Source organism: Dama dama, chromosome 21, assembly GCF_033118175.1.
Source record: "Dama dama isolate Ldn47 chromosome 21, ASM3311817v1, whole genome shotgun sequence".
Lineage (NCBI taxonomy): Eukaryota > Metazoa > Chordata > Mammalia > Artiodactyla > Cervidae > Dama > Dama dama.
Genome location: NC_083701.1, coordinates 61,512,378 through 61,574,411, shown reverse-complemented (window position 1 = coordinate 61,574,411; position 62,034 = coordinate 61,512,378). Strand labels below are relative to the sequence as shown.

Here is a 62,034-nt window from a genome sequence, read left to right as displayed (position 1 = left end):
AAACTTTAGGGCCCAGCATACTCTCTGGGGTGGGTAAGGTGCTCAATTGATATTTGTTGAATAAATGTAAGAATCAGTTAATGAAGGAATGCCACAGAAATGCAATGTTTTTCAGAAGCTCCATTCTTCTCATCTTGTCTGAGACAAGCTTGAGGAATAGGACTTGTTGAAGTCATTTTGGGTCCCCTAACTAGATTAGAGCAGCTCTGGCATTAGAGGGGCTGAGTGGTCCCCTAATAGGGAGCAGGAGCCCCAGTAAAGAGACCAGTGGTGAATGGCTTTTTTGAAACAAATTTTGTCTGCAAGTTTCTAAAATATTCTTTCCTCAGCTCCTGCTGTCTTATTTGGCATTGATTCAGTAGCTTAGCCACCTGAAACTCTGTCATTTAACCAAAACCCCCACCTCAGGAAAATTCTGGAAAAGTGGGAAAGCTTTGAACAAAACAGAAATGGTGGCTTCAGGGCACTTGTTTGTCGAGGGGAATGCAAGAAAACAAACAAAAATTCCCTCAGCATAAAAAAATGTACAATTTCGGACCTTCCTGGTGGCACCGTGGATAAGGATCTGCCTTCCAATGCAGGGGACACAGGTTCAGTCCTTGGTATGGAAGGATTCCACATACCACGGAGCAAGTGAGGCCATGCGCCACAACTACTGAAGCCCGCACGCTCTAGGTCCTGTGCCCTGCAACAAGAGAAGCCACTGCAGTGAGAAGCCCGAGGACCACAATTTGAGGAGCCCCTGCTCTCTGCAACCAAGGAAAGCCTGCGCAGCAATGAAGATCCAGCACGACCAAAATAAATAAATAAAAAGTGCACAATTTTGTTCCTCTTTCTGCCCCTTCATCTCACTGTCCCTTTCCTCGCTCTAATCTGGACCCTTCCCCCACCCAGGGGAAGGAAAAGACGTGCAGGGAAAACAGGAGCAAAGGAAAAGGAATGGACCGAAAAAGGACGTACAAAGTTGCGGAGAGACTTTGGTCCTCACCAGAGAAAGGAGACTGTGTACTACCAGCAGCTCAGCAAGAGAGACTGGAGAACTCTAGCCCCCTCCATCAAACCCCTGCACAGCGTGCCTTTCAGAACCGTCTCCTCTGGCCGGGGCCCCATGACTTGCTGCGTATCTGGAACACCGTCCGGGGAGCTGGACCGAGGGGCTGGGGTGAGGGTGCAGCTGCTTTGGGGCAGGTACTGCAGGCTAAGGGCCAGGTCAGGAAGATCTAAATCACAACCCACTCCAGTATTCTTGCCTGGAAAACTCCATGAACAGAGGAGTCTGGTGACTACAGTCCCTGGAGTCGCAAAGAGTTGGACATGACTGAGCACGCATGCACGCATGGGGGCTGCGTCTTGGAGATGCTCAGATGGGATGGCAAAGGCTACAGCAGAGGACCAGCAGGCACCCCGGGGACCCACAGGAACCAGCTCTTAATTTTACATGGGGGCATCAGGGAGCCTTCGCGGAGGAGCTGAGATCTGGGTACTGAGACAGGTATTGTGTTGTGTTGCTAGTCATTCAGTTGTGTCTGACTCTTTGTGACGCCATGGACTGTAGCCCGCCAAGCTCCTCTCTCCATGGGATTTTCCAGGCAATAATACTGGAGTGGATTGCCATTCCCTTCTCCAGGAGATCTTCCTGACCCAAGGATCAAACCCGTGTCTCCTGCATTGTAGGCAGATTCTTTACCATCTGAGCCACAAGGGAAGCCAAGGAGAAATATGTGTTTGCCAAGGAGAAAAACAAGGAGGGCGTTCCCATCAAAGGACCAGCATGTGTAAAGGCACCAAGCAGTGATGGGAGCTGGAATGTTCTGTCACTAGAAGCAGTTAAGTTGTGCTGGAGGGCACACCTCAAGGTAGGAGGGAGCAGAAGGCAGGGTCAGGCTGAAAGCTGGGAACTGTTGCTTAGGTGCTGAAGGAGGAGACAGGAATGGACCTGTGAGATCCTCGATCTAGCTAGAGCATGACCTGAGGTCAGGTGACCAGGAAGAGGCATTGCTACGGTTTGAATATTTGCGTGTCCCTACACTCATTTGTTGACTCCTAACCCCTAAGGTCAGAGAAGGCAATGGCACCCCTCTCCAGTACCCTTGCCTGGAAAATCCCATGGACGGAGGAGCTTGGTGGGCTGCAGTCCATGGGGTCGCTAAGAGTTGGACATGACTGAGCGACTTCACTTTCACTTTTCACTTTCATGCATTGGAGAAGGAAATGGAAACCTACTCTAGTGTTCTTGCCTAGAGAATCCCAGGGATGGGGGAGCCTGGTGGGCTGCCATCTATGGGGTCACACAGAGTCGGACACGACTGATGTGACTTAGCAGCAGCAGCAGCAGCAGCAACCCCTAAGATGGTGGTAACAGGAGGTGGTGCTTTGAGAGGTGCTTAGGGTATGAGGCAGGAGCCCTCCTGAGTGATACTGACCCAGAAGAGACCCCACCAGCTCTGTGGCCCCTTCTGCCACGTGAGGACACGGGAGCCTGATCCTGGAAGAGGGCCCTCCCCTGCCATGCCTGCACCTGGTCTCAGTCCAGACCCTGATAAATAAGCTCCTGTTGTTTATACGCTACCCAGGCTCTGCTATTTTGTTTCTATAACCTGAATGGACAAAGGAGGGAGCCAAGAAGAGAGTCAGCTTCAGAAGCACCAGAGCAAGGTGGTGGGGCCAGGGGCTTGGCGGTTGGTGCTCCCTGGCCCAACAGTCCCTTAACCTCTCAGGTCTCTTCTGTGAAATGACGGGGGATCTATAATCGAAGGTGTTGTGATTCAATATATGAAGTGTCCAGAATTGGTAAACCCATGGAGACAGAAAGCAGATTGGTGGTTGCCAGGGGCGGAAGGGAGCAGGTGCTCAATGGACATTCTATTTCCTTTTGGAGGGCTGAAAATGGTTTGGAACTAGACAGGGGTGATATTTAGACAGCCTTGTGAATGTGCTAAGTGACACTGAATTGTTCACTTTGAAATGATTAACGTTGTGTAACATGAATTCACATCAATGAAGAAGATAGAGGTGGTTGTCTTTGTGGCGCATAAAGAAGTATTTCTCATAATTTGGGTTTTTTTTTTCCCCTTGTAGAGAGCTTCAAAGAATATTTTGCCTTTGTCAGAAATGACACATACTGGCCTGTCACGGAGGACAGAGTGTAGAATAAGAGAATAAACCGTTTTCTTTGACAAACTTGATAGCGTTTCCAAAATGCTAAAATGGTTTTAATCGCATTAGTTAATAGGGTGTACTCAGACTACTGGTTTAGTGTATATATTCCTAGTATCATAAATGTCCTTTATGCAGGGGAAAATCCACTAATGTAAAGCATCTACATTTGGAGATTCCACTTAAAATGCTGTAGAGAATTGTTCTTTTATCAAGAGCATATTGACTAAAGGGTAACATTTTGAGAACTAGACATCCCACGTGTTACTGCTGGGAGGTGAGGAGGAGTGGCTAATAGAAGCAAGGAAGGATGAAGCTTGCTTCTGGAGCTTGGATGCTTCATTCAGCATTCTCCGTGGTACCAAGACGTGGGAATCGTGGGGACTGCTTTGGTACTGAAATGGATGAGCTGAGGAGGGATTCTGGGGAATGGGGAGAGTGTGGAGCTCAGAGGCCTGATTGCTATGATTTTGTGCAGGGTTATAGCTGGGGAGAGCAACCAGGGAGCCAAGTGCTGCTTTGAGAGGGCAGAGCCGCCCTATTCCTAGAGAGCTGATGTCCTTTAAAGCCTTGCCCTAAATTTGCTAAGCAGTCAGTCCTCAGAGCAAGGTGAGAGCACTCAGAGGTGGGAGTGAAAAAGCCTTCTTCAGGGATCCTCCTAGCATTTCAGGGGCATCATCACAGCCTAAATTTCATTAAGGTGGAGACAAATGAAAGGATTCAGATGACAAGTCCAGGAAATCCCCGATTTGAGGTCAGGAGACCCGGCTTCCAGTCGCAGTCATGTCACCAGCTGTGTGACGCCAGGCAGGTCGCTGAGCTGTTCCATTGCCCACCAGAGGGGCCCTGGAAGCCCTCTCCAGCAGTCAGCTCTAACTAAGTCTGTGTCATTCTAGAAGAATACAAACAGTCAGGTTGACCAGGTCATCTATGAGCTAGAACCTGGGGATGAATGGGTTCTATAAGCTACAAAAGCCATGCAAAGGTAAGAATTTTTTACTGGAGATGGGAAACATTAAGATATGCTAAATACTCTCAGTCATCTATGGGGCAACAGATATTTAGTGAGCTCAGTGCTGGGTGCTGAGAATACAAAGAAACATAGAATAAGCCCCTGATTTGGAGGAGCCTAGGACCTAGAGTGGAAAAAACATTCAAGGACAGTGAGAGTTGGGAAGGGGGTGGTCCTTGCATGAGGTGGCACTCAATATGAGTCTCAAAGAATAATGTTCTATCCAAGGCACATTTGACTTCAAGGAAGAGAAATCTCTTCAAAGGAGGGGTTGAGAGATCTCCTGGAACCCAAGCCAGGAAATGAGTTATGTAGCCCAGAGTCATCGATCTGAAATAGGACACTGGAAAGAACAGAGGAGACACAGATGCTCCTTGTCCCTCCCTTCAAACCCGTGTCTCCTGCATTGGCAGGAACCACCCAGAAACCACCCTCTGAACCACCAGAAAAGCCTGCCTCTTTTTCATTCTCTCCCCTACTCCTACCTTCCCTCCCTTTCTCCATTCCTCACTCTCTCTCATTTCTGATTCCCTCTGCACGTCTCTTCCTTTTTCTCTGTAGATCAGCTTCTCTGTCACCTCATCAGCCTGTAAATGATCCCCAAAACTGCTGCCATAGGCTCCAAGCCCAGAATCCAGATAATCTTCTAGTACCATTTCTGATTGTTTTTATTTGCTTTGCCACTACCTGACCACAAGGTACAAAATTCATTTGAATTCTAGAATGATTGATCCAGCTCAGCTGTCCAATCCAGGACACCCAGCTCACTAGCCAATCACTGGTCAACTGTTTGGGGCTCAGCTGACCACCTCTGGTCCAATCAACAGGGTGCATGGTATTGGGAAGTCTCTCTTCCAAGGGCCAGGCAAGCTACAGGGGAGTAGCTGGCTTGTTTGTTGATGTTGAATCTAAGTGGAGAAGAGAGGAAAAGAGAGATGGAAAGGGCAAGGAAGTAGTATGAGCGAAGGACTGTAAGTTCCTTTTGGCATCATGAAGCATCTTGAGAGGTTCCATAAAGGGCGCCTCCATCCAGAGGTACTATTTGAATAATAGCATCTTAACTGGAAAGGCCTGGCTGCCAGCCTATTAGAACAGGCAGTGGCTGTCAACAGCTGGACTGGTGCTTGAATCTGATGCTTGAATCCAGCATTCAAGGCTGAATATCACGCCTATCTTTAACTATTATGAAAGCTTATCACGCATCTGCATTTTTACTGAAGGTTGTGGCCCTCTCTGATCAGGCTCCCCTGCCCTCACTTCCTCCTTTACCAAGTAAACGGTTCTCAGACTGAGGAATAAGAGCCGGCTCTGCGGGCTGGGTCCGGGCTGGTTTTCACCTCCAGGCCATCTGTGGAGTGCACAGCACACTGTTCCTCCTGGCTGCTTCTTGGGTCTGAGGGGACTTGACTTGCCTGCAAGAGTTTTGAAGCTGCATTTCCCCTTTTCAGCCTTTCGGGGATAAGGAGAAGGAGGAAGCTAACGTGGTTGGATGGCATCACCGACTCAATGGACATGAGTTTGAGCAAACTCCAGGAGTTGGTGATGGACAGGGAGGCCCGGCGTGCGCGGTTCATGGGGTCGCAAAGAGTCGGACACGACTGAGCGACTGAGCTGAACATGTTTGAGCCCCATGGAGGCTGCAGAGAATTCTGGATGCAGCTAAAAATGGGGAAAGTTTCTGAAAAGCGTTTCTCAGCCAGCAGTACTTTAGCCCTGGCTGGGGTGAGTCTCTGCCACGCTTTGTGTACAGGTGACTCGTCTGAATGACTCCTTCCCTTGCCAGAGGGGCCACTGGTTCTTATGGGGCATCTCCTATGTGCTAGGCACTGAGATAAATATGACATGTATCATTGTATTCAATCATCCATAGTCCATGCTCAGATTCACTGCACAAACTTTTCCATCCCAAACATCCTCAGAGCCCACCTATTTCATATGGAGCTCTGGGTACTCTCTGTAAAAACCACCATTTGGATATAAGGCAGAGAAGGTGAAAATGGCATATCCTTTTCATATCACAGCAGATAAAAGAGCACCCAAGAGTGTCTAGAATTGCCCTGCCCAATGCAGTACCCACTAGCCACTCTGCCTGTGAGCTTTTGAATGGTGGCCTCTGGATTGAGATGTGCTGTTAAGTGGAAACTACACTGGATTCATAGACTCAGCATGGAAAAAAATTGTAACATAGCTTATTAAAAATTTTCATGTTGATTCCATGTTGAAATGATACTATTTCAGATATATTGGGTTAAATAAAAAATTTATTACTAAAGTTAATTTCAGCTCCTTTTTAAATATGGCTAATAAAAAATTTTAAATTATGTCTGTGATTTGCATTTTATTTCTATTGGGAGGTCTGGTCCAGTGGAATGTAGTTAGTACATCTCATTGTTTCCTATTGATTAAAAGTTCTAGATGTAATGAAGTTACTTGTTAATTTATAAACTTTTTTTTCCAGTAGAGATGCAGATAATTTCTGTTGAGTGGAACAAATAACCCTTAAGATTTCATTGGTTTTATATCTAACCCAGCAATTGTGTCCTAACATTTCATTATTCAATCACTGTTAATTCCTAACATCTTGGCTTTTCATGTGTTCTTTGTACTGGTCATAACATCGTGTTGGTTCCCTAATTAATTAATGAGTTTTTAAAATTCCTTGACACATGTTCATTTTACATTTAAGAGTTTTTTATTAACTTTTTAAAAGTGTTTTTTTTAAATAAGTGATTTTTACTTTTTAGACTATCACTAATAGCATGTAATTATGCTATTAATGTAATGAGTAATATATGTCATTTAAAATTTTCTTGTAGTCACATTAAAAAGTAAAAATTAATTTAAAAAATATATACCTTTTAATTCTGTATGTGCCAAATATTATCCTTTCTACCTATAATCAACATAAAAACATTATCAAGTTTATTTTACATTTTTTTTTCATACTAACCCTCAGAAATCTGGCCCATCTCAGCCTGGACCACACACATTTCAAGTTCCTAATAGTCACGCGAGTGGATCTTACATTGGACAGTGCAGGTTTTGGCTCTAAACTTAGAAGTAAAGGAATATGACCAACAAATAAAGTCAGCTCAAGACATCCAGGGTCCACATGTGAGCTGGAAGGCGATTGTCTACAAAGACAACCAGAGGCCCCGGGGCAGAGTAGAGCTGTACCTGATGAGAGTGCCCCAGGGCTCAGGAGATGCTCATCCCACCTTTGGGATGAGCATCCTGTCCACCCACCAGCTGGGTCCACCTGAAGAAAATCACCTCTCTTTTGGGTTTCTCTCACTCGTGCGTGCTAAGTCGCCTCAGTTGTGTCTGACTCTTTGCGACCCTATGGACTGTAGCCCGCCAGGTTCCTCTGCCCATGGGGATTCTCCAGGCAAGAACAGTGGAGTGGGTTGCCATTTCCTCCTCCAGGGGATCTTTCTGACTCTGGAATCGAACCTGTGTCTCCTGCATTGGCAGGCGGGTTCTTTACCGCTGGCGCCACCTGGGTTTCCCGGTTTCCTGTCTGTAATGTGGAGGGGATGAAGTTCTCTGCAGTCCCTTTTGTCACGGATGTGCCATCATTCTCTGAACTCCTCCTTGACAGCACCCTCTGGGGAAGTCAGCCGCTCACTCCTGGAAACTTCTGGGTACTTCTGAGTCTTCCTCTTGTTCTTGTCATCTCTTGACAAGAGGCTGGGAGGCTGGGAAATGGATATGGAGCTGCCTGCTCAACCCAGAAGAGGCTGCTCCCTTTGGGCCGGTGGGTAGGATCTCTTGCTTCATGGAGTTCTACAGTCAATCTTCTGCAACAGAAGATGAAGGAAGTTAATTCCCTTCGGAGGATTCCAAGAGACTGTGAAGGAAATTAGGAGCCAGGATGTAACAAAGAAGAAAGAGAAACTCCAGGCTGATGGCTCACTTCAGGAGCTGTTAACTAAGTGTCGATTTCTGTAGGTGAAATTCTCTGGAACCTTAAGATTGACCAGGGATTAGGCTGTAGATGTTCTTACGTAAATCAATGAGGGGAAGCCAAATGGATATACCTTCCCCCAATCCGACAAGATGTGTATCCTGTGAGGATCCAACAACTAAATAACAGGGAGATGCCTCACCTGCTGGTGCCCAGACTGAGGGCCTGTGGGACAGAGGCCCAGGGAGGTCAGTGTCTGTCTGTAGGTATTGTGACTGTCTGAAGATGGGCACTTCCTATGAATCAATGGACAGCCTCTGAAGGCTGGGAGATACAGGCCTTGGAGGTTCCAGGCAAAGTCTACCAGGGGAAATGTTTCACGCAGAGGCTTAGGACCTGTCCTCTGTGCTCCCATTTAAATCACCTTATATTGTTTAATAACAGTTGTGCTTGAATTATTGACCACATGTGGGTCCTATGCCTTTTATTTCAGCTTCTCCAGTGACCGGCACATTATCTTGTCCAGAGCAGCTACTCACTAGATGCTGAATTCATGCATGAATCTATCAAACATTTCACCAGTGGATAAAGCAATGAATAAATAAATATGTGAGTCTTTCATCAGATGGTTGTTGGACTAGGTATTTTTTTCCAGGCTTGAGACTGGAGAGTCTAATGAGCTAGGAAAGGTACATAAAAATTCTTCATATTATTTTTACAACTTTTCTCTAAGTCTAAAATTTTACAAAAGACTATTTCATGTTTGCTCCTCTTGTTAAGAATATGCAATCAAAAAAGATTTTTAACTCTAAATCACCTGAAGTTCCACAACGTTGATCCTATTTCTTTGATTAGAGGACACTCAAATTTTGCTATATGTTTTAAAAGTAAGATACACAGACTATATTAATCAAAGTTTTAAAAGTAAGATACACAGACTATATTAATATGTAACAGTTTTTTCTTAATAAAAGACTTTAATAATAATAAGATTATAAGGCTTTCTTGTCAGGAAAAAGTAGTTGCGGTTTTGTGTCATTAGGCAGAAAAATTTGATTTCCTGGGAAAAGTAAAATTCCTCACTGGTAAGTGTTTTTGCTTATTCCTTGAAAGAAAAAATAATCAAGTAGGAACACGCTTTCTCAGTTTACTGAGCTGAGTTTTTTTAGATTACCTGCCAGATTATTCAATTACCTGTTCAGTTTTTTTCAGTGTCTTCCTTATTTTTTTTCATTTTGGTTTCTATTCTTTTTCACCTTCTTAATCATATCAAAAACCATTTTTTCCCAGTTTCTTTCAGATGGCTCTTTCACTCAAGCTCTTTAGAGTGTAATCCTTCCATTCTTTTGCAGTCTCACCCTTGTCATTTTTCACTGAGCTGAGATTGTTTTAAAAGTGGAGATGAAGATGCAATTGCACATCCGGTTAGTTTCTTTCCTCCGTGGTCCACTGGTGGGAGGGACGTGTGGGTAGCTTCGTTCTCCACGTCCTCACCTGGCCCACTCCTCCTTCGGCGGCCCGCTGCACTGGCTCCACCGGGGAAGTGTGGGCAGCCTTCACAGGACGAGACTGAAGAAAAGCGGCAGCGCTCTCCTCTGACCAGGCCACGTTATAATCAACTTTCCCAGCCATTCATCGATTCTTTGGAGACCAGTCACAGATTAAGTCTTGAGCTCTTTCACCATCGGCTGCTGCTGCTCTGCCCTTCAGGGGATCCCAGTCAGGCAACCCTTTTAAACCAAGTTCCTGGTCTTGATCCTGGCCTCCTGGAAGCATGTCCACATTCTTTGCCTTCAAAATCCTGAGCGTGCAGATCATTTCTAATGCCATTACTTCTCCCCACCTGCTATCAGCATCACCAGCTGGACCCTGTCTCAACTTGAGAATTTCCAGTGAGCCTAGCTTCACAGAACATCACACAGGAGATTCCAGAAGTTTATGAAGTGCTCCCTCCTTTCTTCCACTGAGCAGGCAGGTGGTGGTGAAGGGACATGCCCAGCACTCTAAAGCATTCTCTGAAGAAACTATTTCATTTTCAGTTTTTCTGGCTCTTCAACTTTGTTAAGACCAAGTATGGACTAAAGTCTCCAAAATTGATTATCTGGATATCTCTCTTGCAAATCTTGGGAAAGAAAACAAACGACCAACAGCTGTATTTCTATTTGACCTAAGTACTTCTGTGTACGGATCACAAATAAGTAGGTTTTGTACTTTAAATTCGTCAATAGACTTTCCCTACAGAAACCAATTAAGAACTCCTGAAGAATCCAAGAGATGAGGAAAAAATATTGAAAAATTTAAGACTTGGCTATACATAGGGTGCGAAAGATGCCTCAGTGATTTAGGACTGAATGCAACATGTTTCCTTTAAATGTTAAGGAGTGAGGAACCTTAGGCTGAATTAGCTGAAGTGGTTTGGCTGGTATGACAAAATTCTTCAGACTCCAAATTCTTCAGGATAGACCCAGAATGTGCTATCAAAAGTTCCTGAAGACATTCCTCTTTCATGTTAAGAGACCCTTCATTTCTCACTTGTTTCAGCATTTCCTAACACACCTTACCGGCTCAGACGCCCTTTTGACCAACCTCTGGTTCTTGCTTGCTGCTCCTGCACAATTAAATGGAAAGGATGGTAGGAGAGTTCTAGGGTGTAATGCATGGGGTGGCGATTTTGAAGTATTGACAGCTTCACGAATCTTGCTATTTTCTGTGTTTTTAACTCTGTGCCAATCATTTTACCATTCAAGCAAGATTTTGACTCATTTGTTGGCCCTCTGTACTTTCAGTTTAGTTCTTCTTTGACTTTCAATGCCCATAACTGGATTAATCATAATCCTTGTTTCATCCCTGTTCTTGAACGGATCTCTATTGAGTTATTTGTTAACCCACTGCCCTGCTCCCAAGCAGATAACCATTAACTATTTACCTTGTCTTCCCATCCTAGCCTATCCCTCCCCATAGTTAACCTCTGTTTTACATTTTGTACTTGTCATACGAGTCCTTGATACATAAAGTTTTATCACATATGCCCAGGCAAGGATCTGCTCCTTTTTGAACTTCATATTGTACTGTATTATGTAGTTTACTGAGGCTGTTTTTTGCACTCAATGTTATTAAAATTCAACCATGTTATTGACAGGACTGTAGTTGACTTACTTTCACAAATGAAGACTATCTCATTGGGAAAATATTTATCCATTTCCTTTCAATGAATGTTTGGATCATCTTTTTTTTTTTCCCCCAATTTGAATAGTTTGGCTCTGAATACTCTATTTCAATTTCCTGGGGCACACATGCAAGTATTTTAAGAGATGTGCTTGAGAGAGAATTGCTCAGTCGTAGGGATATTAATGTTCAACTTTATAAGATAATGCCAAATTGTTGTCCAAAGGGATGCAGTGATTTAAATTCCAATCAACATCATATGAGACATTTCCATCCACATCATCTCCAATGTCTGGTATGGCCAGACTTTCAAACTGTTATCAAATGGAGTAAAATGGTAGTAATTTAAATTGTGGTCTTAGTTTGCATTTCTCGGTGTTAAGCCTCTTTTCACGTATTTAATGATCAGATATTTTTTTCTATAAAAATGCCTGTTCTGAATCTTTGTCCATTTTCCCAGTTTTATTATCCTTTACATATTTATACTAGCTTTTTGCCCATTGTCTTTCCTCAGTTGTTTCCTTCCACTTCCAGATATAAAAATCCCTATACAGTTGAATTTATATTAATGTTTATATATTCACCGTGCTTTAATGTATGTTTCGAGTTCTCTGGGTCCACCTTTACTAGAGATTTTTCCTTACAAACTTCAAGGTCAGCAAGTTACTCACTTACATCTTATGACCATTCCAAAATTTGCTTTTTAACCTTTCATTCTTCTGGTTTGAATTTTGCTGCCTGGCTTGCGGGCTCTTAATTCCCCAACAAGCAATTGAACCTGCAGCCTCTGCAGTCAGTGTTAAGTCCTGAACACTGGACCGCTAGGGTACTCCCTGGATTTGATTTTTGTGCATGACAGGACTTAGGAAAACCAGAACTTGCATTAAAAAAAAACACACACAAAATTATGTGTTACCTCTCTCCTCTTGACAGAAGTTTTAAACTACCTGCTCCCAAACTAATTCAGAATCAGTAAGGTGAAAAACCTGTTGTGACAGGTAAAACATCATTAATCTCTGCTTAGGAAACATGATCTGCTTAAGCAGGCCCAGACTTTTGCTTTGCAGACTGAAGCTCATCTCAGGGGAGGTGGTTGCTGAAATGTTTCACACACCCTTGTTTTCTCAAATACCCAAACATTACATATTCCCTCTCCACCTAGACTTCAGCAATGTGGACACCAAGTTATTATAGCTCATGAAGTAAACACATATCCCTGGGTTTTAATTTAAATTAGAATTCCTGAGATTGGGTGCTGGTATAAGCATTTTAGACAAGCTCCCCTGATGTGATCAAAAGCATTACAAGGGAAAAGTCACAGGTGTTAAGAAAGCAGAGCCTATTTCTTTCTACATTCCCACAGAGCTCCTCACACGAGTGCAGGGAAGTCTTTTTAAGTTCTCCTATCTTGATGCCTTTGTACAAACTGTCACCTCCATCATATCCCACCCATTCTCCACGCCTGACTCTGACATAAAATCTCTAAAAAAGTCCACCTTAAACAATCAGAACAGTGGCTGACCCTAACCAATCTCTAATATTAAAAAATTTAAGTATCTACTGAAATGATGTTTGAAATTTCTTTAATTGGAAGTAATTTTACTAATGACTCAATTTTTAGTTAAGTTTGGGTTTTCAGAAATTTTATGGTACTTATGAGTACTTACATGAAATACTCAACTGAATCCCTGGCATCACCTAGGATTGATAATAGCTGTGCCTAAGCATATCCATTTATCTTGGTTTCTGCATCCGAAGGACACACATATTTGCTTGACCAGCACGATGGTTGGATATTCATACTATGGGTACACAGGTCAGAAGCAGATGTCCTTGATACTTGGGGGTTGACAGTCAAACACAGACGTCAAAGGACCAGGTGAGTAGTATAACCAGACTTGGATGTACACAAGCAACTTTTTTAGTTTTCAGACTTTTAAAGCAGACTAAACCACTGTGATGGGTTTTTGAATGCCATTTCTTGATACCAAAAGTATCAGTTTCCTTAGTGGCATGTTGTAGTTTCCCAAACATAAAAAACAAAACAAAAAAAAAAAAAAACAGACCTATGAAGACCCAGTAAGCAGATCCTATGTTTAGGTCTCTTGTATTTTTAAAGGAGCTAGAATTAATCAAGATTGTGATTGCTGTCAGTCACATCAAGATTAACAGAAAAGCACTTTACAGATGCAATTTCACACTCAGGAAAGGATGCAAGTCCAGCCATTTCACAGGTACCTCGTCTAAGCCACCATTTTAAGATTGCATATATTTTGATTCCACCACTATAATTTCCTATATGGTATGTGACAAAGTGGCTTATTTCTTGAACTTTTTTCTACAGGAATGTATCTCTGAGCACATAGGGACATTTAAAGTTCTTGCATATTTCAGGCTCTCCTCTCAGGGAACAGACTACATGTTCCTGCATCCAAATAAAATGCCACCCTCTCCTACTGTCAATATAAACCACTTAAAATGACACCACCACCACTAGAAGTCTCAAATTCTTAAAGCTGCACTCAGTCAATTAAATACTTTTAAACCTCACCATCGATTAATAAAGCCAAGTCACTCAGTCGTGTCCAACTCTCTGAGACCCCATGGACTATAGCCTACCAGTCTCTTCAGTCCATGGAATTCTCCAGGCAAGAATACTGAAGTGGGCTGCCATTTCCTTCTTCAGGGGATCTTCCCAATCCAGGGATTGAACTGGGGTCTCCCGCATTGCAGGCAGACGCTTTACCATTTGAGCCACAAAGGAAGCCCAATAAAGTTAAGACCTGACCACAAGTAAATCTTTGCAGATGACAAACTGGCTTTAACTAGTTTTTAAAATATGCTCTGGGCCATGGCAAGATTGGTGACTCTTTTTAGGGAAGACAAGAAAGAAAAAGAATTTAGCTCCTATAGTTACATTGCTGAGGTCTCCAAATTTCTGGGACTGTTGACAGGAACAGTCATGAAGCCTGAATTGGGGGCAATTTAAGACATGTTATAAAAAACTTATTATTCAGATCTCAAGGCAAAAAAAAAAAAAAAATCTCAGGTTGAAATCTTCCTTTATCTACTGGGCACTACTATGCAGAAACATATTAACAGCTAATATTAATGAAATGTTATCACAATTTCAGAATCAAACTAGCTTAGCAGATGACTGAGGCACGTGAGTAGGCAAATGAGCCAAGCTTTAGATTTTATTTGTAATTTACGTGAATAAGATCCATCTCCTCAGTCTAGCTTCATTCCCTGTAGCTATAAAAAGATTATTTCATGTCCTTGGCCTGGCGGTCAGGAGAAATTAACAGAAAAAGAAAAGAGCTGTGAGTGAAGATGCATTATCATGTTGTCCCAAATGCATAAGAGATCTTTTTCTCCTTGAAAGAAAGACCCCAAGGCCTCCATTGCACTTTTATTTGAATGTAATATTTGGGACAGTTGTCCCAGAGGGCTAATTCCCAATTTAATCTGAGGTCATAATAAAACAAACAACAAAACAGTATTTGGGATTTCAGTTTCTCACCCTTATCATCAAGACTCACTGCCTCCCATCATCAGTATTTATTGAGCATTTACAGTGTACTAGGCACAATAGAACATACAGAAAACATTGTCCCTGCTCTTGAGGAGCTTACATTCTAGAAGAAAAAAAAAATACACCTCTTTTAAAATGGTTATTTTTGTTTGGTGTTTTCTGCAAGGTACTGAGGAAATAGTTGGTAGGGTGAGCTTTGGGTATTACTTAGCCCCATCATTATTTAAAGAGAGGAAGGGGAAGGAATTTAAAGGCAAAGACAATGACAGACCATTCAGGATAGGTAGGGTGTATAGGGAGATAACACAATCTCATCAACTCAGGAGAGATTCGCTGCAGTGAACAGGAAGAGGGAAATAGTCTGTGGGATGCAAGCAAAGGAAGCAGGGTGTCCTTAGACATCGAGTGGAGCCAGAAAGATCATGCGGCCTTTTACCCAAGTACATGGCCACCAAGTAGGAATGGTTGGTGACAAGACAGAGGCTAAAAAAGGTAATCCTGTGCACCTGACAAATAGAAGAAAGGATCAAAATTGAAGGCAGGCTATTAAGAATATCAAGAAATTCTTAAAAACAAAAGTGATTTGGAAGCACGAAACTTACAGTTAATGCTACCCAATGTCATGATGGGCCAAGAACATTGTGGCTTCCTAAGTTAGAAAATGCCATATACCAAAATTTTAAATGGAACATTACTTTTTTCAATCAACTCCCCGTCTCTGAAAAAAATTTTCAGGGGGAGGGGGGAGTACAGGACATGGTTGGGAACAGTAGTAGTTATCTTAGTAGTATTTTACTGTTATGATAAACTTTGTATTCAAACTTGGTAAAAGCCCATTAGCTGCCAAGAGGGAATAAGGAATAAATTTCCAAAAATGTACAATTTTCTTTAGAGAAGTTTCAGAACCAAAAGACTAATTTACATGAAAAGCTGTAGAGAAAGTAGTTGAAAAGTCCATTCATAAAACTTTTATTCCACTTACATGAACTTAATACACGTGTTCTTAACAATTATGCTTGGATTGTTCATGAAAATCTCATAAGACATTAAACAAAGCTAGCCATCATCTCAAGTTATTTCCCTGTTAACTATTTTTTACAGCACATGCATGTTAGGCAAGTATCAAAAAAAAAAAAAAAAAAAATCACAAAAGCAAAAAAAAAAAAACTAAAAAAAGTTAAATACATGGGTTTTTGTTTTACTGCTGTGCTTGATATACATGAAGTGATGAATATCAAGCAATTCATTTTTACTGCATCTTTACTTGTACATTTGTTCTTAGGTTGCCTAAAACATTTAAATACAAATAAAATGAGTGTAGCAAAAATAATGAAAGCAAACAGCAGGTAACTTTACAAATAATGGAATGTGAACCGTTTCTGCCCTTATCCAGAGTAAATTGGGTCACAACTAAAGGAACACTCCTGTAGCTGCAGTCAACAGTGTGCACACTGCGTCTGAGTATTCCACAGATAACACATGGTTTAACATGCGATATCCACGGGATATCCATTTCTGCTACAGCTGTGTAAGTGCTCCAAACCTAAGAAGTACCCACAACACCACCTGTGACTGGAACCAATTATCCCTTTTATTCCCCACCAGGACATACCAATATGCAGGCAGTTTTCTTTGCTTAGACATGGAAGCAGTTTTAACACTGGCCCTTGTGAAGCCACAATGTACCAAAAGTACTATGCCAAACATTTATAACTTGTATAAAAATTCCACATCCCCATATTGGCCACCTCAAGATGAAAACAGATAACTCCCTAAATGTTAACTGGCTCTACTCCCCTAATATTAAACATAAAAACCACATGGGAAATATAGAAATTCAAATAGAAGTAACATAAACCTGTCATAAATCGTAAACAAAAAACTATTTGTGGGACAGCATGGATGACAAATGGTCTACTGTGTAAATTTTAGAATGAGGCAGACAAAAGTTGGAAGGCCGGTTAATTTTCCCCTCCTTCTCCTGCTTCAGCTTCGTCTCCTTGGGTATCCGATGTCCACAACTAGTTAAAAGAGAAACAAAGAATTTTTAGTATATTTCAGCTTGAAAATTTTTTATTATATACACCAAGGTACAAGAATGTAAGCACAATTATTGGAAGGCTTAAAAAATAGCAGCACTGAAAATAGCCTGAAGATATAAAACACCTCCAGGAAACTATCTAATATCCTGTGATTAAACCATAATGGAAAGTAATACGAAAAAGAATGTACATATGTGTAGCTGAATCACTTTGCTGTACAGCAGAAATTAACACAACATCATAAATCAACTATACTTTAATAAATTTAAAAAAACACCTCAATATAACACATTTCCTACCTAATCATTCTGTAAGCACAGTGACTACATACCAGAGTTGTCTTTAAATAACAAAATCAAATTAAGAAAATTCTTGGCTATTCATAGAAAGTAAGGAACAAGTAGATGAAATCATAGAAATGCCAATTCTAAACATCAATAGCTATCAGATATAGACTGTCTTCAAAAGCTGCAGTGTGTAAGTTCAGTGCAACTAAACCAGAACCCTCAACTTGGCCCATGCTCAAGGAGCTCAGGCTGACTACTTCCACCTCGTAGCTTTAGACTCCCATTCTAAAGAGAGTACCACAGTCTATGACATTCAATCAAGAGTCATGAGCAAGTCTGGACTAAAATACAGTTTAACTTTACTAAAATACAGTTTAACTTTACTAACATTTTTAGTTTAGGAAAACATACCTTTTATGAATTTGTCTGATTCAAAATATATAAACACAAAACAGTATAGTCAGAACCAAATCTTACAAGATGTAAAAACTGAACTGTCTCAAAGTGGTAGGACTATAAAGCCTATTGATTTTTAGATTAATGTTACAGCTTTTCATCAGGTTAAAAAGATGATTTTTAAAATTATCTCAGCTGCTTCAAATATTAACAGTTCTCTAAGTCTTACCACCCTACAATGATTTTTAGAGGTAATTATAGAAGGACTATTTCAAGATGACCTTGAAATTCTACATTGCTTCACACTGGAAAATGAAGGAAGGGGAACCTTATTAATGTTTTTCTATCCCCCAAATTACCCATTAGTTTTATTAATCAAGTATATTTCTGGCCTGGAAAGGAGACTCTTTGAACAATCATACAGTTAGCCGAATGATCTCTAAAAGTCTGTATGCTTTTATTAAACTGGGAGTCTTGTAAGACAAGATAAAATTATCCTTCAACATTATCTTTCCACTTTTAACTTTCAAGGATCCTTGCATTTTCCACATAAACATGAAAAACTGGATAAAAGGTGTTTCTCTTCCCAGGGTTATGTGTTTACAGTATTTGTCAACTGGACACAGACTCAAATATTAGTTTCTACAAAAAATTTCTTTGCTTGACATATAAGTGATTGGACGATCAACCCTATAATGATAACAGGCGATACAACTAGGGCTCAGGGAAGGCACATAATAGTGACAAAATCAGAATCTGAACCTTGGGTTTTCTTCTTACTCAGCTGTTGTAGTATGCTCTTCAAGCTATACCGATATAAAAATTCAGCTGCAAGTATATATTTCAGATCAGGCCTTCTCAAAAAATGCGGACAATGCAATTCAGTAGTGATTGGATCTCAAATTCTACCTTTTAGAAGTATCTCATCATTTCAAACCAGAAAAATATGAAAAGTGAGCTAACAAACTGAAGTGCTTCTTTCATTTAAATGTACATAAAATTATTTGCTCTTTATAATGGACTATACCATACCTTCTTGAAAACAATAACATTCCAAGTGTATAGGAAGCCCCCAATTACACTTTCTAAAATAATTTTCAGTGTTTAATAATGAACAAGTATACAATATTGTTCAAAAAACTGCTGAGAACATTCAACACTAGAATATATAATTGGTTCAGAAAATTGGCAATGGACTAGATAAAATAAAGCTGAGAAAAGTGAAATGTATATAAATGATGTACAGTCCCCAAAGGAGAAGGACCTAAAGTTAATTAAAAAAAAAGGTAGCACTAAACTATAATCTTCACTCCTAACTCTTTATCTGGCACGTAACAGATACTTAAACACTTTTCTCACTGAAGCCTCCTAACTTCAAATTTATTATCTATGTGAAGAATGTGAAAACCCATGGGCCCAAAGAGACGTATCAACCAACTGTAATATGTAGACTATTTGGATCTCAATGCAAGTAAAAAAAAAAACTATTAGGGGGGAAAAAAAAAGACAATATACAACACAAAGACAATACAAAAAAACAAGTGATAACTGAATGAAAGAAATTTACTATTAAGGAATTAACTGTGTACTTTCTCAGTGTGATATTGGCATTGCGGTTTTAATGTTTTTCAGTTTAGAGCAGCAGGCCTCAACCTTTTTGGCACCAAGGATAAGTTTAGTGGAAGACAATTTCTCCATGGACCAGGGGCAAGAGATGTTTTGGGGAAGATTTAAGTGTATTACATTTATTGCGCTCCTATGAGAATCTAGACAGCATATTAAAAAGCTGAGACATTACTTTGTCAACAAAAGTTCGTCTAGTCAAGGCTATGGTTTTTCTAGTAGTCATGTATGGATGTGAGAGTTGGACTATAAAGAAAGCTGAGCGCAGAAGAATTGATGCTTTTGAACTGTGGTGTTGGAGAGGACTCTTGAGAGTCCCTTGGACTGCAAGCAGATCCAACCACGCCATCCTAAAGGAAGTCAGTCCTGGGTGTTGATTGGAAGGACTGGTGTTGAAGCTGAAACTCCAATACTTTGGCCACCTGATGAGAAGAGCTGACTCATTTGAAAAGACCCTGATGTTGGGAAAGACTGAAGGCAGGAGAAGGGGACGACAGAGGGTGAGATGGTTAGATGGCATCATTGACTCAATGGACATGAGTTTGGTATTTCCCATGCAAGAATACTGGAGTGGGTTGCCATTTCCTTCTCCAGGGATTGAACCTGTGAGTCTCCTGCACTGGCAGGCAGATTCTTTACCTCTGATCCACACCAGAGAAGCCCTGCATGAATATACAGGCAACTTTATGGTCACCATTTTTAATAGACTTCAAAGATAACTTAAGCATACTTTTGAAACTAAAAGCAAAATCTCCTGTGACTAAAATGGAAGAACAGAATTATTTGCATTGAAATGAAAAATAAAATGGCCTATATAACGGAAGTTCAAAATCATGAATTACAAAATTATTCTAAAAACCTGAATTTTAATAAATATGTAACTAGTAAAAGGGCACATTTTTAGTCCTTGGTCTAATATTTCAGCTTCTGTAAGATGGTGTTCTTCAGTTTTTAAAGCAGATAGGATCTTTTATATTTATACCATACTGCAGTCTATTAAGCATGTATTATGTGTTTAAAAAAAAACAATGTACATGCATTAAAAAATATTGCTAAAAAAAAGTTCATCATCAATTGAGCCTTTAGCCACTGAAATCTTTGTTGGAGGGTTTGAATCACTGAAAATTACCAAAATGTGACAGAGACATGAGATGAGCAAATGCTTTTGAGAGAATCCTGCTCAACAGAGTTTCAACAAGCCTTCAATTTGTAAAAACCGCAATATCTCGAAGTAGAATAAAACAGAAATGCACCTATAATCTCTTCATTATTAATTAACCATTCACAGTGCTGTTAGCTACTTACTGTCAAATTATCTCTCAGTAACTGCATTATTAGCGTGCTGTCTTTGTATGACTCTTCACTTAATGTATCAAGTTCAGCAATGGCTTCATCAAATGCCTATGACCAAAAAAAGTCACATTTCAGTGCTCAAATAATGACGACTATTGAATTTCCACATAACAGGTAAAAAATACATACTGTCTTTGCAAGAGAGCAGGCTTTCTCAGGGGAGTTCAGAATCTCATAATAGAACACAGAGAAGTTAAGGGCCAGACCCAGTCTGATAGGATGTGTTGGTTGCATTTCCTTTTTGCTGATTTCAAAAGCTTCTTGGTATGCTTGCTGTGACTGATCCACAATCCCTGGATAATAAAAGGCACCAAAATGTATCAATGAAAAGTACTTTGCTTTCATCCCTCAAACCAAACCTTTACTCATCCAGTAATAAATTATGAAATACTAAGCTGCAGCAACTTTAACTGGCTCCTAAATTTAAAAAAATTAGCTTCTCCTAGAAACCTACCCTAGTCACTGATCAATGTCAAGACAAAAATAACTCTGTAACCATCTCAGTATAATTTTTAATTAGTCTGTACTGCTCTACAGTTATGCTGTAATTACTATGTCTTAACATTGTGAGGAAGCATTCCTATACATAAAATTGACTTGTGAGCAATCATACATTTTACGAAACCAATTACTAGGCAGTAGGTATACAGCTGACCCTTGAACACCACGGGGCTCAGGGATGGGTGCCAACTGTTCATGCAGCCGATCTGAGTATAATTTTACAGCTGGCCCTTCACGTCCAACCTTGTATAACATAGTACTATAATATTTACAGAAAAAAAAATCTGTGTAAATGGATCTGTGCAGCTGAATCTGTGTTCTTCAAGAGTCAACTGTACAGTCTCAGGAAAAAGGAAAAAAAGAAGGGAGGGAGAGAGACTGGGGGAAGAGAGAGAAACAGAGAGGGAGAGGGAGAAAACAGAGCAAGGAAGAGTGAGCAGAGTCCATTTGCTGCTCTTCATCTGTCCTTCTAGGCAATTAAAAAATCACAGAACCATTGTGTACACTACAGAAGAGACCACCTCCGGCCTCTGTTACTTTGTAACGTCCAGCAAACAGGCTGAGGCAGCATACCTTTCTTGTCATCACCAGCCGCAACCTCAGCCAAGTAGCGGTAGTAGTCTCCTTTCATTTTCAAATAGAAGACTTTGCTCTCTGCTTGTGAAGCATTGGGGATCAAGAACTTTTCCAAAAGAGACTTGGGGAGAAAAGAAACAGTCATAATTAAGACTAAAATACTTACAAAATTGAAAGAATCTGCATTTCCAAAACACACACAACTTAGGTTATAAAATTTTAATACTCAGTCATTGCCAATAATACTACTTTTGAATGTAGTAGGGTCATAAATTTGTCATTTAAAAGCAGGAGCAATTTGGACAGCAATACTTAAAATTTGAAATTAGTGTTCAGCTTACTATTTAAGGCTAATTTGAATATTGGCCTTTCCATCATAGTGCTTATTAATTTACATGCTGATAAAGACTGCATGTTTCAATGAATGTGAAAGCATGAAAGTTGATAAAACTTTGTTATGTATTATGTTTTATTAATATATATTTAACAAACTGGCAAACTTTTCAGTTTCAAGGTAGTTATGACACTAAAATGGCAAGAAGGTAGACATTAACCTTTTGAGACTGTGACAGTATATGACTTAAGCAGAAACCATTACTATAATAGACACTACCACAGTCCATGACAGAGGAAGCAGAACAAAACTTCATCTATAAGACTACAATTAAAGTAATACCTTCTAAGGTAAAAAGCTATTCAAAGTAAAAGTTCTATTTTTCCTATCTAAATTAAAACACTGGTAGGAGTATGAGAATTAAAGATCTGAAGAGTAAACCGTTAGTTAGTTCATTAAAGTGATTCTCAGCTAATAAGATATATGTTTACCAATCACCCGAAACAACAAGTAAAACTTCACCCTACGTAATTCTGTTCAAAACTGTAACAATCTAATTAAATCCAAACATGCTAATAATTAAATTCTACAAATGGTTTCAGAAAAACATGACTTCACTGTATTAGGGGGATTAAGGCACAATAAAATAATGATTTCCTTTAAGGAAGAGAAAGGTAATATTTCATTAGTACAATTAGGAAAAATGTTTACTGTTTTTAAAAATTCTCCACTTCCTACTAAATATACTCTATGAATCAAAAGTCAATTTTCAACTGGGCTTAGTCCCAAACAAGTCTCAATTTTAACAAGGAAAAAGGGTATTTAATTCTTGGTTTCTATTCTTGTAGTTGCCCAGTAGTTCAGTCTATACAGCACTTACTTATATGCCAAACAGTTTGAAAAATGCTTTTAAATAGTAACTCTAACTTTTTGTTTATCCCATTATCAAGTTCCAAATGGTAAGTGGGTGAGTAAGCTTTAATCTGGCTTCTCTCCCCTTCCTACAACTTAAAACGACATATACTCAAATGAACTGGTTAGTTCCAAGTTGGTAGTAGGAACAGGTTGCAATGCATTACAGAAAAAGGTTGGAGGTGACAGAATTCAACCTGAAATAATGTTTCCTGTGATTATTAGCTGGCCTGAAATCAGAAGAGCACTTTGGTTAGGTAACAAAATTATTATTACATGACACCCAAGCTGTCATCTCTCAGCTGCAAAAGTGTTCTGTCATTCATTCCTTCACTGAGTTAAATTTTAAGGCTTCCTCGGTGGTGCTAACGGTAAAGAACGCACCTACCAATCAATGCAGGAGATGCAGGTTTGATCCTTGGGTGGAGAAGATCCCCTGGAGTAGGAAATAGCAACCCACTCCAGTATTCTTCCCTGGAAAATCTCAAGGAGAGAGAAGCCTGGCAGACTTTAGTCCATGGAGCCACAAAGAGTTGGACACAACTGAACGTACACACATACACACACAAGGGTGGAACCTCAACCAGACTAGAAATAAAGTAACCCTCTGGGTTTGAAACACCACTGCCTTCTCTGAAGGAGGAATGCCTACAACCGAAGACTCAGCAGAATTAAAACTTCCTGCCGTTTTGTCCCTTAGACACTATCACCCTCTTTTGAGGCATGAACACTGTCAACACTAGGGTTGGTCTTTGAGGATCTGCCTCAACAGCGTAAGAGCGTTCCAATTAATATAGTGTTTTGTTTTTAAAATTAAATGCCCAGGCCTTTTCAAGTTTTATATCTTAATACAAAATGCATTCTTCATTCAACTATGGGAGTTCAATTCAGTTGCTGGGTTGTGTCTGACTCTTTGTGATCCCATAACTGCAGCACACCAGGCCTCCCTGTCCATCACCAACTCCCAGAGTCCACCCAAACCCATGTCCATTGAGTCGGTGATGCCATCCAACCATCTCATCCTCTGTCGTCCCCTTTTCCTCCTGCCTTCAATCTTTCCCAGCATCAGGGTCTTTTCAAATGAGTCAGCTCTTTGCATCAGGTGGCCAAAGTATTGGAGTTTCAGCTTCAGCATCAGTCCTTCCAATCAACACCCAGGAGACCATATAGCATGGCTTTGGAGTCTGTCTAGGTTTAGACTATGGCACTCCACACCTGGAAGGATCAATTCCACTTGACTGGCTAGGCTAAAGGTTATGCTATGAAGTCTAACTAAAGAAAAAGTGTATTGCAATTAACCAGAATTCACAAATAACTTTAGATTAATTAAACTGCTCTTTGGCTCATTTATGTACATTTAAGATTATATGAAGAGTATCTCCAAATGAAAGAGTGACAAGTAAAAGCCTAACCATGAAATCAGTTCCCTATCTAGGTATTTCTAAGTCACATTTTACTACTTCGCGTATTTTTTTTTTTAACATTGACTTATTCTCCAAAACATAAATGTCATTGTGTGAGGCACTGAAAACAGTGAGCAAGACAGCACAAGGAAAAAATGTCAAGCAGGGAAGGGACTATAGAAACTAAGGACTAACACAACAGCCTGGTCATGTCCTTCCACTTTTCAATGACTTTTATCTAACCCACTGTAAAGATGAAGGGCACAAACATGTGCAGTTAGCTAAGGGTAAATCATTTAAAATAAGTATACAAACTTGGAGAAGTTACTTAGGCTGGGTGTCAATAAATGCCATGAGAATTTGTAACCCATCTTTTATGAGTGGTAGCTTCTCTCTAAAAACTACTGTTTTACATTAGGGTAACTCACATTGAGAATTTTTCAATTAGCAATTAAGTACCTCTTCCTCCAAGGTGAACACTGAATTTATCCATAATATCTGATTAAAATAATTACAAAAAAACCTATTTTTTAAAGCTATTTATTAACCGGATGCACTTATCTCACACACTAATAAAGTAATGCTCAAAACTCTCCAAGCCAGGCTTCAACAATATGTGAACCATGAAATTCCAGATGTTCAAGCAGGCTTTAGAAAAGGCAGAGGGACCAGGGGTCAAATTGCCAACATCTGCTGGATCATTGAAAAAGCAAGAGAGTTCCAGAAAAACATCTATTTGTTTTATTGACTATGCCAAAGTCTTTGACTGTGTGGATCATAATAAACTGTGGAAAATTCTGAAAGAGATGGGAATACCAGACCATCTGACTTGTGTCTTGAGAAACTTGCAGGTCAGGAAGCAACAGTTAGAACTGGACATGGAATAACAGACTGGTTCCAAATAGGGAAAGGAGTACGTCAAGGCTGTATATTGTCACCCTGTTTATTTAACTTATATGCAGAGTACATCATGAGAAACACTGGGCTGGATGAAGCACAAGCTGCAATCAAGATTGCTGGGAGAAATATCAATAACCTCAGATATGCAGATGACACCACCCTTATGGCAGAAAGTGAAGAACTAAAGAGTTTCTTGATGAAAGTGAAAGGAGAGTGAAAAAGTTGGTTTAAAACTCAATATTCAGAAAACTAAGACCATGGCATCCAGTCCCATCACTTCATGGCCAACAGTGGCAGACTTTATTTTTTTGGGCTCTAAAATCACTGCAGATGGTGACTGCAGCCATGAAATTAAAAGACACTGACTCCTTGGAAGAAAAGTTATGACCAACCTAGACAGCATATTAAAAAGCAGAGACATTACTTTGCCAACAAAGGTCCACTGAGTCAAGGCTATGGTTTTTCCAGTGGTTATGTGTGGATGTTAAGAGTTGGATTATAAAGAAATCTGAGCACAGAAGAACTGATGCTTTTGAACTGTGGTGTTGTTGGAGAAGACTCTTGAGAGTCCCTTGGACTGCAAGGAGATTCAACCAGTCCATCCTAAAGGAGATCAGTCCTGAGTGTTTATTGGAAGGACTGATGTTGAAGCTGAAACTCCAATACTTTGGCCACCTGATGGGAAGAGTTGCCTCATTTGAAAAGACCCTGATGCTGGGAAAGACCGAAGGTAGGAGAAGGGGACGACAGAGGATAAAGATGGTTGGATGGTATCACTGACTCAATGGACATGAGTTTGGGTAGACTCCGGGAGTTGGTGATGGACAGGGAGGCCTGGCATGCTGCACAGTCCATGGGGTCGCAAAGAGTCGGACTCGACTGAGCAACTGAACTGAACTGGAACCTACAAGTAACAAAAGGCAAAAGTCAGACTGCTTACTGGCCTAATGATAGACCAAAAGAACCAAGTGTCAACACAGTGGTGAATGTTTCTGATAAAATGCTGACTACAAAAAGTTGAAAAAGCAACTCATCACTCTGTACCCATTAAATAAATACATGCAGTTCTTTGTGTCAACTAGACCTCAGTAAAGCTGTTCAAAATAAAAAGTTGAGAAAGGGATACATGACAAACTTAAAATCTTGATGACATAAAGGTAAAAAATTAAGATTTAAACAAAACAACAACAAAAAAAAAAGCAAGACAGACTGGATTAAAGATTAAATTTGGTTCAAAAGGCTAACTGTGAAAGAACAGAATTGTGGTAGACTGACTCCAGAGATGGCCTCCATCATGCTCCTGAGTCAGGGTTAACTTTGTTGATTAGCTTTAACGAAACAGAATGTGATAAAGAGGACTCCTATTCCAGTTCCAGACCTAACCCTTATGAGGACTAGCAGTTTCCCCTATTGCTCTCTTTGAGCCCTAAGCCAGCATTAAAAAAAAAAAAACAAAAACTATCCTGCTAGAAAGGTCAAGTCAGCCACAGTCATGAGACATGTTTAGTGAAGCCACACGGGTACTTCAGACCCAGCTGAAGACAGCAATGAATGACTACAGCCAACACCATGTGAAAAAATGTCCAAAAGAATCCAGACAAGCCACAGAGTCATGAAAAAGAACTAAATCACTGTATTTTAGTTTTTATCGGTTTGTTATGCAGCAAGAGACAACTGAGAAATGTAATAAAAACATCACTTCAGTAATAAATGTCATTTTTAACATGTAAACTAAGCACTTTATATGGACTAATTGATCCTTCCATAAACTTACCTCTGAGGTACAAACTACAATTAGCCCCATCTCATAGAATACAACAAACAGGGCCCAGCAGTGTACTCACTCAAAACTACAACTAAACTGTAAAGGTACAACTCCAACTAGGCAATATGACCCGTTCTACATTATTCCACATTTTCTCTGCCTACTAAAAAGCAGAACATGATTCAGAGATAGTAATTAGAAATCAAAGTTAAGGATGATATTTTAGCTCTACACTGAGACCAAATCTAGAGTATACTGCTCCTTTTAAAAATAGAGACTTCACTGCCAGTCCAGTGATTAAGACTCCACTCTTCCACTGCAGGGGACAAGGATTTGATCCTTGGTGGGGGAACTAAGATATCAAATGCCCCACCTCAAAATATCTAGACAGGCTTTGACAAACTGGAGGGTATCCGGGAAAGCAAGCAAGAATGTTGAAGAAACTAGAAAGTGTCATGAAAACTGAAAAAAATATGACATGAAAAGCTCCAGAAGACAAGACTAAATTTAGGCAGAGACAGATTTCTGCTCAGTATGAGAAAACTTATGAAACAAATTTGGACTAGATCACCTCATTAGATAGCAAGTTCTACTCCTCTTACAGAAATTTTAAAGGAGCAAATCACTATTTTTCATAGATTCATAAATCAGATGTGGTTTCATTCAACTCTGAGATATGGAAGATACATAATTCATTGAATTAAGTTAACTAGAGGTGATTTAAGTATGTTAATTTATCAGACTGAACAAAGAGAAATAAACGTTCAATTTTCCAGATTTAAAAGCCAGAGGAGAAAGGCATGATGGACGGGACAAGACCATGATGGGAATAAAAACAGAAAGGGAAAAAAAAGGAAGCTGCACTTCCTAGAAAGCATTGGGGAACAGAAAACAAAGAGTAAAGAACTAATAGCTATTTTCAAAACATACCTAAACCAGAATACCCTGTGCTACGTATAACCTCCTGTGTTTCATCCATGTACAGTAGTGCAATGAAGGTGATGACAACTAGGACACTGTGGCAATCTGAATTTAAAAGACACAGCATCACACAAGGAAAGCAGCAAACAAGGCGCCACAACCTCTACTCATAAAGACGAAGGTCAGGCTGACAGCTAATGCTCCTCTCACTTGTAAAATTCTCCATATAACACAGTACACTGACTTTCTAATCTAAATCTAATTTATAACAGAAAAGGATTTTCATGTCAAACATACACTTTAATATCGTACACTCATACACTTAACTGAGGCTACCCTGTTAACACATATGGACCTTGCTGAAATAGAATTTGATTTAGATTCACAGCAGTTTCTCAAGCACTTAAAAAAAATCTGTTTTTGATGATAGCTACTGTCTTTTAAAGATAATCATGGTCATTTAAAAAATATCTAAAATCAATTCGCTGAATTAGAGTTAATGCATGTTCTGACTTTATGCAGTAAGTCATCTTAATAACGGGATTGGAAGCATAAAACCCACATCGAACTGTGTCTGTAAATGGTTCATAATCCAAGCTAAATACATGATGTAATTCTGGAGAGGTTGCTGAACCTTAATCTCATCAACAGACAAATTACGTAGGATTTGAGATTTTAGAGTTAAAATATATTTTTTTTTTCTTTACAGCATCACGTACAATTAACTTCTCAGGTTATAAAAACACTTAAGATATATGGGGCGAAGTAATGATTTCTGACCCCAAGTTAAACTACCCAAGGCAGAATATATAAACAATAGTTTCTAACAGTCTTGATCAAAAGATGGTCAATGCTTTGACTTTGGGAGTGTATTAATACTAAGGAACCTCATAAACTGACAGGTCATCTAGTTTTGACTGCCCTTCTTAAGGCTCAACCTGTCCCCACTACAATAAACATTTAATCCTAACCATGGTCTAATATTTCTAATAAAAGGTTTGTAAACTGAAAATCCACCTCTATTCTAATGATGTACCTCTCTCTCTCTCACAGTCCTTCAATCTGACTACAGACTGAAATTAAGAGTAAAACATCAATTCTTTAGGAACAATCAAGACTAGAGAATACCCTAAAACACCAAAACTGCTGCTGACCTGGTGGTGGCAAGGCCCCAATTTCTGGGCATCCAAGCATTTCTTGGAGCAACAGTTTGGGGTAATAGAAACAATATAAACTACACTCAAGCAGACTTATATCCCTGTCTCACCATTAATTTTGAGATCTCAGGCAAGTTAATCTCTCAGAGCATTGGTTTTCTCATCTATAAAAGAATTAAATGAAATTTAATTTTATACAATGATTTATCTTTAATAAAAAAACATACAAATTGATTAAAATGAAAATCTACTTCAAAAAGCAGCTATGAGGTCTAAATGAGTATTAATATAAACAGGAAAGCACCAGTCACAGCTCCTGACAGAGTAGGCACAGTCTACTCAGAAGTAAATTTAAGACTGGGGACCCTGACACTCAAAAATCTGCTTTAGTGTGCTTGCACTCTCAATTGTAGTACTCTACTTTGGGTTCAATCATCAAAAGTTTATCTAGTAAGAGTGGTGAAATAATGCACAAAAAAACCTTTCATTTAAAACACAGGATTAAATTATATCAAAGTACAAAAGATAAAAGAAACATTTTCCATTAGTACTTATTCTTTTTCAGCAAATATGTCAAGGGCACGAGCTATAGAAACACTGCTTACTAGCTATGTCAACTTGACAAAGTTCTGGAATTTCTTTGGACCTCAGGTTTCTCATCTGTAAAAGAGATACTGGAAAATAGGTGCGACTTCATGAATCTCCCCTAACAGAACTCCCAGGGTCCACAGATCACTTTTAAGAACTGCTGACTGACTTAAAGCAATCTGAACCATCCACCTTTCAATATACCGAGCTCTAAAGGTATGTTCTCCCTCAAGCTAATTCTCAGCAATACACTAATTTCTGCCAATATCAACAATGGACTAGCTAAATAAATTATGTTACACTCATAAACACTATACTGACATTAAAAAGAAGTTGTGTGCCAATATGGAATGAAGCATAGAACATAATGAAAGTGTTGGGTGTGTGGATACAACTTACAGAACAGTTTCTATATGATCCTACTTGTATATATTCTTCAAGGACAGAACTGTTTGCACAGGCACTGTAAGTTCCCAGGATACCAAAAAAAAAAAAAAAAAAGACTGTTAAGAGATTACCTGAAGAACTGGGATGATGTAGGGAAAGCTTAATTTTTTAACTTTATAGCCTATGCTCTACAACATCTGTTATTCAGAACAAGTAAAATATAAAGTAAAATTTAATTATGATTTTGCACCTTCGACTTTTCGTGCATGTATTCTTAACCTGCTTATAGGCTCCTTAAAGAAGCATGTTTTGCACATACTAGGCACTCAAATATCAAATCCCAAGGCCAAATTAACATGCTATTTTAACAGCCTCATTTAAATATAAGAGGAAACTTAGAACAATCTTGACTATCAAGAGCTCATTATCTTCCCAAACTTCTAAATGGTTTACACAAAATGTGATGGAAATTACTGAAGTTGATATTGAAGATTAAATAATGAATATTTTGCTCCAAGAGGAAAAACGTTCTGTTTCTTTAAAGACCTAAAGCCAAAAAAGTCAAGTCGCTCAGTTGTGTCCGACGCTTTGCAACCCCACGGACTGTAGCCTATCAGTCTCCTCAGTCCATGGAATTTTCCAGTGAGAGTACTGGAGTGGGCTGCCATTTCCTTTTCCATTAAAGACCTAGAATTGTTCAAAAATGACAGGTGTCTGGTTGCTGTTCTAAGCATATATATTCATAAATAGCAGCCAAAGGGCAAGCTAGGTACATCCTAATATGCTTTCAGGACCCTTGGATAAGCTCTAGGGCCTATGTAATGACTCTAGAGGGGGCAACTAAGACAAAACAACAAAAATTCACCAGAGAAAGGGTGGGAGAATAATCTGAGGCAGTAAGGTGAAGTAAATCTGTTTGGAAGCCAGAACGCCTAGATTTTGGTAGTAAAACTCTGCCACCAAGAGCAAATAGGAGTTTCAGGTAGAAGACCGTGATACACCCCCTCATTCAATCTACTGTATTTTATTTATAACAGCATTCTTTTCAAAACTTTCTTTCCAAATTTCATCCCAGGAAAGCTTCTCTAATGCACTGAACACTTTCCAACCCACCATTCTTCCTTTCTTTATTAAATGAGAATCAAACATTATATAGACTATAATGGGTATTTACTAATTTTTTGAAGTTTTTACTACAGCTCTGAAGAATGACCACCTGCTATGATGCACTCACATCACTGGGCTATAGGCTATGATTTGGCTTGTCAATTAGAATGGAATGAAGTGAAGTGAAGTGAAAGTCGCTCAGTCGTGTACGACTCGTTGAGACCCTATAGACTATACAGTCCATGGAATTCTCCAGGTCAGAATACTGGAGTGGGTAGTCTTTCCCTTCTCCAGGGGAGCTTCCCAACCCAGGGACTGAACTCAGGTCTCCTGCACTGCAGGAGGATTTACCAGCTGAGCCACAAGGGAAGCCTGTCAACTAGAATACATGAAGCCAATTACTGAAAATAAATTTCAAAGGCAAATTACAAGTTACAGAGCTGGGATATCTTCCCCTTTCAAAAAAGTAATCCCTTCATTATAAAATGACATTATCACTTTGGCAAACTATATTTAATTCTATCTAAAAGCATCTGCCTACAATGCGGAAGACCCGGATCCAATCCCCGGGTCAGGAAGATCTCCCGGAGAAGGAAATGGCAACCCACTCCAGTATTCTTGCCTGGAGAATCCCATGGACAGGGGACCCTGGCAGGCTGCAGTCCATGGAATCCCAAAGAATCGGACACAACTGAGCAACTTCACTTTCATTCTTCACTGATTAAGAAAATCATACTTATGGGGCACATCTATCTTAAAAAAATTTTAACTGGTACTTTTATACTACAGGGTGTTTTTAGAATAAAGTCTCACTGCTGTTTAAATTTGAAAATATAATGTCCTAAAAATAATGGCTTGGTAACAGAACAGCATGTGTATCCTAATATGATACACCAAGGAAGGCACAGTGTCATTCCCAGGAATTTTTCCCCAAAATGCACAATCTGAATTTACTGTTGAGAAAATCACCGGACTAATCTAAACCGAGGAACAGTTTACCAAAAAAAGAAACTGGCCAGAACTCTTGAAAAAAGTGGCAAATATGTAAAAAGGCAAAAATTGGAAAACTGATCCATATTAAAGAAGAGTAAGGAGACAAGACAAACTGTGATCCTGGACTGAATTCTGGACCAGAATTAGGCAATTATGGTGGTACACTTTGTAAATGCTATGGGTTACATAAGTTTATTTTATCCATTATTTAATTAATTTATTGATTTTGATCATTAGAGAACCAGGTAAAGGATATATGGGAACATTTGAAATTATTTCAAAATAAAAAGTCAAAAAATAACAGGCTAGAAAACGCCGTTTAATCGCTGTATGTAGAAGACGGTACTTTCCCTTTCGGTTGTTTAATATTACAATCATTATATAAAAGTTTTAAAGAGGAAATCTTCCTACTAGGATTCTTTTTCTGGAACATTATCATTGAATTCTGCTCTCCAACCTTAGACCGTTTTCATGCTCATCTGGGTTTTTCAAATTTCCTTGTTAGACTGGTAAAACTTGTGTACAGGAGGTAATATGAAAACGAGTGATGTATTTGTAAATAAAAATATGAGGCGTGGAGACGAGGTTCCCACTTTGTTTCAGACTATATTCCACCAATTTGTCACACTTTAATTTCCATTAACGTAAATATACCTTAAAAAAAAAAATCACTAAGCAAATAGTAAATAGTCCCAGAATATCAAAGCAAAATAATCAACTTCTAATGAGACATTTATGGACAATTTGAAAACAGCTGGGGAAGCATCTCCTTTGACTTGACCTCACTAGATATGTGTATATTGAAAAGACCAAGCCTCCACAACCCATTCCTCTTTTAGACTGTACTATCACAGCCCCTTTCCACGAACATAACAAAGAAAAAGAGGTCAGGATATAGATATCACACGTTTATACCAATCAAGCATAAAAAATGTCGATGGTTAAAAGGTGCCAAGAACTTGAAGCACAAGGCGTTCAAGTGTGATTCCTGTTATTTTCAAGCATAAAACTCTAAAAATACAGTCTAAAACTAAAGCCATCACTTTTAATGAAAGTGTTATTCTTCCCAGCTTGCAAGATGGGATTTAACCTTCACTAAAAACACACTTCTGACTTCTCTAATATCCAACTTATCAAACAATTCAAATACATGAAATTCCAATGAAACTAAAAGTGGTCACTCTTTGCAAAGTAAATGAAATTAGATCTCTCCTAGATTAAGACACAATTAACACAAGTCAAGCAACTAGACAAAATCTTGTTGTGCTTCAGCATCTTCATCTATGAAAATGAAAAAACCAAGTAGGGCAGATGCTCCTTTAAGCCTAAAATCCACTGATTCAATAAAATTCACCTCCCAATTTACTATTCAATTTAAAAACTCAGAAGCCCCACAAACGTCATTTTGAATATCCTCAATATGAAATTTATTTCAACAGCACAACGTAGAGGTCAGAATTCTGGTACTGCACAATTCCCTCGTGCCCAGGGAACTTCCCCAAATTTTCACTGTATTCTGTAGCGCCCCTAAAATTGTAAAAAGAAAGTGGCTATTTTCGTTGAGATAAAAGGCTCCTCAGTTTGGAAATTATTCTCTTACTCCCTCTTGTGGCTGGATTGCTTTCTTTTCAACTACAACTTCATCAGTTGCTTCCAAAAGTGCTCCACCAAAACTGCTAGAGAATTAGGTGGTGTCAAGAACTGATTTTGGGCTCCCCTGGTAGCTCAGCTGGTAAAGAATGTGCCTGCAATGCAGAAGACCCAGATTTGATCTCTGGGTCAGGAAGATTCCCCTGGAGAAGGGAATGGCAACCCACTCCAGTAATCTTGCCTGGAGAATTCTTGGATAGACCATGGAGTCGCAGAGAGTCAGATATGATGGAGCAACTAACACAGACACACACGCACACACATGAACTGATCTGGTTGGGATTTGTACTTTTTGACTTTCTGTGCAATGCTGGCACAGAGTAAGATTTTAGGTGTTCTATGAATGATAAGGTCACATTGCTATAAATGGGCAGAGTTGCTTAACTTCAAGGATGGAATCATACAGGACTTTGACCAGTCACTTAACTGAACGCATGTTCCATTAGTAAGAACTGGTAAATCTGTACCATGTAAGTTTTATCAACAAGAAATCTGATAAAGCCAAGATTCAAAATGTATCTCCTAAAAATTAAGATGGTGAAACATACCAAAAAGAACTTAGTATTGATTGGTAACTGCTAAAACTGACACTAGGGGGTTTTCCTTCTCCCATTCCCCAAAGGCCTTTTCAGAGCTGGCATTAATGTTAACGTGGGCTGAAGTTTCTCACCAATCAAAGCTCCATTTCCCAGTATTTCCATCAAAGGATGTTTTGTTTAAAAAACTCATTTTTTAATAGCATTTTAAAAATTTGCACATGCACATTGTATATTACGTACAGCTCCCCAGTGGGACCAGATTTTATCAGCCACTTTTAAAATAGAAGGCTGAAGACCAGTTCTTTTGACCAACACAGCACTTTCCCCTCTAGGTTGCTCAGATTTTGTATGAACAGAGGCTTTCTTCCCCTCTCTGTTAGTTATTATTTTTTAATTTTACTTTTTACAATGTTTGTTGGTTTCTGCCACAGGGCGACATCAATCAGCCACAACCATACGTACATACATCCCCTCCCTCATCCCACCCCCAGGTCAGCAGAGTGCGGGCTGGGCTCCCTGTGTCACACAGCAACATCCCACTATCCGATAGTGTTGAATAGATACTTTTTATATTTATTATGCTTTTCTTTATAGCACACAGCTTATAAAATAGCAGGTAATCAGTAAATATTAAACTTACTAACATTCTCTTAAATTTAATATCCAATAAACTAAGCCTCAATGCAGTGACATCAAAGCAGCACAGAAGTGATATCAAAGATGGTAAGCAGTATATTTTCTATTTATTATCAACACAGAGATGTATTAACTCTACATAAAATACCCTACAGGTAGATGCTATTATTACCATTTCCATTTTGAATGTGTGGAAACAAGAGTCAGAGATGAAATACTTGCCCAAGGTCATAAAAAATGAATCAAAGAAAATTCAAACCACCAAAGTCTACGTAGACTGTGCTAGGTTATGCCACCCTTTTAAAGTGAAAGTTTACTTTTTTAGAAATGTTACATAAGATTATTCTTCAAGTCTTATCCCTACAATCCAATTAAGCCTGATGACAATGCTCTCTGATTAGGTGGAAACTATCAAAGAGGAAACCGAAAGGAAAGGTCATTACAAGAGCATGATTCTTCTGATGTCATAAACATCTATCTAAACACAGCAGAAAAATACTCATCAAATTACTGACTTGAGAACTTGCTTGTTCTAAGTATACTACAACTTACCTACATAAATCAAAGTCCTCAACTCTCCATTTCCCAGAATAACATTTTGAAGGTAATGTGTTTTGAGTAGGATTTTTACCAAGTGCCCCTGGGTTAAATGTAGTTCAGGTATGCCTTCGAAATTCTGGGCAACGATCTTTAATGCATGTTTTAAGCAAAAATAATTATGAGCTGACAATTCATAAGTCCTGAATCAACAAGAGAAAGATCTATCTCAGAAACACATTTATATTTAATCATTTGGATGAGAAACATTCAACACTGGGTTCCTTGGTAATACTGCTAATTTGAAAGAACTCCTAGATATCCCAACTCGTTTGCAAGACAGAAGTTAACTTCCAGTGAAACATTTCTAACTTCTCTAATGTTGTCCAACTTATTAAGCAATTCAAGTCAGTCAAATCCCTGGACTACAAAAATGGGGCATTCCTGGGACTCCTGGCTTTAAAAGAATGAACATGCATACAAGTCAATCCATTGGACAAAGTCTTAGCTTGACTTACTTAACTCTATAAATTAACATTTGGACTATCTTTATGTTGTCATCTGTTATAACCATATTTTTATTTGGAGGAGAACAGAAGAAAGCTCACAAATTCTGTTGCAAGAAACTAAGAAAAAGATTTATGCTGAACTCTTTTACTAACTTATTCCAATAAAAACAAACATGAATGTGTCATCAACAGGACCATACTGCTAACACGTCAGCTGTATTCATCCATGCTCTGCTGTCCCCAAGACCCATATTATAGCAAAAGAATGTCAACAGAATAAAATTAGTGAAATCTGCCAAGATATAAAGCTATTTTATACCACACTACTACTTATGTCATATTATATGTTAACAGAAAATGCAAAACTGTCATCAATGACAAATTGCAATTGCATAGCAATTTTTATAGATACAAGTTTTTCATTATTATAGGGAAATGCTCACTAGAGAATAAAATGGAGAACGACCTGTTTGTTGCAAAGAAATGTCCTTAGTACAATGGTAACTGATAAGAATGTGGTGGCTAAGCATGCCATTTTTCCCAAGCCAAATTCAAACTTGTGCCATCTAAATATTAAGCATATCATATTCCCGCAGTGTGTTTTACAAATTAAATACAAATGTCAACGGTCCTGTTTTTAAGGGGAATGTAGGAATAGAGCCAATCCTAAACTCAAAAACAACTTAGACATCAAGATTAAAGAAAGTTATTAGGTTGGTGCAAAAACAGTTGCAGCTTTGCATTGTTGGAACTTTACCTTTGGTATTGGAATACATTCTCAAAGTAAATGTGATTATGTTATACATTATTTTAATGTGCATTTCTTGCTTTATGTTTTTTTGCTAATGACATTACTTGCTATTTAGACTGCAGAAATGTTAGACAAAAAGCAAATTACAGCGATTTTTAAATTCAAGTTCAAAATGGGTGGTAAAGGAGCAGAGACAACTCACAAGGCATCTGGCCCAGAAACTGCTAACAAAGGTACAGTGCATCGGTGGTTCAAGAAACTTTACAGAGGAGGGGAGAGCCTTGAAGACGAGGAGGGTAATGGCCAGCCATTGGTGCTGGTCCCCTCACAACTACACAGGAAGCTGCTGAAGAACTCAACATCCACCATTCTACAGTCGTTCGGTATTTGAAGCAAATTGGAAAGGTGAAAAGCTCAATAAGTGGGTGCCTCATGAGCTGACCGAAAATAAAAAAATAATTGTTCTGAAGTGTTGTTTTCGCTTATTCTAAATGAATCATTTTTCAATCAGATTGTGACGTGCGACAAAAAGTAGATTTTATGACAACCAATGACTACCAGATCAGTGGCTAGAGTGTGAAAAAGCTTCAAAGCACCTTCCAAAGACAAATTTGCACCAAAAAACGTCATGGTCAGTGTTTGGTGGTCTGCTACTGGTGTGACCCACTACAGCTCTCTGAATCCCGGCAAAACCATTACATCTGAGAAGTATGCTCAGGAAATCGATGAGATGCATCAAAAACTGCCACGCCTGCAGCGGCACTGATCAATAGAATGGGTATGTCACACACCCAACACTTCAAAAGTTGAACACATTGGGCTATGATATGACTACAATGTTTTGCCTCATCCACCATATTCACCTGAACTCTCACCAACTATCATTTCTTCAAAGCATCTTGACAACTTTGTGCAGGCAAAACATTTCCACACCCAGCAGGAGGCAGAAAATGCTTTCCAAGAGTTCATCGAATAATGAAGCACAGATTTTTATGCTACAGGAATAAACAAAAAAAACTTTCCTCTGTTGGCAAAAATGTGTTGATTGTAATGGTCACTATTTTGATTAATAAAGATGTGTTTGAGCCTAGTTATAGTTATTTAAAACTCACTGTCTGAAACCACAATTACTTTTGTACCAACTATTATAAATCAGAGTAAAGAAACCCTCAGGCCATAAAGATGGAAATTGGCAATGGCTTGTATCAGGGACAAGACACGACCAAACAAGAGCCAAAGGCACAGAAGGAAAGCATTGTTTTATAAAAAGATAAGACTAAGAGCTATCTGTATTCAGCACAGAACTGGGAAAAGAACAGTAAAGATAGCAAATCCAAGTGAAGGACCACCACTAGCAATATAAAGTTTATAACTTAGCTTCTTTCCATTAAAAATAGGTCAAGTTTATTCTTACAACATCACTTTCTTGCCAATATGCTTCTGAGTGGGAGAGTAAGGGATAGAACTACTACTAGTAGAATGGGAGTGGCAAATAATCCTGAATACTACCCACAGGAAATATATCATACAAATGAGCATCAACATGAATGTAAAGAGTTGAGAACCAATGATGCAGCCAACACAGCAATTAACTTACAATTAGAAAAAGAACTCCAAGTTGAGTCCAAGATGTCATTGTTAAGTCTAGAAAATGTGCTAAAATTTAAGAGCTTAGAAAGAATAGGTAGTTTCAAGAGGAGGAGGAACTCCTGCTTACAGCACACTGAGATTGACAGCAGTAGTTCAGTGCTTAAGAACCTGTCTTCCAATGCAGGGCAAGTTGGTTTGATCCCTAGTCAGGGAACTAAGAGCCCACGTGCCAACAGACAACTAAGCTCCACACTCTAAAGCCCGCACACCACTGCTGGAAAGGAGCCCACATGCCACAATGACATATCCTGCACTCTGCAACCAAGATCCCACACGACACAACTGAAACCTGAGGCAACCCAGGAAATAAATACTTTAAAAAAAAAAAAAAAAAAAGGACAAAAAAATCCCTAAAGAGCAGTGTTTCTATTCAATGCACAACCATAATAAAAAGGGATGGAAATCAGGATGAAATCACAATAGGGATTATCTCAGAATTTTTTTTTTTAAAAATTCTAAGGCCTATTAGCATTTCAGAGGACTACATTAAGTTTTTCTGAGCTTAGCTGACATCAGAACACCCATAATTTTGATTTCCTCTTGCAATGCAGGCGATGCGGGTTCAATCCCTGTGTTGGGAAGATCCACTTGAGGGGGAAATGGCAACCCACTCTAGTATTCTTGCCTGAGAAATCCAATAAAGGAGCCTGGAGGGCTATACAGTCCATGGGTCGCAAAACAGTTGAACACAACTGAAAGACTAGTCAACAACAAATTATATTCACCGGCGGGGGGGCATGTCTTTCATAGGTTAAAGCCCCAATTCCAAAAAACCCAAAGTTAATACTTAAATGATTATAAGCTATGATGGAGGGCACTGAAAATATAATTCTGATATTAGCGGGATAAAGTTACCTCTGATTTTCTTTATAAAAGCAAAACTATTTTCGCATGTCTTGGAAGAGGTAAAATCTGGCATCATTTCCTCTGGGTAAAGTTTTCACAAGGCCATTAAGTCCCACATTCATTAATTTATAACATAACTGACCCCTTCATGCTCTAACCAGCACCCTCTCTCTCTTTCTAATCTCATCTCTTGCAAAATTACTGCAAAATGCTTTTGAATAAACCAACTCTTCCCACCTAATGTTCTAATAGAATGAACCATCACTTAATTTGCTGGATTAACCAAACCTCACTTAACAGACTGGCTTTACACCAGGCCTTTTTCATTCCTAGGCAAACACCAATAATGCCCATGTCATCGTTTTATCTTTGGGCTAAATAACTTCAGATACATTTTTCAGCTACTCCCTGAAACCCCGTTTAGTTTCTATCAGCGGTTATCCCATTATTGAGTCCTGTATTTGTTCCCCAAGCTACGCCATTGTGCTTGGATATAATTACTAAAATGCTATGCTATTTTTGTTATCAAATTTAAGTATGAAAAGAAGCATTTCTAATGCAATTACACTGAAAGTTTTGAAATGACCATTTTTAAAGGAGACACACACACTTATCACTTGGGTTATTCAAAGATAACCCAATTGAAAGATTAGAAAAATTCTGATTATTTTCTTTTAGCTTCTAAGTTCTTACTCTACTATGTAAGCTCAACTTTATAAAGGTTGCATCTCTTTTCGGGGTGGCTAGTAAGTTATTTTCAAACTGTAGGTCTATGCACATTCAAAGAAAAGGTCTTAGCTCCAAACTAGAAATGGGCAAATGAACATACACATTTATTTTAACTGAAAATGTTTAGAACAAGTAGGAACACATTTGAACTACTTTTCAATTACCCAACTAACTAGGATCTTCCACTGTACTACTACTCAGATGTTACCGTAAGTTTTACTCACAAAGCTGGGCATTTAGTTTTTGGCCACACCCTGCAAAACATGTGGGATCTTAGTTCCCCAACAAGGGCGTGAACCTTAACCCCCTGCATTTGAAGGGCGAAGTCTTAACCATTGGACCACCAGAGAAGTCCCCAAATTGGGTGTTTTTAAAAGAAAAACTGAAAAGCAAAATTACTCTTGGTAAACTATAAAGATACTCTAGGGTATCTTTATCTCCCGACCTGTCTAATTCAAATGCCTCTGCTGGGGTTGAATACAATTTCTTCCTCTTTTTTGGACAGGTCAGAAGAGTTGAAGAGTTCAAAGTATACATGTTCCTCCTATACTTTAAGATCTTTCTTAGGTTTTTCTGGTTGAATTTCAATTTTTAATCCTGTAATCTATTCCCTAGTTCACTTTTAACTATCTCCACAGCTCACCTAATCACTAAACTTCTCCAGGTCATCTGTTATCTCTTTCTAGAACAAGCAGGAAAGACTTCATTCTTATATTAAGTGTTGCTACGCTGAAAAAGGACAGATAACCTGTTGCTCTTGACCAAGCTATTAGTCTTCCCCTTCCCACCAAATAGTAAACACGTATCTTTCCATTGTTTCTTTCCTTTACATTTCATACACCTCAGACTTCCCAAATATACAAACTACCTCACCAGGTACAATAGTTAACAGTTATCAAGAAAACTCTTAAAAAGACTGCTGAATTTTATTACCAAGACTGTCCAATGTACTTCTTCCTGGAAGGGATTGCTGCTATCTCCTATGTCACATAAGGTCTTTGTACTTTGAAACATACCAAAAGCAGTTATTTGACAAAAACATGTAAATATACAGTCAAGAAAATGAATATAATACTGCACAATTCTTTTGAGAAGCCCTTATTCCAATAAATGAACTGTCTGTGATTTTCAACTTAAAACTCTTATATAGCAGTTTTTAAAGCCCAAGGCACTTGCCAGCTTGCTCCTGCTTAACGGCAGTTCTATGGAGATAAAAACCAGTGCCCAGCAACCACACCTTAAAAATGTAGAGAAGCATAATAAAACTCAGTCAAGTTAACTGAATCACACAACAAATATTGTTGCCAACTGTTACAAATGACAGACTCAGGGCTTTACTAATTCATGTCCTAATAAGGAAGCCATTCTTTAACTTATTCCAGTGGCTTTCAATTCTTAAATGAAACCTTTGAAAACTTGCTGGCCGGTATAGGCCCTCTGTCCTTGAAAGATACACAATTTTTAAAGTTTCTTGGACCTTTTAAATTTCATTCTTAGATTCCCAAGTTAAAGAGACCTCTATTAACTTATAGGCAGCTTTAAAGAGAAGCCCCAAACTGAGATAAATGGGGCACTAAGAGCTCTACCTGATTTTCTCCACAGCAGTCCTATGGGGGTAGGGATTACTCCCATTTAACTGAGCTCAGTTTTCTCTGATGAACAATATCTTCAGGCCATCCAGCCATTTAAAGGTAACACTGGTTACGACTCAAAACCTGCTCTTTTTAGGCTGTTATATTATTGAGTTTGAATTAGGTACAATTTAGTATGCACATGCTCATTTCATTTTACATTTTATCATGTTCAAGATAAAGCTACCTAATTTTTGGCTTGTGAGTTTAGGCAGAAGAGGTATCAACCCCTTCCCCCACTAAGGCAAGAACATTTGGTCTAAGATCTGCTAGAAAAGGCTGACTGCATTAGTTCACATACTATAATTTCCAATTTAACACCACAAGGAAGAGAAGAACCATAATTTCGCATAAAGAGAAGTTCATGTTGTGAAGAATAAGGTCAGTGACCCTGTTCTACAGCAATGCCCTAAAACTCTGTACCAAGTACCACGGTCCCTGCTTTCACTGCTTAGTAAATAGTATAAATTAAACAAACACTTGATAAGTACAAGTAACCAGAATGGCAGTAACCTAATAAGAGTAAAGAACTCTTCAGAGAAACTTTGAACCATGGAGGTTAGCTCCTACTAATAGGATGACAAAGAATATTTTCTTAGGCAGTATAGAACAATGAAGTCTGGTTCATCAATGATGCTATCAGCCACTAATATTAATTCTGAAAAGCAATTATCTGCTTATTTTTCTCAAATTATAAGTCAAAGAAAAAAAACTAGAGCAATAAAAATTACAACTGGTTACATTTTTATTATATAAGATACTGAGATATAATTAGGCACACGTTCACTAATTATCAAGCAAATCAGGTCAAATCATTTTTTCTCTAGGAGAAATAACAGTTCTGCTATATTTTATTCTTCCATTTTACTTAAAAGGAGAAAAGGAATTTTATGCAAGATGTTTCCTAAGTCAACAGGACCTGTTTGAAGAAAGATGATCGGGAAAAGAAGCTTGCCTGTAAAGAATCACAGTCTCTGTAAATATCCAAGTTTCCCCAAGTTGAAACAGAAAAAGCCTTGGAAAATTAGCCGTACTGCTTAGTTCCACCTCTTTTCCAAAAGAAGCCAAAAACTCATTTACTTAACAAATAATTTGAGTATCTACTATATATTAGGAAGGATGAGCCATGCAAAGATCACTAATGGAGCTTCACTTCTGAAAAGACTTAAGATTGGAAGCAAAAGCTTGTTTAGAATTCTAAGCCTTTTATATAGTAAAGGAATTAAACTTTCATTTATCTATACTTTCAAAGTAGAAATTTCATTTATACTTTCGAACTGGAAATTTCATTTAGATTTAGTGCAAAGCCAGTGTGCAATTCTGAAGGAGAACAACATAGTGATCAGCAACCAGTATCAGACTCTCTTAATAATCATTTCAAAAGGAGAAGCTATTCAGAGATTAATCCAGATATTCTCACCCACTGATCCAATGCAGTATTTTTCTTCCTTGATAAAGAAAGCAAAGGAAAGTAAAGCTAAAATTGCTACAGGCTTTTCCTAGGAAAAGTCTCACAATGACGGGAGCTTTTATACTTTTTGTGTGGAAAACATGCAAATACCTACCTGGAATTGCAAATAAGCTGTTAGTAGAGGATGAATGTTACCATATCCCCTTTTATTCCTAAAACTGACTTTTGTCTTAAGGGAAATAACAAAACTCTTAATTATTTAATCTATCAGGTATAATAACTGGGGGAAAAACATCAGAGTGAACAAAATTAAATAACACACTCAGGTTCTTACCAGTAAACAGAGCAAAGAAGGTGGGAACAGGTCCAACAGCATTTTTTTTATTATAGGGAAACATATTTCCAAATTTTAAATATTCTTATTACATTAGCAAAGCATAAGATAAACATTTGTCATTTAGTCTCAAGAAAAGCATGGAACTCCCTTCTCATTTTAGAAATGAATGATAGCTATCAATATAAAGATTTCAAGTAAGCAATCAAAAATAAACTACCTACAAGATAGATACCACATGAAAAGACTATAGCCCACATTAAGATAGAAAATGTTACTCTTCTTTAAAAGGACAATCTAAAGTAAATTATCATTTGAAAAAAAATACTCATAATTTAGGAACTGAAGCTATTCCATTAGCGTTAGACTACTGTAAAGGAATCATAATACCATTACAATTTTAACAAAAACTCCAAACCCCCATCAGAAATAATTCTATATAGCTTGTTATAGTAGTTCTTCCACGAACAAGATTCATATAGTAAGTGCAGCTGGATTTTCAGAGGAAGTGGGATTCAGCCTCTCTCTATATACCGGAGCCCTGTCAGAGACCCATGTGTATCTAAGAGTACCCATCTGCAATGTAAGAGTAATCATTTAGTTAAACCCACTTTAAATATTATTCCACGAACTCTCAGTTCATTAAAAAATGAAAGTGCTAGAGTACACAGGCTGTTACATGCTAAACGGTTGCACCGTTCGCCAACTTGTCCTTTTATTTCAAGTTTCCTGACACAGAAAGTCACCATTTGTAAGAAAATTTTAAAATTAACCAAAATGTAATGTTCAAGTCTTTTAAGCTATTTAGAGAAGCAGTGCTTCAATGGAGTAGACACTGAATACTTAAAATACTTCTTGACTGAACCTGGAAAATCAAGCTTTGAGTTTTTCATTATCTTTTAATGTGGTTGTCAATGTTCAAAGTTGACTTCCAATACTTAAATGCAGAAAGGCAAAAACAACTGTCAAGCCAGTTTTCTGCACGGCTGACTCATTACATTAACATTTCAGTGGCTAACCCAGGGAAGGCTACTAGGTCTACAATTTCTACTACATCTTACATAAAGCAAGATAGGTAAAATTTCTGCATCTATATACTTTTAAGAAAATCAGCTCTAGAACTACTACAAATATTCTAACCACAACTGAAATGATAATTCGATTACTTTACCTTTTCAATTAAAACAAAATATACTATCTGAGCTGACTGATAATCATCACAATTCATTTTATACAAATCTAACCACAACTGTTCTAACATTTTAGTAATGACACCCTGAAAGACTTGGAAATTTAGAACACCCTATTTTTAAAAGGAAAAGAGAAATCAAAGAAAGAAAAAGTTGAGAGTAATGGAACTGATAATCATTACAGAAACCCTGTATTACAATGACACTAGACTGAGCGGTTTCTCACCAGTACATCATTGCAGATATCTCTTAGCTCGGTCTCTATTTTCTCTCTGTATTCTCGAGCCATCTGCTGTTTTTTCTCAGCACCTTCCGTCTTTTGCTCAATACTGGAGACGACCCTCCAAGATGACCTACGGGCTCCTACAACATTTTTATAAGCAACTGAAAGAAGATTCCTCTCCTCATTGGATAATTCAGCTCCTTGCTCAGTTACAGACTTCATGCAGGCTGCCATGTCATCATATCGCTCAGCCTGCTCAGCCAGTTTGGCCTTCTGTACCAGCTCGTTTTTATCCATGACTGGATGTTCTGCAGGGGGAAAAAAGCAGCATTTAGATATATTTTGTCCAGTAAAACAAACAGACTAAAAATCATACCCTTTGTAAACATGTTAACACTTCAAACCTAATTACCGATGGAAGATTCTTGACATGTGGAATTCAATGAAACTTCACAAAAGGATGCTCAGAATAAGTGAAAAAAAAAAAAAAAGCATACTCAGCGTGCATAGTGTACACTTAAAGCCATTAAAATCGGTTTAGCAAATCTAAAATTACATTATCTCATCTTTGTTCACAAGATCCTTAATTTCACATAAAATTGAAGCACACCTGACCAAAAAGGCTGCCTTAAAAACCAACCCTTATCTTACTTGGTCAAAATCTCAACTCTGGTTTCAAATATCACTGGGTAATCCAAAATTAAGCAGTTTTTCTTTAGTGAAAATAGCACCTATGAAGAATACTACCATACTTTCAGCATCATGACTCCTGTCAGTTTAATGTAATTCATATCCATTACTGTTAATATCTGTTTAAATTTTAGCTGAAAACACTCCCACCCCAAGTCCACTGATCTTCACAAGAGCTGATCATAGCATGCAAATTTCCTGGGAGAAATGACCACATTGCTTATTTTAATGTTGTGAATGTAAAACCACCACCAAGGACCAATAACTAACCCTAAGGCTTCATTCATCTGTACCCTGTTATACGCACATGGGCTTAAAAAAAAAAAAAAAAAAAAAAATCCATGAGTCTTGGAACTTCAATTCTTACTATCTATGAGCACTAAGATAGATACTAAATGCTTCCCAGTGTGATCAATGTTTCTGATGTCACTGTTCTGTTTAAATGCAGACTTACTGCCTCATTTCTAGTAGTCAAAAATTAATTGAATACATTATCACTCAAGCTGCCCTTATCAAGACTTCCCAATTCTTTCTCATTTTAAATTTCTCGACTTTTCAACTTCCCCCGTTATGCTATTCCTTAAGACATCCTTCAGAAAGATCCTAAAGCAGCACAGAAAAATATTAGCCCCTACAGTGGTCCCAAAGGGTACATGACTTACGATGAAAACAGGAATCACTGTCACTCACTATGGGAACTGACTCCCTTTCTTTACCTTCCCAGGGAAATCCCACAAAACATTCTTTTTAAAAAACCAAATCGGAACCAATCCTTTGTATTTAAACAACTAGCTAGCTAGCTTAAATAGGAAGTATACTGTTTTCAATGTCAAACCCCAAATCTATTATCGCATAACCTCCCCACCCCTTTCTTGCAATTACCAATTCTCCCCCCCCCCCTAAAAATTAAAAAAGGCTCTCCGGCTAATGCTACTTCAAAAGAAAATTATCTACAACCAGTACAAAGGTTCCTCTCCTAAACCCCTCGGTAACGAGGGGAAGTGGACTAGGTTTCTCAAAAGAATAAGCAGCGCTCCCAGGACTCGCCGCACCCATTTAACCCTTCACCGGCGGAAGACTTCGAGGTGGGTGAAACGACTACGGGCCGTCTGTGACTTTAAAGGGCAAACCCTTCCGTCCGCGCCAGCCGCAACCCCCCCTCCTTGGCTCCGCCCAGGCTGGTGCCTCCGCGCGAGTCCCCGCTTCTCCCTCTTTGTCATGGCGGATCTGTGTCAAGGAGCCCAACCTACTGCCTAGTGTTAATTCCCCCACCGGGGCCTGGGCGGGGGAGGCGCGGGGAAGAGACGCGCGCCCCCGCCTGCACTGGGAATCGGGAGCCGCCCGCTCGCCTCGGGGGCACGGACGCCGGGGCCGCCCGCCCGCAAAAGCGGAACCACGAGCGACCAGCCGCGGACACACCCCACTCTCCGGTCGGCGTCCGTCCGCCACCGGCCGCCGCGAGTGCTCCTTATTCTCCGGGGGCCCGACAGCTGCAGCCGGTGGGGGAGGGGGCGAGCCACACCCAGGCGAGCCCGGCCGCCGCCGGCTGTTACGCACGGGCTCACCCGCCCCGCCGAGCGGGGTCCCGGTCGACACACACTCGCGCAGGGACCCTCATGTCTACCAGGCCCCCCCACCCCCCGGAGGACGAGCGAATCCTGTGGGCCCCCGTCTTTCCCACCCTCAACGCTATCCCCTACCTGGGCTCCGAACACCGCACCCCCCACCCCACGCGGAGAAAGAAAGCCAGCCCCATCCCCCCCGACCACGCCGGGAATATTCAAGTACTCCCCGCCCCCCCCCCACCCCCGCGGAACCCGGGAAATTCGGCTCGAGGTCTCGGGCGAGCCCCACCCCGGGACCGGCTCGACAGAAGCACGGCCTCGCCCCGCTCTACCTGGCGGGCGCTTCCGGGCCGCCTTGGCTCGCAGCCCCGTGGCCAGGGCCGACACTCCCGCCGCCGCCGCCGCCCAGCTTGGGGAGGAGGGCTGGGTGCCGCCGCAGCGCCCGGCGCGGAGGCTGCGCCGCCGAGAGGGCGGGAGAGGCGGGGGGAGGGGACGGGGGGCGGCGGGGAGGGGGCGGCCTCACCTGCGCCACTGCAATGCCCGCGGCCGCCGAGTCATTCTCTCTCGGGCGGAAGCGAGCAGCGGGGCGGCGCGGAGAAGGGGGCTACCGGGGGGGGTGGGTGGGGGCCGCGAAAAAGGAACGGATCGCGGCCGGCGCTGCCTCGGTCACCCTCGGGAGGCCTGCGACCGGGCGGGTCCCTGGGGGAAACCTGGCGTGCGGGCGCCCTACCCACCACCCCCCCATCCCCGGGGACCGGATCAGACCGGGCGCCCCTCCGGGCCGAAGCGTCGATGCGGAAGCAAGTAGCTGGAGGCGGCCGCGAGCCGCCCGCCAGAACCCAGCGGAAGAGAAGCCGCCGCCCGTCTCCGCCTGAGGAGACTCCGCCTCAGCCCAGCGCCGCTCCCAACCGCGGGCGAGCAGGGCTTGAGGGGATGCGGAGCGGGGACTACTCCCGCGCTTTCGAATGCTTGGCCTGGGACAGGAAGGAGCGGGGCGAGGCGGCGGCGGCGGCTGGGTCCCTTACCTGTGTCCGGAGTAGGTGGCGACGGACGGACGGGGATCAGCAGTCTCTGGGCGGCAACGGCGAGGCTGAGACTCTGTCCCTGGATCTCGCAGCTCACAGGCTACAGCCGCTCCGCAGACACGGGGTTTCCTCCAATCACCAGCCCCGGCAGCAGGGGCACCACACGCACGATGACGTCAAACGCTGCTATGGCAACCGTTGATTGGTGCCCACAGCTCTGGGGGCCCAGAGCAACCGCCGCTCCCCAGCTCGCTGCCGCCCTGCCCGCCCGCGCTAGAGGGCGAGCGGAGGAGCGCGCGCGTCCCCTCGGCTCCCAACTCTCCTCCCCAGCCCTCTCGGCTTCCAACTTCTCTACTCCTGTCCTGAGGGTGCCCGAACAGAAAGCTCTTTTTTTCTTCCTCTGGTCACCAGTATCCCCACCGTTTCCCTCGCATTCCCCTCGGATCCCCCGCAACTCTTCTCCGGCTCGCTCCCCCAAAATCAGCCGGGAGGCAGTTTTTCCCCACCCCCACCGTAGGGTTCGTGCGACCCTTCTGCGCCTGCGCCAGTTACTCCCTCAAGAAGGGGCGCCCGTTCGGCAACATCCGGGACCTTTCGCACCCCCGCCCCCTCCCATCCGCCTGGCCCGCCCCGCCCCCCGTGTTTCGCGGCGGTAACTGCCCCCGGGGGCATCCGGGCGGCGGGGAGGGGGCTAGATTACAAGAGCTGCTCCACGGCGCGGGCATTATGATCTGGACTTGGGGGTGCGGGGCACGGTCAAAGGGTCGGGGAGGGGCGATGTGGCGCGCTAGACCCCCAGCTTCCCCTGACACACACGCCGGGCGGGGCGATCGGGGCGCGCGGCCCCTCCCTTTCTCCTTTCCGCTGCCGTCGCTTTACCTGCTACCTCAGGGACGGCGGCCGGAGGCCTTTCAAGGCTCGGGAGAGAGGGAGGCGTCCGGTCCCAGTATGTGGACTGAGCGACCAGCTGGTTTTTCCAATCGGGGCTGGGACATCAGTGCGCAGTGACAGCTGCGAGGAGACAATGGGTGGGCACCTAGTGGGAGTGAGGTGTGGCGGGCGGAGCTGGCGGGAGGTGAGGCCTGGGAGGAGGCTCTCACAAGGCCTTCAGCCTCTGAGAGGGAAAGCGGGCGTCCTTAGGTGGAGGCTTTGAGGGGGCCCTGGAGGCCATAACAAGACAGGAGGCATAGAGGTTTGACTGTATTCCCTCGTTTTTCGTAGGTTGAATTTTTTTCTGTCCAAAATAAAGCTTTCACTTAGAGACCTCATGCTTCCGTGGTTTAAAACGTGATGGTTACCTGTTTTCTCCTGAGTGAGGGACGTGCTGTTTCCAGGGCCCGGGCTGACCCAGCGGGCGGTGGGCCGCGGGCGGGGCGAGGAGCAGGGACCAGGAGCCAGGAAGAGCGGAAAGAGAAGGGCGGAAATTGCAGGTGCCGCGTTTACGTGCCAACCTAAAACGGTAGGGCCTCCACCCAGTCAACTTCAGGAAGTTCAAAGACATGCATTCACTGTGTGAAATGTCTTTGATCCGTCTTCCTTTAGGTAAGTGTTAGAACTTAGAAAAGATTAGTGCCTGGATGACCTACCAAACCAATTGCAAAAGTCTGAGAGTTTCTAGAACTCAGAACTCTTTCTGCTATCCATGTGTGAGCTCCATCTTGGCCTTATTGACTTTTCCAACATCACTTTATTAAGCACCTACTGTGGTGGTTTGGTCACTGGGTCGTGTCCGACTCTTTTGTGACCCATGAATTGTAGCCTGCCAGGCTCCTCTGTCCAACGGATTCTCCAGGCAAGAATACTGGAGTGGGTTGCCATTTCCTTCTCCAGGGCATCTTCCCGACCGGGGAATCGAACTGGGTCTCCTGCATTGTAGGCAGATTCTTTACCAACTGACCTACAACCCTGAACACATACTAGGGCCCTGCTTTAGGCACAGCTGACAAAAGAGCCTTCCAGGAGTTCAGCTTCAAGTTCCCTAGAGGATTGAATTTATCAGTAACTGTCACGTAAAATGTTTCCTCACTCTTCCAGTGCCTGGCGCTTCAGAGAGCCTTGTCTGTTCTGTATGATGGATACAGTGTCTGTGCCACAAGACTGTTCTACAAACCACATTTGGCCTGAAGTTCCAACTGGCAGATAGTAAAATATAAACCAGAAAGAGGGTTTTCTACTGACCAGTTCAATTTCAGTGTTTTATTTTCCCCGTCGGAACAGATTAATAGACAGAATGGATGAACGAGTTGATCAGAGTTTTGTTTCTGGGATGTTAAAGTCACCTTTCTTTGACTCCCAAGCAAATTCTTTTAGGGAGTGACTCACTTAAAATGACTAATATTTGAAAAGCTTTCTTTAAAAGAAATTCTTGTCTCTTTAAAAGAAATTCTTGTTTTATACCAGATTTCAGCACCAGAAAGACAGAAGATACTAAGTTTAAAAAATCTTTCCTAAAAGGAAAGGGATGGGAGTTCCCTGGTGGCCTAATGGTTAGGATTCCAGGCTTTCACTGCCATGACCTGGATTCTGTCTGTGGGATGAAACAGGTTTCTCATAATCCGCACTCCATCAAAAAAAAGTGAGGTTATTTAATATCAAGTATATATATAGATGAAAATATGCCCTTTGTTTTAGAGGAAGTTTAGGGATTTCGCTGCATAAATAAGTTGTGGAAACAGTTTAGGAAACAGCTAAATTAGATTTTTGCCTCCTGCTTTAAATAGCAAGGCTTTTGTGGTGAAAGGACAGGAACTATTAGGTTTTACAAACTCAGATCAATGTGTTCATGTAATAAAGTGTGATGAGGTTGCAGGGAAGCAAGAATAGGGAATATCATGGAAGCCCCAAGTGATAAGTACTTTGAGGAATAGGAATAACATATGGCAAGGATAATTGAAAACAGAAATAGAACCTATGAACTTGAACTCTAGGACATTTACTAGAAACTTTCACTACACTAGTAGTCTGATTTGTTTTATTTTCTTCACTGTTCAACCCTGTTGGCTCAGTCAAGTTGCTTAACCTTCTGTGTCTTGATATTACTGTCAATAAAGTACTGGTAATAAAAACACTTAAAAAAATTTAAAAAAAAATAAAATAAAATAAAAACACTTAACCCATTAAATGATATTGAAGATTAAATGAAGATATATATATGTATACGAGACATAAGAGATGCAGGTTCAATCCCTGAGTTGGGAAGATCCCCTGGAGAAGGGCATGGTAACCCACTCCAGTATTCTTGCCTGGAGAATCCCAAGGACAGAGGAGCCTGGAGGGCTACAGTCTATAGGGTCGCAAAGAACTGAAGCTACGTAGCATGCATGCATGTGACTGTGCACTAATAGGACATATCCAAAGCCATGTTCTCCACTTGTGGCTTTGGTCTGTAAAAACCTCCTTGTTTTAACCTCTGTTCTATCCGTTAATGGACCTCTATATGCCAGCTGAAATAGAGAGGATTCCAAGGCTTTAGAGGAGGGGGAACATAAGATAAAAGCAGTCTGAGTCCCTGAAGGCCTTTCAAGGTCAGCCTTGATCCTTTAGGACTTTATCCAGGTATACCTTTTCTTTTTTAAGCCACTGAAATTTAGGTTTTATCTGTTATAACAGCTCGCACTGTAATGTCTGTCGATGTCATTGGCAAATCCAAAGCATGGTAAAGGTTTGTTGTTTTTTTTTGAAGAGGAAATGTGAAAGAAAAAAGGCACAGGGAGGGAGAAGCGGTGAGAGTAAGGGCCCCTGCTCTTGTGATAAGATGTATTTTATGTATTCTCAACTAATCTATTGACTCCTAGAATGACTTTAGAAAAGTAACGTTTTCTCAATTTAGTCTATCTAATAGTCTAACTGCTTTTTAATTTACTGTTTACTTGATGCCATCCTTATTCTTTTGTCTACTGTTTTAACATTGTTTTTCTTAAAAAAAAAAAACAAAAACTTGTTTTTCAATCCATATCTTTTAACTCTATCCTGACATCCCAGTCTCTAAACGGTGTCCTGTGATACTTTGGTCGTAGACTGGGTTTTTCGCATGCTGATTAAAAAAATAAAAATGGAAACCAATAAGAACCCCAAGTCGACTGTGAGCTCTCATTTCATACCTTCACCAGGCCCTTAACGAGGGCCCACTGGTCAGAGATTATGCTGCTTTGGAGGGATAGAAATACATGAGTCATACTCCCTCCCTGAAGCAACACACGATCAAGGGACAGACCCAAACACCAAATGCAATTACAGAGAAGCACAGCGAAGTAAGGGCTCATAAAGGTAAGCAGATTGTGTTTTGAGAAATCTGAGCTGTGAGCACTGTCCATGGAGAAGTGAGAAAGGTTCCCTGAAAAACAAAACCTCATATTCATCCTACAAATTACTTATTTGACCATCAGCAGAGTCAGTTTTGCTTTTTTGCCTCCAATGGCATTTGTAATTCCACAGTGAAATTTTAGTTGCCTTATATTTTTAATTTACTAATGATCAAAAGACACTGTCTTCCCCCGCCTTCCATTAAGTACAGAGATACATTTTCTAAAGTCTTCTTTTCCTGTAGTAAATCATCTTCAGTTGTATGCTCTTCTTTGGGGTCTTCAGATAGGTCTCTATTTCCTTGCACTAGAGAGTTTTTTTCATTCCTGTGTTGAGGTGGTGATTGTTTTCCTGTTACATATCAACAAAAGAAATTCCTTCCAGTCTCAGAGGTGGCCAACTGGCAGATGAAACTTCCTCTGCTTCTTTTTGCCATCCTCTTGAAAAGATAGATAGATCTAAAGTTGTAGGAGAGTACAGGAACACACTCACCTACCCAAATGCTGGAATCCAGCAGACATTTACATTTATCACTTATGGAGCAGCCTCCATGACAGGATCTTCCCCTGACCCATTGTCCAGTTGTCTGCAAGGAGGGGAATTTATGTTGTCAAGAATCAGAGGCTATCTGGGGTTTGTCTTTAATCAGCTATGATAAATGGAAAAACTGCAGTCTTGAATACTGCGGGCTGTCAGGGTGCTTCCCCACAATGCTTTATCTGCAGCTCCTTATGCCAGGGGTCTATCCATCACATTCTGTAGCCAGCCACCCCTGCCTCCCTGGTTCTCTGTAATTCTCCTGGGCCTTCTCCTGGGATCTGGAGATTCTGATTGAATAACAGTGTGAAGGCTTAACTTCTTCCTACCAATTTTGCTCTTCTTTCTTGAGGATAAAGTTTTCATGATAAAGTTTCTTGATTTAGTTCCCTCTGTACTGTAGTTAGTGGAAATACCTCTTGCAAATGATTGATTCTTAATTCTCAAAAACTTTTTCATGAAACTTTAATGGGAAAATGGGAAAGATTATAGCAAAGATTGTAACTTGGCACTATTTTAATATCTTAACCCTTAAGTCTTCAGTTGCAGTCTCCAGTATCATAGGATTTATTTTAGATTCATAGCAAAATTGAGAGGAAGATACAGAGCTTCATATAGTTCTAGCACCCACTTATGCATAGCTTCCCCTATTTTTGACATCTCCCACAGAGTCGGATATTTGTTAAAATTAATAAAATTGAGTGGCATTTTCTTAAAATACATTTACAGTCATTATCACCCAAAGTTCAACATTTACCTTTAGGTTCACTCTGAGTATTGTACATTCTACAGGTTTGGACAAATGTGTGATGACATATGGGCTTCTCCGCTGGCTCAACGCTAAAGAATCTGCTTGCCAATGCAGGAGACCTGGGTTGGATCCCTGGGTCAGGAATATCCCCTGGAGAAGAAAATGACAACCCATTCCACTCTTCTCACCTGGGAAATCCCAAGGACTGGCAGGCTACAATTCATGGGTCACAAAAGAGTCAGATATGACTTAGCAACTAAACAACAACAGCAAATTATAACATATATCCATCATTATAGTGTCATACAAGGTAATTTCCTAAAAATTGTGCTAAAAATTCTCTTGTCCACCTATTCGTCTCTCCCCCTAACCCATGGTAACCACTGATCATTTTACTGACTCCATAATTTTCTCTTTTCCAGAATGCCATATAGTTGGAATCATAAAATAGCAGCTGTTCACATTGGCTTGTTTCACTTAGTAATTTGCATTTAAGATTCCTCCATGATTTGTTGTTTTGTTGTTTTGTTTTTTTTTAAGGATTGAGTAATATGCCATTGTCTGGATGTACCACAAAACTGTGATACACCCATTCATCTACAATAAGACATCTTGGTTGCATCCAAGTTTGGGCAATTATGAGTAATGCTGCTGTAAACATCCACATGCAGGTTTTTGTATGCACATTAGTCTTCAACTCCTTTTAGTAAACACCAAGGAGTGCCATTGCTGGATCGTATGGTCAGAGTATGTTAGTTGTGTAGGAAACCACAAAACTGTCCTTCACAGTGACTGTATCATTTTGCATTCTTACCAGCAGTGAATGATAGTTCCTATTGTTCTATATCCTTGTCAGCATTTGATGTTGTTAGTGTTCTGGATTTTGGCCATTGTAATAGATGAGTAGTGTTATCTCGTTGTTTGAACTTGCATTTTGCCAATGACAAATGACGTGGAGCATTTTTCATATGCTTATTTGCCATCTGTATATCTTCTTTGAAGAGGTGCCTTTTGAGGTCTTTGACCAACTTTTTAATCCAGTGTCTTCTCATTGCTGAGTTTTAAGAGTTCTTTGTGTGATTTGGAAAGTAGTCCTCTGTTAGTCTGTTGCAATTATTTTCTCCCAGTCTTCCCATGTGGCTTGTCTTGCCATCCTCTTGATCAATTATATTTTTAATATGTTTTCATATTTTGTAAGCAAAGGTAAAAACTTTAATTTGCTGTTAAGCATTAAAATAACTTTTGGAAGGTACCATTGAGATTAGTGGTGCAGAAATGAAGGTACTGGTTTATGATGCTTACCAGAAATATTTTCTGAATTCAAAAATCATTTTGTATGAGAAATCCTCATACATACAAAGCAAAATGAAAAATGGTACAGGTACTGCCATATCTGATTATCCCTTGGAGCTTTCCATCATTTGACAATCATTTGAGGCAGGTGAAAGCAGCTGGGAATTCACAGTTTCAAAAGTGCATGATTTACAATTCAAAAGTAATCATAGAGTGAAAAGGTTAGAAGAAGAATTTGTCCCTTTCTGGACTGTATTTCAGCCCTGAGGACCCAAGAATAAGTGAAGGGAACATTTGGGATTCATTAAGGGTTGAAAATAGAATAATGCATATATATTAGAAGACTTAAAAATCCTCTCCCTCCCCCCTCTCCCCCTGTCTGCCCCTGAACCTTTAGGCATCTGGAAAAGGAATCAAGGGCAATGTGAATTTCTGGCAGTTTTCCCAGGACCTGATATAAAGTTTTTCAGGACCTAAGAGCAGAGTTTCTGTATTCTAGTTTTCTTGGACTGGGGCAATCTCTCTCAACTTGAAATTATTTTTAGGAGTAGTTTACACACTTTCTTAACCATGAAATTCTAAAGAATCCCTGAAACATTTTAATATTTCAGCAATTTGACAGGAAATTTAAACCAAACCCACTCTATGGGACAGGAGATAGTTGTTTGGGGTCAGTCAGTTGTGTGTTTTTAACATGACTAACTTCTGTACAGTTAATGCCTCACTCGTTTGTTAAACATTGATTTTTTTAAAAAGGCTAATATAGTCAGAAGACTTCAGACTTGGTCAATTAAAAAATGAATAAGCAACAACTGTAAGAAGCCCAAGCAACAACTGTAAGAATATTTAAATTGGTAAGTAACCAGTAGAAGGAAAAGACACATGTGTTGAATTGTTTCTCTAAATCACCATTGGCCAAAAGATCTAGCTAAGCGATGTATAAGATGAGGTCACCTTCCTTTTGTGACTTTCCTATCATCGCAGTGCAGCTAGCAATAGCTTATGCATGCAAGCAGCATAAATAAGTCAAAATATTCTGCTAGGCAGCAGCTGTAGATATGAGAGGGTAGGGATTAGAAACAGTACGAAGGTCAAGCTTCAGAAAGAACAATTAACCCTGAGCTGCTGACAAAGAAGACTTGATTATTTTATTAGAGTAAGTTGAGTGGCAGAGGTCAGGGAAAAGTGGATGTTGGTCTTGACTGAGAACTGAGGGGCCGATAGATGCAGGAAAAGCCCCAATATCTATTGAAGAGAGTCAGAGAATGGGGAGTGAGTTCTAAGACAGGCTTTTGTATGGTACCCTACTGTTCTTTGCTGAAACATCTCAGGGCCTTTCTGGAAGGGCAAATAAATATTATAAGGACCAGGGGATTCTGGAATGTCAGTGACACACTCAACATCATTATGGATGGTCTTCATTGTCTTTAGGAAAACAGAACACCACCAATGGATCTGGGTTCTGGAAAGACCACATTTGTTCTTTCTTTCATTCTTGAATAGATGTTTGTTGAGTAGCTACTTAAATAAATACCAGATGTAACAGGTGCTGAGAGGGGGAAGATGGAAACAAAAAAGACACTGCTGGACCTCAATAGAGTCACATTTTGGTGGGAAAGACAAATATATTAGCCACTCTTTGTAGGTAATTGGTAAAGACTGGTTGAATGGAGGAATAATAACTAAATAAATAAATGGAGTTTCTAAAGAGAATAGCATGTTGGAGATTAGTAATATTGCTATGTATGAATAATAACCTGAATAAATGAAATTCACTGATAAATTCTCTTTATTTAAACCTAGAAATAGTAGGAAGTATTTCTTTATTAAGAAAAACTGAGTAAATTTTCTTTATGTTCATTTCTCTGCAAAGGACCCCAAGAGAGATTTGGTTAGTGATAAAGTGAGATAGGAGAGTCAAAGGAGAAGAGAAAGAAGACCTGGATAATCCACTTATGTATAAATATTGAAAATAAAATGGACATTGTCATTTTTGAAATATTTACTTTATTCAGACCCAAGACACAAGCTTAAAAGAGGCTATTAGAATTAAAATATCACCTGCAGCATGCCAGGCTTCCCTGTCCTTCACTGTCTCCTGGAGTTTGCTCAAACTCATGTCCACTGAGTCAGTGATGCCACCCAACCGTCTCATCCTCTGACTCCTTCCCCTTTTGCCTTCTGTCTTTCCCAGCATCAGGGTCCTTTGCAAAGAGTTGCCTGTTCACATCAGGTGGTCAAAATACTGGAGCTTCAGTTTCAGCATCAGTACTTCCAATGAATATTCAGGACTGATTTCCTTTAGGACAGACTGGTTGGATCTCCTTGCAGTCCAAGGGACTCTCAAGAGTCTTCTCCAGCACCATAATTTGAAGCATCAATTCTTTGGTGCTCAGCCTTCTTTATGGTCCAGTTCTCACATTCATACATGACTACTGGAAAAACCATAGCTTTGAGTATATGCACCTTTGTTGGCAAAGTAAGAATTTTTTTTCTACTAATAATTAGGGTTTTTTTTTCCCCCTTGAGTTTCTTGAGAAAGTAAAGTTATATTTATTAAATGAGTGATGAATCAGTTAGTGAGCATTGGGTGTTTTGTATTTTCATAGAAAAATCATCATATTTTTTGTTTAGATATTTTAAGAAGGTAAAAGCTTGAGAACCATCAAAGAAACAAATTTAAATGTGGTCTGTGGAAGAGTTTGCAAGTTTGCTCCTATACACCTTCTTCCTTTCTTCTAGAAACATTAGTAGAATTTCTGATAGTCAACTGGGCACAATGCTCCCTGGAGTAAAAGACCACATTTCTTACTGCCCACCCAGTTAAGTGGGCCTTGGAAATAAGTGACACCTGAGAGGTATAAGGGATGTTTGATGTGAGAGTTCTGGGAAGTGTCCAGAAAGGGAAAGGATGCTCACTGCCAGAATGTGGACACAGTGAGGGCTGGGACAGCCTGGACCAAAGTGGAATATCAAGGAAAGTGGAGCAACCAAGCAGAAGGGGCCTGGGGTTCTCATAGCTTCCTGGAACTGCTGTACTAGTCCTAACCTGCATTTCTGTTGTTTTTGTTAATAAGATTAAGCATGTCTGTCATACGCAGTCAGATGTAATCCTAGCCAGTAGTGGCATGCTGCTGCTGCTGCTAAGTCGCTTCAGTCATGTCCAACTCTGTGTGAACCCATGGACAGCAGCCCACCAGGCTCCTCTGTTCACGGGACTCGTCAGTCAAGAATACAGGAGTGGGTTGCCATTTCCTTCTCCTCTAGTAGTGGCATAAATAGTTCTAAAATTGTTACCTATTTTGTATGCTTGTCATGAATTCTATGACACTAGTTTGAGATTCATTTCTCTTTTTTGCCTAGCTACGGTTTTTCCAGTAGTTGTGTAGAGATCACAAAGAAGGCTTAGCACCGAAGAATTAATGCTTTTGAATTGTGGTATTGAAGAAGACTCTTGAGAGTCCCTTGGACAGCGAGGAGATCAAACCAGTCCATCCTGAAGGAAATCAGTCCTGAATATTAATTGTAAGCACTGATGCTGAAGCGGAAGCTCCAATACTTTGGCCACCTGATGCAAAGAGCTGATTCATTGGAAAAGACTGATGCTAGGAAAGATTGAGGGCAGGAGGAGAAGAGGTTGACAGAGGATGAGATGACTGGATAGCATCACCAACTTGATGGACATGAGTTTGAGCAAACTCTGGGAGATAGTGAAGGACAGGGACGCTTGGTGTGCTGCAGTCCATGAGGTTGCAAAGAGTCAGATACAACTTAGTGACTGAGCAACAACAACATTGGATGTCCAATTGCTCTAGCATCATTTTTTTCTTTTTTGGAAAGATATCCTTCCTCCATTGAATTGCTTGTGCACCTTTGTAAAAAAATCAGCTGGGCACATTTGTGTGGGCCTCCAACCTGGGGTTTGATCCCTGGGTTGAGAAGATCCTCTGGAGAAGGGAATGGCTACCCACTTCAGTATACTTGCCTGGAGAATCCACAGACAGAGGAGCCTGACAAGGTACAGTCTGTGGGGTTGCAAAGAGTCAGACAGGACTGAGCTACTAACACACACACACACACACACACACACACACAGAGTTTAGTTCATTCCTTGTTATTACTGAATAGTATTCCATTGTATGGATAGTCCACAGGCTCTTTATCCATTCACCCATTGTTTGACATCTGGTTGTGTTTTTGCTTTTGGCCCCTATGAAGAAAGCTTCTATGAACACTGATATATCAGTTTTTGTGTGGACATCTGCTTTCATTTTGGGGGGCTAATATCTAGGAGTGGGACTGAGGGCTCTTATGGTAGGTATATGTTTAATTTTATAAGAAACTGCCAAACTGTTTTCGTACACAAGCAGCGTATGAAAATCTCAGTTGTTCTGCATCCTTGGAAACAGTACTGTCAGTCTCTTTGATTACAGCTACCCTAGTGGGTTGGTAGTGCTATCTCATAGTAGTTTTAAAATGCGTTTCCCTAATGATTTAAGAGGCTGGGTATATTTTCATGTCTCTACTTGCCATTTGTATATAATCTTTTCTACATGTTAATGTTTTTTGTCTTCTTAGGTACATATTTAAAAAAATCAAATAAGTATTTTGAGGGAGGTTACCTTTAAAGGAACGCTCAAGTGGTCCTTCCCAGCTTCAAAGTGTATATTAGGTCTTTAAGAAAACAAAATTTGTTCCTCATTTTTTTTAAAAAAAAGAGAGAACTACTTTCCTAATTTATTTGGTGTATATATTTGGATTATTGTGTATAATAGTGACTTATTTAAAGAAGGATATACAACAGAATGGGCTTCCCAGGTGATGCTAGTGGTAAAGGACCTGCTGCCAATGCAGGAGATGCAAGAGACACGAATTTGATTCTTGGGACGAGGGCCTGGCAACCCACTCCAGTATTCTTGCCTGGAGAATCACACAGACAGGAGAGCCTGGCAGGCTGCAGTCCATAGTGTTGCACAGAGTCGGACGCAACTGAAGCAACTTTGCACACACACAGCGTAAGCACATACAGCAAAATAATTTAAAAATATATACTGTTCATCTTTTGTTGAATTAAAGTGAAAATGATATTTTGGTGATCATATTGCTAACAGAAGTCCCTGATGACTCATCGGTAAAGAATCCACCTGCAATGCAGGAAATGCAGGAAACTTGGGTTCAATCCCTGGGTTGGGAAGATACCCTGGAGAAGAAAATGGCAATCGATTCCAGTATTCTCGGGAATCCCATGGACAGGGGAGGCTGGTGGGCTACAGTCCATGGAGTTGCAAATAGTTGGACACAACTGAGCGATGAAGCACATGTTGCTAACAGAATGTGAAGGACTTAAATTCTTCTAGCCTGCATGTTAGCAAATAACTCTTCTTAGTAATTTTTCTGACCCTTCTAATCATTCTTTCTTCTAACTTTGAAAAGCCTCTCAACGTTGCCAAGATGTGCCTTGTGGCATGCCCTTCCTAGGAATGGCAGTAGGGTAGAGACCACTGGAGACAGATGGAGAGTAGTGCAGTCTTCCATCTTGCTTTTTGTTTCCATCCAGTGGATTGAAAACCAGTAGTAGATTTGATGCCAGAGTCCACCAAGCACATCTGACAAGAATGATGTGGAAGTCAGCAGTTGGTTACATTGTTATAAATAAATTAACTTTATTTATAGACTATTTGGTGGCATCCTAACTCAGAGGCAGTATGGCAGAGTGAATAGGGATTAGGTTATAGAGTCACTTACAACCTCTCTGATCTTCTGATCCTCAGTTTCTTCATCTATAAATAGAGATAATAATATCAGATATAATATGAAAATTAGTGATATGTAGATAATGTCTGCCACTCTCCTGGGCTGATAGTAGAGGTTCAATAAATAACAACTCTTATTCTCATTTTTCAGTGATCTTAGTCTACAAGCTAACCACTTAAAAATCAGAAATGACTCTTGTAATAAGACTTTAATTTTAGGTTGTGTTTTATTGTAGATTGTTTTCATTAATTGGACAGTTACTGTGTACCAAATTGTGCACCAAGTGCTTTATATATGAATTCTCACAAAACTAACATGAGGTAGGTTTCCTTATTCTTTTTTTTAAACAGGAGAAAAGGAAACAAATTTTATTGAATTTTTACTTATACGTGGGAGCCTTCACAAGAAAATGGAGACTGAAGAAATGACCAGAGCAGGATGCTTTTATACCAGGAACATTTTAATAGCCTGGTTTTCCTCTTGCTGTAGGTAATCCACTTGTCTGATATGAAAGATGCAGCTTACCCTGGGAATAGAGGCACTGGTTTTAGACTTATTGCGGAGCATTTAGCCACATGAGCAGTCCTGGAGGCTGACATCTTGTATCTTCTCCTTATTCTTATTTTATAGCAAGTATAGATACACAAAGGTGAAGTTGTTTGCCTTTCTTAAAATAAGATCCTTAAATTAAGTAAGGGGCAAAGCTTGAATTCTGACACAAAGCCAGATTCTGACACTGGTATTTTAACCCCTACAATCCCCTGTGTCCCATCATTATTTTTATTTGCATTCTATGCTTTGCATAATTTATACCTCACCTTGCTTTAAACCCCTCATCTATGTTTGCAGATATCATTGCAAATATTTTCATCTAAGTTGTTGGAGTGGTAGCACGTATAAACTTGAACAAAATGTGATCTGTTTAGCATTTCTAAGTTTTCTCCCTGACAGGCTCTAAAATCTACAAGCTTGATTCTTCCAAGTCATTATATCATTCAATTAAAAATAAATTCCCAAGAACTAGTGTAGAGAATGAATATTGGTATTTGTTGGTATAACTGATTTTTAACTAACATATTGAAAAGAAATTGAATGAGTTTAGGTAGTACTCATAACTTTTTCTTATTTCTTCTTTTCTTTTTCACCTTTAAGCTCTTTAAAATTTTAATTTTCAAAGTACAATCTCAATTACTGTTTTAAAAATTAAAATTCCCTATAACACAACCTCTTAATGGGTGCCCTTTTCCATTTTGATCTGGCTTCTGCCTGGGAATAGATGATTTTTATTCCATGACCTGAAAGCCAAAGAATCACAAACCTATAGGAGAGGCAAGAAATTATCAAACCAGAACCCATCTGCCTGATTCTAAGCTGTACATACAAGTGCCGTGTGTGTGTGTGTGTGTGTGTGTGTGTGTGTAGCTCAATTCCAGTTTGAAATCAGGCTTTTAAGGCTTTACA

General features: G+C 40.2%; 1 protein-coding gene and 3 long non-coding RNA genes across 9 annotated transcripts; 1 reads left to right on the top strand and 3 right to left on the bottom strand.

The window, feature by feature from the left end:
* Positions 1-14,639: 14,639 nt before the first annotated feature.
* Positions 14,640-49,257, bottom strand: YWHAZ (tyrosine 3-monooxygenase/tryptophan 5-monooxygenase activation protein zeta). 6 transcript variants are annotated; one of them, XM_061123664.1, is made up of 6 exons: positions 49,235-49,257; positions 44,660-44,964; positions 21,551-21,674; positions 20,606-20,769; positions 20,429-20,524; positions 14,640-16,796 (listed from the first exon to the last, which is right to left on the bottom strand). In XM_061123664.1, exons 2-6 carry the CDS (start codon positions 44,951-44,953, stop codon positions 16,737-16,739), a joined length of 738 nt encoding a protein of 245 aa, XP_060979647.1. In that variant the 5' UTR covers positions 44,954-44,964; positions 49,235-49,257; the 3' UTR covers positions 14,640-16,736. The 6 variants fall into 6 exon arrangements, with proteins under 6 accessions (XP_060979647.1, XP_060979643.1, XP_060979642.1 ...); XM_061123660.1 differs by lacking the exon at positions 49,235-49,257 and adding an exon at positions 48,816-48,944; XM_061123659.1 differs by lacking the exon at positions 49,235-49,257 and adding an exon at positions 47,937-48,249.
* Positions 21,682-29,977, bottom strand: LOC133042750 (uncharacterized). Its single transcript, XR_009689570.1, has 3 exons — positions 29,933-29,977; positions 29,551-29,605; positions 21,682-29,109 (listed from the first exon to the last, which is right to left on the bottom strand). It is a non-coding gene; the product is annotated as an uncharacterized LOC133042750 (long non-coding RNA).
* Positions 37,295-42,867, bottom strand: LOC133042751 (uncharacterized). Its single transcript, XR_009689571.1, has 2 exons — positions 41,454-42,867; positions 37,295-40,870 (listed from the first exon to the last, which is right to left on the bottom strand). It is a non-coding gene; the product is annotated as an uncharacterized LOC133042751 (long non-coding RNA).
* Positions 49,258-49,295: 38 nt separating the features above from the next.
* Positions 49,296-55,674, top strand: LOC133042752 (uncharacterized). Its single transcript, XR_009689572.1, has 3 exons — positions 49,296-49,478; positions 53,568-53,836; positions 55,576-55,674. It is a non-coding gene; the product is annotated as an uncharacterized LOC133042752 (long non-coding RNA).
* The last annotated feature ends 6,360 nt before the right edge of the window (positions 55,675-62,034 follow it).

Excerpts from the sequence above, each read along its gene's own strand:
- YWHAZ (XM_061123664.1), bottom strand. The coding sequence starts at position 44,953 with ATGGATAAAAACGAGCTGGTACAGAAGGCCAAACTGGCTGAGCAGGCT. Across the intron at positions 21,675-44,659 it reads ATATCTGCAATGATGTACTG|TCTCTTTTGGAAAAGTTCTT; the intron begins GTGAGAAACCGC and ends TTTCTCCCCAAG. Across the intron at positions 20,770-21,550 it reads GGCTGGTGATGACAAGAAAG|GGATTGTGGATCAGTCACAG; the intron begins GTATGCTGCCTC and ends TTTATTATCCAG.